This window comes from Ptychodera flava, chromosome 3 (assembly GCF_041260155.1).
Source record: "Ptychodera flava strain L36383 chromosome 3, AS_Pfla_20210202, whole genome shotgun sequence".
Lineage (NCBI taxonomy): Eukaryota > Metazoa > Hemichordata > Enteropneusta > Ptychoderidae > Ptychodera > Ptychodera flava.
Window position 1 is genome coordinate 27,571,210 of NC_091930.1, and position 72,089 is coordinate 27,643,298.

A 72,089-nucleotide genomic window follows, 5' to 3' on the forward strand; every position below is an offset into this window, starting at 1 on the left:
CTAACCAAGAGACGGTGGTCATGATCGAAATATTGATGATGCCCAAGCCGTGGGCCGATGGCCACATTTTTCGACGTTTCTCTTTCATCAAATCTAAAAAAATCGCCCCCAACTCTCACTCTGCTATCATTTATGTTCTTTGTTTACCTCCATGCCTTTAGAACTTTGACTCTGTCTTTATATCGACTGAACCTAGCAATAATTGGTTGCGGTTTGGCTTTGGACCATGTAATCAATAAATGTTACTTTTATCTTACTATATTGCAACTGTCAGCTATCGCCATGCTCCATCACTAGTTTCAACCAGCGAGGATGCTGGTTATTAAAAAGGTCGGGGATTGCAACGCCCTCCTGTATAGATTTTATCTCGAAGCGTCCCTCACGTGGCCAAAGCGTGTGAAGGTCATTGACTCAGATCGTACGAGAAGCAAATCGGAGACGATATGATACTTTTAAGTGATAAGTGGTTAAGATTTCAATGTTAGAATCGAAAACAGGATGTTCCGTGAAGATATCTTATATGATCTTAAGAGGCAATCAAAGACTGGCGGGAAAATTACCACGTAAAAACCACTGTAATTATGTAGGATTCAGAGACGCATTTAAGTTTGTAGAGAATTGACACTAGAGAAGATTACAGTTCAGAACTGAGACGGTAAACGACAAGGTCGCCATCTTGTTAATAAGTATACGGTTCAGTTATAATTTATACCTTGATGCGTCAGCTTCAGTTACTGAGAGCATCCAGCATCCAAACTGGTACCTCAACTCGTAATTCCCTTAACTACGAGTGCGACATAAGCACTGTGGAATATCTTGTTCATTATATGCCCATTATGATTCGAATGCCGTTACTTATGCATAGTTTTCCCTGTTTAATGAATTTTATTGTAATAGTTATGTACACTTGCAAGGGAATTTGTGAAACCAACAAATTTCTTTCAGTTTCTTCAGAATCGTAACTGTCTTACAAAGGGTAATCTTGATTCACCACCCGTAATTTAATCTATGTCATCACTTGTCAAAAATTGTTTTCAAATATATATCGTTGAAACCCAAAGAGAACTAAAACGACGTCTGTAGTAACACATGTATCAATCAAGAATAACAAATTAACACCCGTTGAAGAACATTTCAACCAAACAGGTCACAACCTCAGTCATTTCCTCGCCAGTGGCCCCTGTAAAATTTTCTTCTGCAAATACTCAGTAACGACGAAAAAAGGAGCTTTTCTATATTAATGCATTTGGCACTCTTTCACCTAATGCCATTAACCGCAAAGAGGGCTAATTTCTTCCCGTGTTGTATTGGTTGCTATGGGACAACAGTATTATAATTCGTCACTAACTTAGAGGGTCAATAGTCCTGCAGATCTTTTATAGTCTAAGGAGTCAAGTCCTGTTCAGTTTACTATACAACACCATGGTGTACGTAGTTGACACACAACAGCGTCAACAAGGTTAGTTTTCTTTTACAATTTCTGAAATACCCGTACTTTTAACTGGCACGTATCCTATTTTTTAAACTTGGAGAGTACTTTCTACTCAGTCATTTAACCTCGGATTTTAATATATAATTTTTCAAGTTCTGTTTTACATCGTCGATATTTTATCAATTTTTTTTCCGACACCTATTTTATCCAATATTCCCATTCCAACTTTTCCCCACAGAAACTGGGCAGTTTGGATTATTCATACCTATCTTAATCCTACTGTTCGTAATGTTTATGTCGTAAACACATCTATCGCACACTTTTAACACCTTTCCCGGTTTCTTGAACCCTGTTGGTCAAAATTGGCTGTTCTGGCCTTTTTGATCACCCCTCTTAAAATGCTCGGATAGTTGACTTGGAAAACAATTAAAATTAAAAGTTTCATTAGCAATTAAGCCAAACACCGGAAAACACAGAAAACATGGCTCATTACGCGTTCTCAGTAGGTGAAAAAGTTGTACCCTCGTACAGCAAAAAATACAAAAACCTGAAAGCTATCTGAAGCTGATAAACTCGCACTTCTAGAGATACCCTTTCAAACAAGGAAACAAAACATGTCGCGTGCCCAAATAATCGCAATAAACCAGCTTGCAAACATTAGACGAATTACCATAAAAACCCTTCGACAAGGGTCGGGTTTTCGTCTTTGTCAACACAAAAGATTACGTACACGAATGCGAAAGGCAATTACGCATTACAACTAGCCAGTGACGACACAGAACAATCAGTAAACAACGTACACGAACTATTAAAAAAATGTACGAGTACAAACACATCGATCATGATACTTGTAAGTATCTTGATCCAGAAAACATAAAATCCGTACCCGCAGTCACGTTATGCCTAACAATTCACAAACCTCGGCAAAATTCTAAAAGACTCACTAATCAAAACAAAATTTACTGAAGTAAAGAAACATAGAACTAACAAACTGAACCACCAAACGGACTCACAACGAGACCCAACATTAATATACTTGCCTCGCTACTCGAAGAGCAAGACCACTAAAATGCATTAAAATAATTTTTCACAAACACAAACTAAGGAAAGAATCTACACTGCGACTGATGAGAAACGACACTCGGGTTTCGAAACGCAAGCGTCAAAGGGCCACTCTATCAACTTTGTAACACAATAGATCCGGCTGCGTCTCGCCATAAGCTTTCCCCACACAAACAATACATTACCGTACACACTAATCCAAACTTCCCTACAAATATCTGAGGCGAAACAAACATTTTTATTAACACAAACAATCGGATTAGAATGTAGGAACACATTTTTGAAACGAATCAAACACAAACCCGACACAAATACATTTTGGATAGTTAGGTGGGGAGCCTCTTTCACACTTTTTACAAATTATAATTATGTGCAGCTAAACGATTAAAATGGCTACCTTTTCTCAGACTGACATGATTTTGCTGCACATTGCGTTATGTTGTGACAGATAATCCTTTTTACTATCACTTAGGGTCAATGTCAAAAGATCGGTGTCGGATACTTTATTTACTAACATGAGAAAAAGAAAATGACATCGAATAATATCAATCATAAGTGTGGTTTTCTCTCCTTATTTACTGTCAAAAAACACTAGAAACATTGAATCTCAAGCAGTTTTTTATGTTTTCGTTTCCGGCCTAACGGCCAGTACAGGGCAGATAGGCCTATTCTCTTCCGGACCACCCCGGCCGCTTCCGCGGACACACGGTGCCTTGGGGCAGCTTCTTCTACATTGCACGTTGCACACCCTCTCAAAACCTTGTCACTCACCTTTTTATTGAGTAAATGAGAATGTATTTTCAAAGAGGAGACTCGCAGTCCAGTTGCTGTGATGTACTTTAAGAAAAATTAAGACGTTACAGGAAAATTCAGTTTAGGCTACCCTCGGCTTTTCCAGTAACCGCCAGTTACTGGTAGTGGTAGCCTGCGGTAACTTATGCACTCAATACGATCACGGACGTACCATGCACGTACAAATACCGCGATAGTAAGCTTACGATGTTGTGTGGGCCGCTGTGTGCATGTTTTATTCACAGCGTTACCGACGAACATATCACTTCACACGGGCACGAGCTTTAATAGGCGGCTTCAAATTGTCCCTTTCCAATGAACGTTAGTGTTGTATTTGTAATGACATGTGTGGAACCAACTAATTTGTCATGCTTTGTAAAGAGTAAATGACATGTGTGGAACCAACAAATTTGTCTGCATGCTTTGTAAAGAGTAATTTTAATTCATTGCTCTTGTGTGGGGGGTTGTCAACCTGATGTAATCGCAAATCCTCAGATTTCCATCTGATATAAGTATGTACGTAAACAAGAAGAGTAAACTCATGACTTTTAATAGACAGGGTGGCTATGACCAATTGCAGCCAGATTGGTCACAGCCACCCCGTCTAAGTCTGTGTGGGGAAAAGTTGTCATGCTTAACTAGGTTTTATTTTCATATGTTTTTCCATTAGTGTCACCTGAAGAGGGGAGTCTGTGTAATGTCAAAGCGTTGATTTTAATTTAGAAATCTTCCTTGAAGACGGAAACACTGGTCAAGCACGCTTTTTTCTACTTCTACCATATTTACTATGTCAATATCTATTGGCATAGCGTCAGCTAAAACGACAAAATATGTTGTTGGTTTTTGTTTTTTGCAAACTGCCTCCACATAGAAAAAAACAATGATGAGGCGTCATCGCCAGTTCACAGGGACTACGATGCCTGAATAGAAAATCTTGGCATTATCATAAAGGTTGTGAGGTTGTATGTGTGTAAATGAGATAGACATGTCTATATTTTGAATGTCCCATTTTTCCTATTACTTGTCATGGAGACAAAAGTTTTGTAATAGGTTTCATGATGCAGATATACAGGACTAAGAAGGAATTACTTCGAATTCGTCGCCATGGCAGATTGTGCGTTAGAAATTGTCGTTTATTTTCTCACTCATAGTCACGATATTATTACTATGTTGCAGTCGCGTTATGAAACTGCCAGGATGCTACGCGCTCGATGTATAAGCCTAAAATAAGAAGATATGAAAATACTCATATTTTTGAATTGCGAGCATTTTATTTGTTACGTGTAAAGGACTTCTGAAAAATGAAAATTGTATCATTCCGGAGTCGGACGTTTTATCTTGAATACTATTTTCCGTATTGATGATTACTGTGTCTGAGTACTATTTGACATAAATTACTCAAAATATAGATAGTTTTGTGTACTAGTTACCTAACAGAGTGATTTCCAACATAAATGTAAGTAATAAAATGATCGATATTGTATAAAAATCCAGAAAGGAAGGTTGAGTTTGCTTGAGTTTCAGAATTACATGTTAAAATCACTCAAACACAAAATAAAACAAATCTTAAATGCAAGTTCAAAGTCAAAAGGATCGCTAATAATAAACAGATGATCAAGAAAGTTCCGACTCTCACCAACGCTTCAATTTCTTTCATACATTGTAAACTATAGAATCATGAGACATACTCCACCGACATAAATTAAAATGAAGTTTTTTGTGTTTTTTTATTAACATTTCATATCAGAAGACATATCTTTGTGTGTATATTACGATTGAAATAAAAAAATGAACCTATCTCTACTAAAGTATGTTTTCTTACAATATTGATACATTCACTTCTAATTATGATGTACAAGTGTTACACAGATAGAGGCATTTGGATGCTTCACATGTGCTTTAACTACATATACTTCTGTCTATCAGCGATTTTGTTATAAGATATGGTTACCAGAAATTCAAATCAATAATGTGTAGAAAGGTTATATAAAAAGTATATTATTGTAACCAGCAAAAAACAATTGCAAAATGTTTTGATAACTTGTTTTAAAAGAAGGAAATACAAAATCTAATCAAAAATATAGATCGAGTTATTTGATTTTCATCATCTGTGTACGTTTTACAGATGATGGTTATCTCCAGTTTACAAAAAGAAACGGATGATTCTTCATATTCAATGGTATTAAGCAGTCAGGTCAAAATACCAAGGTGAATATTTTTTAGTTACGGATCCCTTTAGCATCGATTTCGAGATAGCCTTCGTTTTCGGTGTCAGTGATTTTTACGTAGGCCTGCAAAAAACCAGCCGAGCAATTATGAACTAAAGTTTCAGAAGGTCGGTGACGTATAACATTTGCAGAATTGGTGATACTCATAACGAGACACTGGTTACAGTGAATAAACCAACCATCAACGTTCATGCCTCGCGGTCAAAACATTCCTTCCGTTTCCGATTATCGTACTATTAATTGTAGTACAGGTGCCTCGACTTCTGCGTCACAGTATATTGTCTTTATTTAATCTAAAATTCAATAATTTATCTGGGCATCATTTTGCAACATCCTCACATGTATTTTGGGTTGAGATCAATCAGTTTTCGGTGTGTCATCACCGTCAACAATTGATTATTAGAGGAAAAGTATAACAATATGTCACACAAACATACATTCAAAACGTTGCTTTATATGATGTGTTTCTTTTTAAACAAAACATTACCATACATGACTCAAGAAAACAAAATGAGCGGAACACAAAATACATGAGCGAGTGCTTTGTTTTTCCGCTTACCTTTTCATCCTTGATCAGTTTCTTCAGAGTATCAGTCAATTGGCGAAGCTTGGTCTCTTCTCTGGATTTTCGTCCCAACAACTCAGCATTACCAAATACCTTTGTATGGGGAGTATTTTTCTGATATTATTTTATCATAGAAAATATTCATTTATTTGTTAATTTTTTATTTGCGTTGTATTTTGCACATACACTAAGACACATCATTTCATGTTGATTTGGCATTCACCAAGGCTGTAATTATTCTGTTGGATTGAGAAACATCCTACTGTTGACGTAGATTTTGAAACCATTGCTGTAAACCTGGTCAATAGGTGACTAGAAATATAAGCAATTAGTCAACATCACCTATAAATCAGTGGATTTAAAACAACCTTTGGAATTATCAAGTAAAAAACCCGTTCCCTAAATATTGATAAGTGGCAGTTCCATAGATATATTTGACATAACGTGATTCTTACAACTGGTCATCACAGTGCGATGGTTTTGGCATTCGATAACCTTCTTGTATTGCTGACATCACTTCTTGTCCTGACATTCCAGGGTAAGGTTTGCGGCCTGTTAGAATAGAAACAGATATAGAAAACATCACAGCATTAACCTTGGTGTGAAGAATGTGTTGATAGTGTTAACGCTAAGAATTAGACTACGTTGAATTTGTATTTTTTCAGTGAGTTGTTAAAGAATCATTCGTTCTTTTATCATAGCACTTAACATAGACTTTCTTCTAATACCATCCTTCACTACACTTCGTTTTCTTGATATGCATCGCAACAATTGAACCGGTTAAGTACAAAAGTCTAATGAATGCTTACTCAGCCGCTTAGGGCGCACAATGTGTAATGTACCAACTCTAGAGACATTGCGATGTACTACTGCTGATACACTGTATTTTTTCACTGACCTATGGTGATAATTTCCCAAAGACAACTCCAAAAGACCAGACATCACTCTTTGTCGTAAATATACCATCCTTAATGGACTCCATAGCCATCCAGCGAATCGGTAATTTATCCTAGATGAAAGCAATCGATTTAGTTGCAGGTAAGTTGTTAAAGAAATACAAATACAGAGAATCAGTTTTTCACAAAACAAATAAATTATTATGACTTATCTACACTCGAGCTCGTTATTGTGCAAATATCTAATTGCAGTACAGTCCTACTGCATAAAGAAAGTCAATGGAGCAAGCAGCCATACATGACGACAAAATGTGAGGCTTATATTCCCGCCGACCTCTATGCGGTGTATTCTCACCTGTGTTTTCCGTTCATATTGATGTTTGTCAACAACGTCACGAGCTAAACCGAAGTCTGATATTTTGCAAACGTTGTGTTTGTCTAGGAGGACGTTTCTGGCCGCCAAGTCTCGGTGTACGAACTGTGAATGAAATCGTCATGATTTTAGTTCGTGACAAAAATTAATCTAATTTAAAATGTTTGATGTTCCGAAAATATTCTTATTACCTTAGATTGTTGAGGCTCTTAAAAACGACTGGAGATAATACAATATGCACCAAAGTTTGATGGTAAAGGGTTCTATCAAACTGTGTGCAAACACATGTTTAAAATACGATCTATCAGTGACTGGTCTTTTCCCTCGGTAGTGGAAAACAAAATGCCAGTTATTGCACAGAAAAAGCCAGTAAGCTGCATATGCTTGTAAAGTGCTAACATTGGGAATATTGTAATGTTTGTAACTGTTTTATAACAAAACAGGCTGACATTTGATAAACATTCATAGCGGAGTTTACATTTCTATGTAAATTTCCTACCATTTGATAATACATGCACCTCATATCAGAAACGTCGGAAACCCTTTAGTAGATAATGAGAAGAACAACATTCTTATTAGGGAGAGGAAATTTAGTTTTAAGATTGCAAAGTGCTCATGAACCATTTGCACAGTTTCGTAAGTTTGTTTGTGCTGCGTTTCTATTCCATATATTGCATATGAAGCCTGCGTATTTTCATATCTTGTTTTGAATCACTTTGAAACCAAAAAATGTGTTCAACACGTTCACAGACAACCAATTACTTCACTCATGTTATCAGGTTTAAAGGAACAATATCCTACCACATTGGATGATAAAAATTCCATTCCAGAAGACACCTGGTATGCAAACGTCATGAGGTCAGTGTTTGTCAGCGTTTCGTTGACATCGTGCGCGTTGGTATAGGCGTCTCCCCGAGAAGATCTGTTGTTTCGCAAAAAATCTACGAGATTGCCTCCTTCCATGAATTCCAATATGATGTAGAATGGTTCTGCAATTTAAAACATTCGCAGTAAACAAGTGTTTGGATCATTTTATGGATTGTCTTTACTTTACATCCGGCTCGTTAAACAACAAACCATGTTAAAAAAATAAAAAGAAAACTAAATTCAACTGGAGGTGACACATTACAATAACATATATCATATTTATAATATCAAAAAAGTAAATAGATAACGTAAGTATAACAGAGTCATGAAATGATAAACATAGAAGGAGGTTCGATTTGAGTGTAATCTGTTCATGTTCACAGATGATATTGCGGGTGCTCTGTGCTGACCCTTCTATTAGCTTGTCATTGACTTTGAATTTGTTTTCCTTATAGCAACGATTAGTTGTAGTCAGTTCTTTCATGCACTTAGCACTTTCTGTGCCCCCCATCGGACATTAAAAGTTGACATGTTCCCAGGACCTGTGCCCCCAGAGCCGAATCCTGTAAATACTACGATCCCTTGAGCCATAATGGGTGTCCCTGTTTTTGTCACGTCGTGTCTCCTCTGCTCTGAGAGCGAGCACAGTCGTTCGTCCCTCGGGAGGTCACTCCCTTCAACCTGTGCCAATATACGTATGATCCACTTTGCCATGAATTCCTCTGTCCTTTTCATTTCGTTGTCCATCCGATCTTGCTAACTAGGCCTATCCCCTAGAATCCTACACCTCAACAGCATCATATCACCTATGATTATAAGGCTGTGAGACGCCTGTCTGCATATCTCTTCCATTGTCATCCTGCGCTACCATAGTTCACATGAGACCAGTGACCTACTTTCTTTAAGCTCAGCATATCACTTTCGACCACCTTAGCCTGCAACGTCCCTGTCTTGTCGATTAAATTCGCCATCTAAACCTACTTTCACTGTGTTACATCTTTTTGGATAGTACTTCAGTCATTGTTCTCCCCTTTGAGTTCTTGGATTCAAACCTACCCACATTTCTCGGAAATTTTGCCCCTTTCCTTGTCTCCGTTTGGAAGGATCAAACTTAGGACAGAATTGTTGCTCAACATTGATTCCGATCACTAAGGACCCTTCGATGGGCTGCTTGACTAAAGGGGCCCATCCAAACGTTTGTAGTACCTAGCTCGAGTTCACTTTCTATTTTCCCAGATTTGAGAATTACTTTAATAGGACTTTTATCCTCGTGTACATCGCTGATTTCTCTCTTCTTGGATAAATGTCGCGTTGCTAGAATTGTTTTTATCTTATGGCAGCTGGAGCGTGCCCTTTTCAATCCCTGTACCTCAACAGACTTTGGGTATTGGACCTAAGTAGCTATGCAACATGATTAGCGTAGTGTTGTCCTCACTCTCTGTTTAATCGCAAACATAAGGAAATGAAAGCTTTCTGTTTGGTCTGAATCACAACAACATGTGTCCTAAAAACGTACGAGAAACATGTTCTCTGTCCAAAGATAAACTAAAGCAACAAATGTTACAAGTTGTGAAAAGGTAAAGCCCGAGTAATTAATCTAAAAATGCGAACAGATAACAGACTCTGTATGTCAATAAAATACAGGTAGTCACTTACCGTGTTCAGAACAGCATCCAAGTAAAGACACTACATTTGGATGGGATCCCATGGATTTCATAAGATCTAATTCTTTAAGAAAATCCCTCTTGTCAACATCGAGAGAATTTCTATATAAAGCAGAAGAATTATTCTATTAATGTTGATTTCACTCGTTTTATATATATATATATATATATATATATATATATATATATATATATTATATATAATATATATATATATATATATAATATAATATATATTATATATATAAACATTACTTCAAGTACAAAGTCATGAAATCTATTAAGTGAAAGATTACTAGCTCGACACTCTTACATATATGATTGGGATGAACCATTCTATTTGTAGGTGTTGTTAAAATTCGATAAATATTAAGCAATAACCCCCGCCGCAGGAGGGTATACACGAGATTTTGGTACAATGCGCGACATATAGCACGAGCCGATAGGCGAGTGCTATATGGAGCGAATTGTACCAAAATCGAGTGTATACCCGACTGCGAAGGGGGTTATTGCTATTATATTATATCAACTTGTGTGTCTTTGTCGTCTTGGTCCGGCATTTTCGTCAGTGTTAGCCCAAAATGCAGAAAACGACGTCTGAGAGATCGAACGTCGGAAAATCATCGCCCGAGACCGAGCATTTTTATAAGTTTGGATTACGTTGACAACACACGAACACAATATCCTGATAACATACGCATTACGTTCATCAAAATTTCATTAATATTTACATGCAACACGAACTGCTTCAGACACAGAAATGGTCAAGAGTTCAAAGCAAAAGAAAAAGTAACAATTTTTTCGTAAATTTACATAAAAACAATAGCGCTGACTTTTTTGGCGTAGTACACTAAAAATAGATTTGTCTCATTCACTGTCATGTCAGTCCGGTGTGCGCCAACCGTCTTAACATTCAGACAGAGGAGGTGGTGCAGTGTGGGTTACATGTTCTATTTTTGATGGATATTTTGGATGGATAATTTGTGCCAGAAAACGTGCAGTTTTGAAATAATCCAGACATGGATTACGGCGACTGTATGAACAGTTGTAATATGCGAGCAGAGTGTGTTGCCCGATTCAGCGAGAGCTGGACGCTGACACAGCGATTTTCGTCGCAGTTGCCAGGAATGATCGCATTGTTATTTTGAACCTTTTCAAGTTCTTAGGCTACAACTACATCGTACGAACACCCTGGTCTGTTACAGCCCAAACTTTAGGAAGGAATATCTGACGTACTGTTACTGTGAGGAAGTTTCAATTTTTTTTGTGTATGAACGAATAGTAGTTTCGTTTTAAAGAGCGGTACGCGCGTCTCGACTCCTGCTGAATCGATCAAGCAAACTACACAGTGCGCTGTAACCCTATACAATTTTGTACATCATCATACCAAAATATATGTGGTGCTTCAGAGATTTCTTTCATCATAGACCAAGAGGCGAGTTACAGACCCATACTTTATCTCTGTATCGAAATTCGAACTCGGTCTTTGAAACAAAGCGGACTGTTTCGGATTAAGTTCAGAGCCACATCGTTCAAATGCACCGACCGGGCAATTTTCAAAAATGCTGGTTCAGGGGCCCGTTTTACCACTGCTATCAGTGCTAAAACAATATTTTAGCATCGCTCTCGTCCAATCAGAATGGCGCATGGTAGCATGATATAATATAATATTTGTTTTGGTGGCGACATTTTGAAACCAACTCAGAGCGTTTGTTTAACAGTGTAGATTTGTCAGCATTGATAATGTGCAGCTTTTCTGACATACAAAGATTACATCGCTTGTTCATGTTAGAGTAGCTCAACGCTTTATCAATGATTGACCATGAAATGTCAAAGACTTATCCCTTATTACTCAAATTCCATACAAATTTTGACAACTCGGTGTCGTTTTATATCTCTCGTTACGGAAGATTTCATATGGTTAGTGTAGCGCGTCTTGTAGGTGTTATCAGTGAGGTCGATATAACCCTCTCTCCGTTGTCCTCCGTCGATACTTTGGCCTTATACGCCACGCCTTTGACTTGACAGTTACCCTTCAAGGGGCATGCCGACTTAACCCTGAAATTACAATCAGCTGGTTGGTCCTTACGTTGTTCTCCGGTGACTACTCTTATTATGCGATTTGATTATACTTGCATCTTCATACAGCTATAACACACTTGTGTTTCTGTTGAAGAGTTTGTGAAGTTTAGACCCCTTAGGAAAATGTTTGTCAACAAATTGAAAACCAATTCCTGCCGATGTTAGTTTCCACGTTCTTGCTGAAAGGAGGGGGGTTGAACCATGTGATATGACGCTTCCTGTTATTGCTTCTCCTCGCTGATTGGTTGGTTTTTTGCAAATTCCAATTCGTTTGGTGTAATCGCTTGTCTTTAGCGCCGTATTATATTGACCTTTTATATTTATCCAAGTTGCCCTTATCACTGGACATTGTTGAGATGCGTTTGCTTATTGCGTCAGGTACGTGTTTAATAATGGTTGGCCGGTGATTAGACTGGTTATGGAGATACACTGTTTGGTCCTTTGGTTTACGGTACGGATAGAACTTGGCGTCGTTCAGATTAAATGTCACATCCAAGAAGTTTGTTATCTTTTGGTTTGTCTCAATCGTGATTTCCAGGCCAATGTCATGAAATATCTTTGTGATTTCCTTTATGACCTTATCCGCTCCTGGCCGTGGTATTTTTGAGTACACAAGCCCGTCATCCCGGTATAAGCCGATATGATTCTTATCATACTTTTTGGCGAGTATGTTAAGTACATACAGACCCACCAATTCGCATATTTCAGCACCATCGAAGCTGCCCATCGCCACATCGAATAAATCCTTATTCTTTCTTTTAATCCTTCTTTAATTTAATTCTTTAATCTTTTAATCTAGGGTTTTATGTCGTCAAAGAGGAGGGTCTTCCTCGAGTGCATTAAATATCAACCAGGTCATCAGAAATTAAAGTATATCTTTCGCAAATCGAGCGATTTACGCAAGAGATCTTCTGAGATAGATAGATAGAAGTTGACACTGTAAAATGTAATGAATCTGCATTTTGATTTATCCCGTATCCCCTTAACCAGTCAATGACATATATATATATATATATATATATATATATATATATATATATATATATATATATATATATATATATATATATATATATATATATATATATATATATATATATATATATATATATAAATATATATATATATATAACAGTAAAGTGCCTTGCTTTTGGGCACATCACCTTGCTAGAGTCTCAAACTCACCCCCTCTGACAGTAAGTAAGAGATGTACATGTACATTCTTGCCGCAAATTCTTTACCATAGAAAATGACACAGAGACGACATCGGTATGACATTTTTATGGCTCTTTTTGTTAGTGAGCAACATTTACCTTTCAGCATTTTCACGGCGACATTTGTGACTCCTTCTCTGCCAGCGATGTTCCAAGCTTCGGCCTTGACAACTCGACCAAAGGCACCTTCGCCTAAAGTCTCCCTTAGACAGAGAAACTCACGCGAAACTTCGAGCGAGGTCTTCTTAGTGAGTTTCATATAAACAGATTCGCTTTGAAAGTGAGGTGTGATTGATGTGTAATGGTTATATTCTTCCTTTTGAAGAAACGGAAGGAAAGAACATATTAAAAACAAGTCTTAAGTGAAGACATTATAGAACGTATCAATGCACTATAAGATGTGTTCTAAAATCTTGGATTAAATTGCCTAACCACAAAGAAATAAATGACTAATTCTGATTATGTAAATAGTTTAAATTTCGTTAATTTCTCCCTCTAAGGAAACGTTTGCTCCCCGCGAATAAAGGGAAGGAATCTTTGAGACCGCCCCAACTCAACAAGAAACCAATTTCATATGAGGGTCAGTATAACTAAATCAAGCACTCAAATAAAACTTACCCCATTTAGGTCAATTGTTGAGTCGTTTGCTCTGTTATCCTTGTATTTATGAAAGAGTGAAAAATATTCGAGATGAATATTATTTATGGATGTATGTACTCTCCACTCTATACATTTAGACGTATAAAATGTTTTCAAGATAGTTCAAACAATTCTTTAAACGCATACTATGAAGTTACCACAATATTGATGACATATTCGACGTTAGACTTAAGTGATTTACGATTTGTCACGACAAAATGTGGCATTGGTTTAATTTTTAGTTTAATTTTATTGGGTACAGTTGTTTATACTAAGACTTTTCATAACACTATCGACTCAATAGTTTTGAGGTGATTCAAAATGAAACGAAGCGCGTAACCTATCTTAACTCCAAACTGGTTTTGGGTTTGGCTCAAAACAGTTATAAAAAATTATTACAGGTACAAGGGTAGGCTCTAAATAAGATATATTTCATTTTATGTAACTTCAAATGCATTGAGAAGACACACAGAAGTGCAGCGAGATATGACTTCCTCTATCGTATGGAAATGTAAATCAATGTAACATTTAAAACATACTTTATCCAGTAATTTTCGTTTCCAATAGACGCCAGACAACAGGATCCCTACCAACACGGCTACTGGAACAAACACAACTAGTAATACTACAAACAACATACCACCAGTGTTGGAGGACGACGTATCTTTAAAAAAGAACACGAAAAAGACAGTTATAAACGCCTGTGATCATATGAGTATTGCACGTTAAAAATTGCCATGTTCACTTCAATACTTATTTGTGATGCTTAGAAAACAGGGAGAATATCAGTGATGAAAAGAAAACAGGGTGAGACATGTAAAGCAAAATAGTGAAAATATACCTTTCACTTTGATTTCTTTTCCAACCTCGGTGTACCCTTCAGTATCGTCGAAAAATAGGGTGAATGCTTGACAGGTATAGTAACCAACGTCTTTCGTTTCAAAACCATTGATTTCAAAGATGAGTTCAACTCCATCAACTGTAATAAGGTCGTACTGGTCAAGGGTCATTTGAGCCTATATGGATCGGGATTTCCATCTAACACTGTGCAGGTGATACTGACACAAGTACCTTCGTTCACTTCATGTGATGGATGTACTGTCATATTAATTGTTGATGTATCTGGAGAGAAAAGGAAAAAATGAGAAAGACAAATAGACAGAAAGATAGACTGGCCGACGAAAAGACAGACGAAAGACAAAGACAGAGGCAGACAGACACACAGACAAACAAACGGTTATACAGAGACAGAGTCAAGAGATAGGGGCACATGTTTGGCTCGTTTCTGAACCAATCAGAGCGTTAGATTAGCAAGCGCGAGCTGGTACGGTATAATTCAGGGTAGGCTGTCGGCATGTTCGGTCCCTCATTTTGCGTGTTACATAGTGAACAGTCGATATGTATGATATTGTTTAAGATGTTTATTTTCGCAACTTCCATAAATGTAATTATTTCCATAAATGTATATTATAGTATATCCTGCTACCATGCGTCCATTCTGATGGACGAGAGCTCATTCCACCGATGCTAAAATACTGTTTTAGCAGTGGTAAAACGGGCCCAAGACCAGCATTTTCGAAAATTGCCCGGTCGGTGCATTTTAACGTACCTATCTAAACCATAGACCCTCGAGCAAAACCGAAATAGTCCACTTTGTTTCAAAGACCGAAGACCGAATTTCGATACACAATAAAATAATCCTCTCAGCAATAGCCTCGGGTGAATCATGCACACTGCAGAGATCGTTTGTACCGATGTCGAAAATACAAAATCTAGCGATACGTCTCTCACATACGATGTCCTCAGAGAAAGTTACCTCCGCTGAAACCAAACACGCTTCGGACAAACAGAAAAAAATGAGTGAGTTCCCCAAAAGTAGAACAAGGGTAGGGGCATGGTTTCTTGTGAAGAAATGAATACATAAATACCGTTACCGTTGTTAAAGTTCAGATGAGGCCCAGCTGCCGAAATGGCAGTCTTGCCTAGAGGACCGTCTCAGGGCAAAAGAGGATGGGACAAGCCTACACGATGACCTCTTGACCCCTGCCACAGGTGGCGCTGTATGAACGTTTGCAGGAGATAAAATTCCTTACTTTTGTAACTTCTAATTCACGCTCATCAAAAACGTACCTTTTTATCAAATATCAACCTAGATTGTTTGAAATCAGAGCGAAAGTGTGCCTAATTGTATTCTGGCCTTTAAACTTTGTGAACGCTCTTTCTTTCTTTTTCATATCATTCCACAGGGCAGAGAGGTCAGCGTTCCAGTAAGGCTTCCGATGACGAAATCGTTTACGAACCTTTTTAGAACAATCATAGTTGGGTATTTAAGCAATAACCCCCGCCGCAGGAGGGTATACACGAGATTTCGGTACAATGCGCGACATATAGCACGAGCCGATAGGCGAGTGCTATATGGAGCGAATTGTACCAAAATCGAGTGTATACCCGACTGCGAAGGGGTTATTGCTATTATATTATATCAACTTGCGTGTATGCGTGTATTTGTTGTCTTACTTGGGTATTTTCAAGCGCCAAATGCAGAAAACGGCGTCTGAGAGATCGAAAGTCGAAATTCTGCGCCCGAGACCGAGCATATTTATAAGTATCCTACGATAAATACGCACTACGTCCATATCAACATTGCATTTTATTCGCATGCAACACGAACGATACTTGTCAAAAAATACCTGCTGCACTCACACAGAAAATGGGTAAAGAGTTCAAATCAAAAGAAAAAAGTAACAATTTTTTCGTAAATTTACATAAGAACAATAGTCCTGGCTTTTTTGGCATACTAAAAATAGATTTGTCTCATTCTGTACCGCATACCGTCGCGACATTCAGTGGTGGCACAGTGAAGTTACAGGATCTATTTTTGATGGATAATTTGGACGTTAATTGTACCAGAAAACAAGCAGTTTTAAAATAATCCAGACTTGCGATGAATGCAACTGTGATGAACAGTTGTGCAGATTCTGAGTGTGTTGCCCGATGCAGGGAGAGCTGGACGATGACACTACTCGTTGCATTTGATGTCAAATATCGTCGAAGTCGCCAGGAGTCATCCTATTTTCAACTTCTTGGTCTACATCGTTAGGACATCCCGATCTGTTATAGCCCAAACTTTGGTAAATAATATCTGACATACCGTTACTGTGAGGAAGTGTCAATTTTTTTGTGTATGAACGGATACTATATTCATTTTAAAGAGCGATACCAGGATATATCGCGTCTCGACTCCCGCAAAGTGCACGGTGCGCTGTCGCCCCAATATTTGTGTGCATCATACCCCAAACGTGCTGCTTCAGAGATGTCTCTCATCATCGATCCCAACTTATTTACACCAAGAGGTGAGTTACAGACCCACACTTTATCTGTGTATCAAAATTCGGTCTTCGGTCTTTGAAACAAAGTGGACTGTTTCGGTCTTTCTCGAGGGTCTATGGTTTGGATAGGTAGTTCAAATGCACCGACCGGGCAATTATCGAAAATACTGGTTCAGGGGCCCGTTTAAGCACTGCTATCAGTGCTAAAACAGTATTTTAGCATCGGTGGAATGAGCTCTCGTCCAATCAGAATGGCGCATGGTAGCATGATATAATATAATACAGTTTTCATTTCACGAGTAATGGAGTCACACATATTTTGGTAAATGTTATCAATTTCTTTACACTGCTCGATCTCGTGACAATTTCTCAAATAGTATTCTCCGCTATCTCCGATGACGAAAACTTGGCGGCATTTGATCTAATCGATACTTTAACCTCCTGCGGGCATCACTAGAATCATGATCGGTGAAATTTGCATTGGTAAGTGTTCTGAGTAAGCAAGGGTGATCACAGAAATCAAATGAGAGCAAGGAATGATCTGGAAGTTTACACCTGTCACCCAACAAGTTAGGAAACCCAAGTCATCTACTAACACTTGCATTTGGAAACAGTAAAATTAGCACAGTATTTAAATTGGTCATGTGGTATGCAAATATAATCTACAACAGCTGCTTCCCTACTTGACACAGAAGTGGAATTATCACTTTCGACATTACATCTGCCATTCAGGGTACACAGCTTTGCTTCTAATAAAAACTCGTGGAAATCACGCCTATGTTGGTTAATGATTTGGTCAATACAGTGCCTATTTGGAATTTCATCAACATCGTATATATTGTCATTCAAATGTCAAAGACAAAGGTTTAAGTCACAACAAATAAAAATGCAATCCACCCCATTATCATAGACGTACATCGGGCTCAACAGGTGCCCGAAAAATTACTCGCGTTTCTACCCCATGGTGAATTTTATGGTGGAAGATAACACGCAGAAACAATAAATGAATACCCAGAAATCTTATTTGTGAAGCGAAACCTAAAATACCATCATAATCTTTATCAATAATTGCCACTAAATAATCATTATATAGTGTCCTTCTTATAAATATACCAACTCCGACAAACTGTCTACGAGCATTGGAGTGTACGAGTTGTCTGTTGAAACCGATCAAATGGCAATCATCATAGTTTCGTCACCAGATAGATGAGTTTCATTTACGGTAATTATACCAGCTTTGGCGCTCCGTAATATTTCTTTTCTAAGTTCCTTGTTCCAGATAGTCCATCCCCCTACATTGAGATGTGCCATACGAAGCCCATTAGGCTGTGTATCCTAGTCACGTCTTAAGCCGGTGGCGTTTTCCTTCTTGTCCATCGGAAATCTTTTTTACGATTCTCCCTCCGGCTGTAACACGATAATCCTTACCATTGGGAAGTTCGCCCAGGAGAAAACGTGCATTTAGTTCAATCAACCTGTCCGTATGTGATTTGCTTGAACGCAAATATACACGATGAAATCTCTGATTATTTTTCAAGCGCTGTTTTGCTTGGAGTACTTTCTTTTTCTGGTCACTGTTTTCTAAAGCAACTTCACAAACCAGGTAGCATCTTGACGGCGACTTTGAAGTCGTATAGCTTGTACGGGATTCACTTCTGTGGCTATTTTCACCCAACTCTCGTAGGATGGCATTTACTTTATCAGCCAAGTTTTCATGATCACTATACTGTACACCCGAGGCAATTACTGTGACGTCGGGGTTATCTGTTGGTTGACGGTTTGATGCAATTTTGACCACCTGGCAAACGTTGCAGTTTTGTTCGACGAACTCAATTTTACGTTTCAATCGAGCAATTTCCATTGTAAATTCATCCTTCAATTCGTTCATCTTGACTTGGAATAATGAAACCATATCATGTCTCAGCCTATCAACTTTAATGTCAAGGGAGCGTTGCAAGGAAGATTGACCCGCTCGAAGCTCTTTCAGCAAGCTCATTACGTCATTCCCTTGCCACGTTGCATCATGTCGTCTTAACTACCAGTGTCGGAAGCAGTCGAGTTTAGTCTTGGTCGTCTTGACTTGAAGACATATTTTTGAAACCAAACTATCATATGTGTAGTGGCATACACTTCACCAAAGCCAGATTAGCTATTCGGTTAATGTAAAATGGAAAGTTTTCAGAAAATTTTGTACCTTCTTGAGACAGCTTCTTTTCATGTTTGTTCACCTTGGCTGCAGCGCCCTCAGCAGCACTGAATAAGCTCTTATCCAATTGGATAGCTGAATCTTACCAATATAATGAAAACAATACAAATAGACTCCCTAAGTCGCTGTGAATAGTGACAATGGACCAATCAGAGAAAGAGCTCATTCAATGCTGCACATCAGCAGAGAGTGCTCGTGTTGCATGCGAATAAAATGCAATGTTGATATGAACGCAATGCGCATTTATCGTAGGATACTGTGTGCCTGTAAGTAATCCCAACCTATAAAAATGCTCGGTCTCGGGCGCAGAATTTGTGACGTTCGATCTCTCAGACGTCCGTTTTCTGCATTTGGGGCTTAGAGTGATGAAAATACCAAAGTAAGACAACAAAGACACGCAAGATGATATAATATAATAGCAATAACCCCTTCGCAGTCGGGTATACACTCGATTTTTGTACAATTCGCTCCATATAGCACTTGCATATCGGCTCGTGCTATATGTCGCGCATTGTACCTAAATTTCGTGTATACCCTCCTGCGGCGGGGTTAATGCTTAATTAACCACACTTGTAATAAACCAACCACAAAGGTAAAAAACAGCCAACCATAGGTGTAACAACCCGGAGCCACGAATTTCAATGTAATAAACAAATTAACCATTAATGTACTAAAACTCAAAGCATATACAATTATGTAATAAACTTGAACTTGTATAATTATAATCATTTGTTTATCAATGCCCTGAGTAAATAATAACTTTAATAAGACTAGTGTAATGTTATTGCATACTTTCCTGAAACTAGGTTTCCTTTCCGAACACACAGAATATCAGAAAACGGCGAGGTACTGATCAAACCGTTAGATAATGGAAGTGGAACAGCAGTTCTAGACACTGATAATTACATAATAAGGAAGCGTCAAAATAACTCTCAACCAGTGATACCACGAATTTTACATAAGACAACTCAGAACAAACAACAGAGAAATATACAACCTATATAAGAAATTTACGACACAAGACATGTCATAGTGAGAACATATATCTATATTTGAATCTAGTAAACACAGTACGAACTCTACCTTCGACATTAGTAGTAAAAATTAGCATCCCCAGTGAAGGAAAAAACTTCAAATGGGACAACATAGGACTACAGACAATATATCATTATTCCACTGAATTTATCATCTGAAGATGAATTTCAGGCGAATGATGAAGAAAGTGTGGCAAACTTCGAAAAACGGCGTTAAAGGATCGTAGTGTTATACAGTCTTCCCACTCTGGAGTAGAGACTGCACTGACACTCAGATTACAGCTGTGTCTAGCCATGGCCAATCAGTTCTGTACACAAAACAGGGAAACGTAAAATACACTTTCAATATGCAAAACACACTAAACGCAAACAATTAAGAAATGAATAATGTGTGGAGTTGCTTTCCTTATTACATAGATCAATATTTAAGGGCTAATTCCTCAATTGCGACGAAAAAATAGATTTATTACATTTATGGTTGACAAGTATTACATTTATGGGTGATTTTGGTATTAAATTTGAGGTAACCATTTGTTACAATTATGGTTGGCGTTTTTAATTACATTTATGGTTAATTTTTGTTATTTATAAGCGCTTTTTTTAATTTGTGAATTTTATTACATCTGTGGTTGGTGTTACATTTCTGGAGATTACACTTATAGAGGTTACAATGTTCAGAACAAATTTAGAACAGAAGAGACGTTAGTTCAGACCGAGACCGCCAAAATATCACTTGGAAGCTCTATTGTTACTTGCAAGTATTCGAAGCCAAAATAGACATGAGTGTTTCTGAATAAGTAAATGCGTCTCAGGTAAACTTGGCCTTTTGCCTTTGTCTTTGCACATTGTGATCGAACCCCGTGCGAGGTGCACATGCAAAGAGTTTAAATGACTGGTTAACACAACGGTACCTTGGTAGTACACGGAACACAATCACGAACCAGGCAGCCAACACTGCAGAACTAGGCTACCACAGGGCATAAGAAAACCAATCACATCGCCTTGAGATGAATATTATATGGTAATGAGACCTAAGAGAAATGGTCAAATATCAGTGAGCTGAAAGCGGACCTTATAGGAACCCGATCACTGTGGCCTGTACATTTGTGAAGGACATAAATCGTAGGTCACTTTGAAATAGGACTAGTCGGACTGAGTCTATCTGTTTCTTGGGATTCTTTAAATGTTATAATTTTGGACTTACACTGCACTTCTAGATATAATATTTCGTTTCCAGTTCCATGCGATCCATCGTGGAATGTATTTGTAGCTGCACAACTTTGGTTACCGTCTAATGCCCTTGTTACGCTAACGATGTTGATAACGGCCTCGCTATATTCGGAACCATCGGCGAGATTCCACGAAAATACCACGTCATTCGGGTTGGCGTCGATCACGTGACACGCCAGAGTCAATGACTCGCCCTCTTTAGCAACTGTTGCAGATGACAAAACTTCAACAGAGGGTGGAACTGAAACCAAATATGTTGCATTAATATATAGATAACACATTCGAGTTTGTTCTTCTTGTTTCCTCCTCTTTTCTAACACGTAATTATGAATCACACGGGCATTGATATGCAAATGTACCCATTCGCCAACAGTGGGATTCCCCAACTAGTCATGCTTCACCGACGTTAAAATGTCTTCATATTTGACATTTAGGGTTCTTATTTGCTCTCGTCTCGTTGTACCAACAGCTAGGTAACACTTACACTGCACATCAATGTTAATGTAGTCGCTTCCATATCCTTGTGTTCCATCCCAAAACGTATTTTCAGCTATACAGTTGTACACGCCACCCTGATCTCTTCTGACATTTTTTAGTTCCAGAAGCGCACCGTCATGAACTGTAGTATCTTCATACTCCCAGTGTACGGTTAGGTTATCAATTGGATTTGCATCAACGTTACACTGGCCAAAGTACGAGTCGCCTTCGATTGTTGTTTCCTTGAGGCATGATCCGTTTTCGCCCGTGATTTCAATATCTGGAGAATCTGAACCAAAAAATAACAGGCTTAGGAAGCCGTCATTATTTATGGCCTGGGGTCGGAGGAATCTGAGGAGGGGGTCACTCAAAAATCGAAAGCTATAATTGGGAATGCTCAAAAGTGGAGAACAAGAAGGGGATGGCTGCTCAATTTTGTTGATATGTACTGAAGCATTTATTTAGTGAAGTTATGAATTAATAAAACAATAATAGTAAAGAACAGCAATATGTATGCTTGAGATGTGTAGGTTCATATTTTGTATATGTACACACACACACACCAACACACACACATACTATATATATATATATATATAATATATATATATATATATATATATATATATATATATATATATATATATATATATATATATATATATATATATATATATATATATATATATAATAGTGGTGAGTGAAAAGTGGACCCATGCAGGACTCGAACCCACATCCCCGTACACATACGGATGCTCTACCAACTGAGCTAATGGATCAGTCGGTCCAATGTGGGCGGTCCTGACTATTAGATGGGGCTTTCATTCGTTGTGTGTTGATGGTGAGTAAGGCGGCTAAACTCATCACCTAACCTTTCAACCTAAGGATCCCGCGGGATTCGACTACAGGGCCTCGCACACAAGTCACCAACTTAGGAATCAGTTATTAGTAATGAGGATCAATCTTATGATTGATGAAAAGCCAGAGAAGGGTAAATTTGAAATGATTCACCATACGAATTTTTTATATGTAATACAGTGGTGAATGAAAAGTGACCCATGCGGGACACAAACCCACACCCCCCGTAGACATTACGGATGCTCTCTCTCTCTCTCTCTCTCTCTCTCTCTCTCTCTCTCTCTCTCTCTCTCTCTCTCTCTCTCTCTCTCTCTCTCTCTCTCTCTCTCTCTCTCTCTCTCTCTCTCTCTCTCTCTCTCTCTCTCTCTCTCTCTCTCTATATATATATAAAGATATATATATATATATATATATATATATAAGATATGTATATATATATATATATATATATATATATATATAATATATATATATATATATATATATATATATATATATATATATATATATATAAAGATATGTATATATGTATATATAATAAATGATATATATGAATAATGTATGTCTGTCGCTATTTTTTCGTTTTCAAAAATGTAATCTTTATTGAAATCAGTTTACTGGAATATAAGTTTTGGAATATTGTCTCAGATTTCTGTTCCTTTGAGTTTTTTATACAAAAAAAAATCTGAAAAAATACTTCCCAAGTGCCACCAAATAACACCATTTAATCTCTACGTTTTCAAACGCTCCTGACTTCTCCCCGTTGCACCGTCGCTTGTGGTTCTTTTGCACCACATTTCGCCCCCTTGTAAAACAATCGTACGGAGAATACTATCATGTCATCAGAGCACTGGATACAGACCTGTACATCAGCCCCTGTCACAGCAATGGAACCCCTTTCCGACAGAGACCTGTACCACATGGTTTAATCAGGTCTATACAGGGCCAGCCGCAGCAACAATGCATTTTACTGTATAGATATTTAACTTTCCTTTTTTTTTTATATTTTGAGGGGAATCACTCAAAGTTTCTGTAGCAGAGAGGGTGGGTAATCAAACACATCATGGTTGGCAGGGGGTTACTCGAAATTTTGAGTTTCTAAAGCCATTCCTCCGAAACCCCAACCCCCCGGCTGTAAATAATGACGCCTCCCTTAGACATAAATAAACTAGTTCGAGCGGGAGCAGTACAATACAGTGCAAGCCCTCGTCAAAATACCTCAAGCAGGTCTGTAGTCTAACTATTGAGTGATATTATGATATCAAATACATTTACAACGAAAAACAAACACGAAAAATAATGCCTGTAACGACCTTTACGTCCTGTACAGTATTGCAGAATAATATTCGTCAAGTTTCTGTAATAACGGTTGATTCATGATACAGTAATTGAGCTCTCTTTGGCAAATTACGCTACACCCTTATTCTGATTAGCTAGATGTCTACTTTGGAATTTCATTAGTCAAATGTCAGAACTTCTTTAACAGTTGTCGGTCTAACATTTCGCTGGGATCACAGTATGGAAGAACAGCCAAACAACAACGTCATGACAGTGTTTTCATTTCGTCATCATAGTAAGCTTTTAGGTAGCTATCCTATATTCCTATAGTCTATTGTCATATCGAAAGTTATTTCTCGTGCAAGAATAAGACTATTTGTGGTTTAAAAGCACACGCAGTCCAGATGATTTTTTTTTAAATTGTACTGCAGTACAAAGACATGTCGTAGTTGCGCTCTCCAATGCAAGTAAACTGTGATACATGTATAATAAACATGTCATTAGTTAGATGTTTTGCAGAATAAATTGTACAAGCAAGTGTCGTTTTATTTCTATTACAATATATTTGATATCTTTAAAGCAGTTCACTCACATTGGACGTCCATTACTATTGGCTCCTTACATGTCAGCTCAGACCATTTCCACGGAGGTAGAGTGAAATGTTCTAGTTGACAATTGAGAACTGCTCCGTTGTCATCTTTATAAAGTGTAGTCGTCCACGAATTAACGTTCCCGCCTGTTCTTGAACCTTCAACACCATTTTTGTACCATACCAGTCCCCAGGGGCGTTGTTGTTCAAATAAATGGCACATTCAACCGAGACATCATCACCGGCAATGACAACGAAATTACCATTTAATGAACATTCTGGTACATTCACTGCGAAAATCAATGAACGTTTACAATCCTGTTATATTAGTTCACACGTGAACAGTACACAAAATGATTTACAGTATATTTCTACATTACGAAAACATTAAAAGGTGATCAGTAAAACTGCTTATTTTCCATCATCACTAACACAAATTTCAGCCTCTGTATCTGTACCTAGCTAAAGATAAGAACTGTTATATTATTTCTGTATTTACTTACTCACGATATAAATATACGCTGATGCTGATCGTGCTCTTTCGTCAACATCTGTACAATCGTATTTGCCTTCATCGTCTGCAGTTGCATTGTGCAAGCGAAGATTATACATGTCTCCTCGGCTTTCCAGCTCATAATCTCTTGAAGTATCCCTTATTTCGTCTCCTATTGATATCGACGTCACTCCTGCGTACCATGCTTTTAATTCAGGGGCAACGTCATAGGTGCAGTTTAGTTGTGTAGAGTCTCCAAGTATAACTAGAGTATCCACTGGCGTTACTATGAATGATGTTGTAATTTTGACATCTGTAGTATATGAGCAAATAAGTCAGAGATGGAACGTATTATTTTTAAATAACATTTATTCAACCTGTTTGCGCTTTTCGTACGATAGCACGTGCTGTCTTTGTTTTAGTCAAACTTTGAGTCGATTATTGATATAACAAATGTATTGTGCTCATAAATGATAAATTAATGAATGGAATCGTGGCTCCATAGCACTGTGATTTAACGTTGAACAAGGACAAGCAAGACAACAATCTTGAGTCTATGGGTCTCATTATTAGAATATTTGCATTATGTAAAATATAAAGTGTTGTAGCTCAATGGAAAAAAATATATGTATCGGTAACTTTACTACAGATATGTCTTCGAAAGTTCTTATTCTGTATGTGACTTACATACACAAGTAAATTTATTGTGGTACCAGTGTCCAGGTTGTAAATATACAGCATGGTTTGTGTTTTTCGATTTAGTAAACATATTAAATTTGGGTTGAAACAGTAAGTGGTGCAGTGATTGCACACATAGGTTATATATATATATATATATATATATATATATATATTATATATATATATATATATATATATATATATATATATATATATATATATATTATATATATATATATATACATGTTCTGTGTCTGTGTGTCTGTCTCTCTGTGTGTCTCTCTATGTGTGTATGTCTGTCTTTGTCTGTCTGTGTTAAATGATACTCTGTAGGGCTAATGAGCAAATATATGAAAACATAAAGAACTCTACAATGCAAGACTGAAGTGATAAACAGTACCCTTACCACGAAGGGCGATTACAATAATATGTCTTCCATATTAAGATTTTTGTCAGTCTTATTATTTCTAAGTCAAGTTATTAAAAATTTTGAATGGCAATGAAGTTTAGAATTTAGTTTTGACATAGTTTTGACATATTTGGAAATCAGTTATCATTTTCAGGATGATGTGGTGCACACTCTTCAGTGCGTATCGCTTAGGAACAGTAGGAGCTACCCTCTTTCCCTCTTTGTAAAGCATTAGGATAAAGAAGGCAAGCAAATATTTAAAACCCACTATATGTTATTCATAAAGTCTTGAAACGAATTGGTAAAACTGAATAATTGTCACTCTTATACATGTATAAGTAACATTTTCTTACCGTTGATGATGACTGTACAAAATAAACACTGTTGAAGTGCAAACAATATATCCATAATTGCTCGATAATAAAACTTCTTTTCTCACCAATCTAGTTTTCAGGTCATCATAGTTCACTAACAACAGAAGAAAAATAAATCTGATCAACATGCCTACATACGACACATGTACCTCAGCGTCAGAAAACCAGTAAATTAAGTAATCACAATTTTGAAATAGGCTCGCGAAAGGTCTTTCTTCCAAATTAATGTTGTCTTATCTGACTTACTATGGCAAAATATTAAATACGTTTCTGGTCGGATGAACACTTTCTACGCTGCTAGGTTTGCTTCAGATAATGTTCAATTGAACCCTTTGATTTTGAAAAAAACATTTGATTTTAACAAGCCCAGGGCTTTCGGATAGGTATCCCTTTGCTCTGTTGTTCTCCTATTGTGCATTATGGCTAAATACGAACATCTCTTGAAATTTTGTGTTGATGGCTCATTTGAATGGTATTACTTTCTTCCAGTAAATAGGTATCTTAATAAAGTGTAAACAAAATAACAAATTAAAATAAGTTTAACAAGGCTGTTATTGACTAAAAATTAACTGATTGTCAACACCGAGTCTCTCGTTTCTGTCATTCTGAAACGTGTTCAATCATCGTAATGTCCGTCTCGCAGAAGACACTTTACATTTAATATTAAATGTTTACTTTAACCGTTATCACTACTTTATTCTTTTTCACCCCGAGTTTAAGTTGGTTTAATCGTTTTTATATTTTTTCAGACAAATCTGCAAAAAATGTAACTCATGCTATCTATTAAATTGCAAACATTTACCGGGCGACTACAATCCAGGACATTTTTCGGCCAACTATTTTTTCTCCCTGACATCAGAGAATGAAAATTGAAATATGGGCAAATTTCATGATTTCATCGGTTCACTCGACCATGTACATTAAATTTAGACCAAATTTCGATCTTGAATTTGCTCTGTTTGCCTCAGTTTGAATAACATGGTATAAAATTTATAATTTCTACTTTCGAAAACAAGTAGAGGTTTCGTCTTTCGAAAGTAGAAATTAGAAATTTTATACCATGTTATTCAAACTGAGGCAAGTTTTTATTTTTGACATGGGTCGGTAGACAGCAGGGATTTCGTTTTACAACACTGTTCTTGGGGGGGGGGACAGACATTAACAAGACAGTTTGCAGAGTTTTATTTTACAAAACCTGTTTGTGTCACTATGGTACCACCAACAAAACTGAATGATACGTAATACACAGCGATGAATTGTTGTAAATTCGATATGAGTATAACCTTAATAGTTTACAATCTAGCTCTGTATTGATACAACTGTCAGGGTATCCAATCGATAATAACTGCAGCGGGTATCGACAACAATACAACTGTAGCAGTTTACGAACATTCGATGAATAGAACATCAATTTTAAAACGAACGAAAACAGTAAACTGGTATATACATCACTAGTTGTGACACTTTTAGTCTACAATTCAATCGTTTGGTCCTGACGAGTTACGTTGAATGTCAGTTCACGAATGTCAAATTAGTCGGGTCGGAAGGTAGGGTTCCCATGCACTCCATGGATGTATTTTTAACCTACATTTTTGTAATCCTTAGGGTCTAAAGTTAATGAATTTTGATGGTCCGAAAATCAAATATTGTCCAATGGGGTTCATTAGGCGTCATCTTGGCAGCCATCTTGGATTTCAACAATGGGTAGGGGTCACATATTTACCGCTCAACTGATACACAAACAATAAAATACTACAAATATTATATTTTTTGAAAGCCAAGACTATGGCCTTTTTATTGATGTATAACTTAACGGGGATAAATTCATATTCGAACGTGGATTAGACTTTATATTGGCCATTGACCGTAAATAGTAAAATTTGCTAAATTTCAAAAACATAATAAAGTTCCCGTTCCTCCAAACAATTTTTATAAGGTAATTATATATTTTTTTGAAGAACTTAGTGCAATAAACAAGAAAATCAATATTAAAAGTATGTGTCTTGAGATTTAGTGGGCGCATGAGCTTCTTTTCTTAATACGTGTCCGATTTATAGCGCACTTTCGCCTGACAGCAAAGTCAGTGTTAAAATGTATTTTTAGTACTCTGCGGGTGTAGACATGTGTAGTGCATCCGAACGTTGGTGTTTCTTTGGCTAAAACAGTACGAAAATGTTAGAGGTCGTGTAATTTAGCTCCTATGGAGTAGTCATTTTGTATACCCTGATTGTCGTAAAGTTTTGCGTGACAGGTGATATAAAGGTCAGATTTTCGTTTCGCAGGACTGGGGAAGTGTAGACTTGTCTAACTTGTAAATGTTTGTTGTTATCGGAGATTTTTATGGTAGGGAATGTAAACTTCAAATGTCGATACCTAGCAAGAGTTTCTGTAGTGTCTATGGCTAAATATACACTGTTTTTATCGTCTGGTGTTTTCCTGTTGCTAGAATCCAAAATGTGATCTTCATCGTTACCAGAACATTCACCGTGTCTGGTATCAAGAAACCCTCAGAAATAACAAACAGCAGAAAGTCATACTAAATGTCTTGTCCAATTCAAAGTCAAATTTTCACTGAAACAAGTAGAGGTGGCCATCTGTAAGCCAAACGAGAATTAATATTAGCAAAGATGGAAATTAATTGAGCCTTTCACGTTTCACATGCCAGTTACTCATACAACGGGTATAAGCGAGATATGGTACCTCTATGACAGCAAAGAGTATCGAATGTGTTGAAACCCAAGTGGCCCCTATTCAGTACCACATAGCCTACAGGTACACCGAATGTTCAATTCCTTCAAAAGTGGCAACACCTGGTAAAACACCATGGCAATCAATTTTTCACTCTGATCTCTAACTATTTACCTCTACACCCAATAAAGCACCGGGACACAAGACAGTTGTACATCACAAAAATTAAGAGAGAGATCAAAGACACTCACTACACAGAACGCAGGATGGAAGACTTCAAAGACGATTCTTCCAATAGGCAAAAAGGAGGCTAAAACAACCCAAAACACGAACATTCACAGCAACGATCATAGGCTGGGTTTTCCCTTATACTACGGTACAAACCAAAATCAAGGGCCTTTCAAATGCCACTGTACTTCCCTTAAATAGCAATCTCCAGTTAGCATTTCCTTCCTCAACGCAAGGCAAACCATAAGTCTATTACCAGAGAGGTATGAGACAAACTAAAATATTACGAAAACATGCTCATGCAGCTTTTAAATCCCAAGATATACACTTTAAACATTGTTTTTCTTCTTTATTGCCTTAATTTCTTTAAAACAATATATATAGACCTTGTAAAATTGTTTGGAGGAACAGGAACTAAAAGGGACAAAGTTGCAGTTTGATATGAGATACTAGCTACTTATAATGTTTGGCATGTTCAAACTGAACGATTGGGTGACCATGCATATATTCGAACCCAGTTTTAAACACCTTACATGACACCATGGTGAGAAAGAATTAATGGTTATGACCATTTATAGCTGCGTTTGGTAGGAGAGGAAACATGACCCGTACCCCTATCCCTTAAATGTATATTATAGAGGGGTATACGGCATACCACATATTAGGAAAACAATTGACGCACCCTATAAATCTTAAGATACACACTTTTAATGGCTTTTTCTTATTGATCGCATTATGTTCTTTAAAATAATGTATAAAATACCTTCTAAAATTGTTCGGAGAAACAGGAACTTAATTATTGAGTTTGAAATTCAGCAAATGTTATAATTTACATTTAATGGCCGATATAAATCTAATCGATGTTTGAATATTGATTTATCCCCGTTAAGTTACATACCAATGGTAATGGCATTATCTGGGCTTTCTTAAATGTATTGTTTATGGTACTTTGTGGTTGTTGATTTCCAACTAGCGGTAAATACTTACCCCTAACCAATTCCTATTTTACTAGTGAGGGCGTGAAAGCCGTTACACTCTTACCCAGCATCAGTTAAATGGCAAATAAGCAGATTATGACAGCTGAGAACACTAGCTAACAGAAAATCATAGTGGGTAAAATGCCTTAGATGGGATAATTTCGATACCTGGACTAACTTTTTTGTGCATATTGTTTAAAAAACCACTTAAAATTGACACAAACGGAAAGGTTTAAGCTTTGTAACTTTAAGATATGCGACTTTGTCCAATAAAAATATACATGATTAGAAGGCCTTTTTCAGAGCTTTCAATCAGTATAACATTTATATGGTTTCATAATTTATGGTTCGAGGCAAAAAGGGAAACATCACCCCCTACTCCATATAGTATAATTTTGTTTATAAAAAATCACTTAAAATCGACACAAACCGAAAGGTTTAAGCTTCTAACTTTGATATATGCCACTTTTCCCCATAAAACTATATATGTTTAGAAAGCCTAATTCAGTACTTTCAAAAAATTAACAGCTATATGGTTTCATCATTCATGATTCGAAACAAAAAATCGGAAACATTACCCCTACCCCTGATTACACACGGATATATGGCATACCACGTATTAAGAAAACAAGCTCATGCACCCACTAAATCTTAAGACACATATTTTTAATGTTGTTTTTCTTGTTTATTGAACTAAGTTCTTTCAAAAATATATCATACTATTTTATTAAAATTCTTTGGAGGAACGGGAACTTATATGCGCATGCGCGTATTAAAGGGAGAACTATTTGATTTCTGGAGGGGGAGGGGTATGGAGAAAGTTGGTATAGGAGCATTTTTTTCCAGACAGATTGACGGCAATTTTTTTTATTTCTACTATCAGACCTGCATCTATTTTTTTTTTCAAATGGAGTAGCATTGCATTTTTTTTAAATTTAAGCCAGTGTTTCACATGTCACAGGATGGTTCTATGTATTCATTGTACAATGCAGCAAATGAAAACAAAATGGAAATTCTAGTATATATACAACTTTAAATTATAGAACACTTTTCTAGCAAAATCACTCTGATCAGTACTATTCCTGCTTTTCTTTAAAACAGTAAATTCCTTTAAGTTCTCAAGGGAGATGTTGTTTTTTAGGGTCAGAGAAACAAGGCTAACACATTGTATTACGTTATATTTGTTGTTACTCAATTTTTCATTGTCAATCTGTAATCTTTCGAACATATTTATATTGATAGAATAATATATTGGTTTTAAAACTAGTTTATTGACTCCTGTCTTGTGCTTTAAATTTTCACAATTTACAGAAGTCAAATAGTCCAGTTTAGATATTGCCTATGTCATAGGGATATTGCAACAGAAATCCTGAAATATGATTTCTTTGGTCATAAAAGGGAAGGAATACATTGAATTTAAAGTAGTGCATGCTTATATCATAAGTGCTGGAAAAAAACATAAGAATTGCTTGTGGTAAAAACATCTGCACCGCCTATGGCGGCATGCCAGCAAAGAATACATAAGAATGAAGTTTCGAAAATTTTGCTCATTTCAGGTGCATTTCGACAAGTTTTTTACTTCTGTCTGTGAGGACAATGTTTTTTCAGAACCATTTATAGGCTTATTTTTTTTCCTTATATTTCACCTGGTGAAATTTTTTGTCTTATAATCCTCAACCCCCCCCCCCGAAATCAAGTGGTTCTCCCTTAAGTGCGGCCCTGACCAATGCGGGCCAGTGGATTGCTTCCTCAGTAGAACTGATATGCCTGCCGCCAAAGAAAAGGATTTGCCAGTACCCGGTGATTATTGCCTACGGAGACCATCATTCTTCCGTCAATCGAAGGTGCGTTTCATACTAAAAATACGCGACAGCAGCAAAAGTACCATCACTGTCAACTTCATAACCATGAAGCATATTCAAATACACACTGCAACGTTTACAAAAGTAAAAAATGTGGCCAGACCGAGAACAAGATGGCGTCCGTTTCACTTAGATGTTGTCCTACAGCTGTGCGCATGCGCAGATGGTAGCTTTAGCAAAGTGAGTGAAAATCAAGTAAATATAAAGTTAAAATGGATAAAGTATTATTTAAGAATAATAATACAAGGCATGTATCACCAAACTTCGAACATTTCTGGCAGCATTTCAACTTTACGAACACCAATGCCAAACATCAAAATGATCAAATCTGTGGTTTTTGAGGAAAATTTAAAATACTGGTTTTCATAAAAAAGGTAATAAAGTAAAATATGATTCAATCAAACAAGAAAAAAGACCGTTTGAAATACGTGCCTTAGTGACCATCAGACCAAATTTCAGAAAAGTTACTGAAGAGTTCCTGAGATTCCTTCATCCACGGCATACTGCCCACTATATTTGGCATATATGCCGCGCCATCACAGTACTTTGGACCCACAGGTCCAAAGGAATAACCAGATATGAACTGTAAGTGCTCACGTGTTTCATTATATATTGCAGTTATGTGTAAATTTGAACCTTCGCCATATGTTTGCAGCTTCATTGAAAGTGTTATGATCAAATAATGAAAAATAATCACCAAAGATTGATTTTAACGCCACGTATATCCCCAATCAGGAAAGTTCACTAAAATATGCAATAAGGAATTGACTGAAATGCTCTCATTAAAATACAAATTTGAAATTGCCTGAATAAAAATGTTAATTACTCTCATTATCTTGTATCATAATATCTTTAATGTAAAAAGCAATTCGTCAACTTTGGTCTAGCCAAGACATATAAGTACCCTTGATTAGGAAAGTTGATTAAACTTGCAAATAAGGAATTGGCTAAAGTAAAAATGCTTAATGACTTTCAATGTTGTATCATGGTATCTGTAATGTACATAGCAAGTTTCATCACATTTGGTCTAATCAATACAGATAAATATCCCTAATTAGGAAAGTTCATTAAATATGCAAATGAGGAATTGACTGAAGTAAAAAAGTTTAATGACTTCAATAATGTTGTTTTATAGTATCTTCAACATATGTAGGAAGATTCATCAACCTCAGTCCATTCAATTCAGATATATATCCCTAATTAATGAAGTTCATTAAATATGTAAATAGGGAATTGGCTGAAGTAAAACTGCCTAATAATTTTCAATAATGTTATATCATAGAATCTTCAATGTACATAGCAAGTTTCATTAACTTTGGTCTAGTCAATTCAGATATATATGTCTCATTAGGAAAGTATATTAAATATGCAAATAAGTATTTGGCTGAAGTAAACATGCTTAATGACTTTCAAAAATGTTAGGTCATAGTATCTTTAATGTACATAGCAAGTTTCATCAATTTTGTTCACGTCAATTCAAATAAATATCCCTAATTTCAAAAGTTCATTAAATATGCAAATTAAGAGTTTAATGAAGTAAAAATGCTTAATGACTTTCAATAATGTTAAATCATAGTATCTTCAATATACATACCAAGTTTTGTCAATTTTGATCAAGTCAAATCAGATATACATCCCTAATGAGGAAAGTTCATTAAATATGCAAATTATCCATTATCTTTTATGTCACCCCTTCATACCTTTCACAGCTGATATACCTTGATGTTATCAACATTTGTAGCGAATCTCATCAAATTGTGTTCAGATGTTGTCAATATATATCAGTTTTTTCTAAAATCATTAATTCTGGAAGTGAGCAAAAAGTGAGCAAGCCACACCCACCAAAAACTAATCAGTTCTTGCCATTTGCAAACTGAATCTATATATTAGCTTTGATTGTGATCCGATGAGCCGTCTTTGACATATTGAGTACACAGACAGACAGACAGGCAGACAGACACACAGACACACAGACACACAGACATCGCTGCGACATATGCTCACGTGTGTCAACACGTGAGAAAAAAAATGGCTGGCCAAATAATGTCACGGATTAACTGCCATTGTACGCACTATAAATCGATGTGTGAATGTAGATTGTTGTTACATAACGCTGGCTTCGTATTAAAAGTGCATTTACGAAAACATCGAGCAATTTTTCTCTGCAAATATGACCTACATGACTACAGATTTCTTCGACGTGTGACACATCTTAGAGGTTACAATGGGCATAATTTACTTTCATATAAGTTTTGTCAATATTTTCATCCGCATTGCAAAATTTTATCTCTATTGTGGTTTTAACTTTTTTTTCATTTTATTGCATTTATTGACTTTTGATTACCGTTTCCGTAAAAAGAAGTACAAAAGTAAGGAATTTTATCTCCTGCAAACGTTCATACAGCGCCGCCTGTGGCGGGGGTCAAGAGGTCATCGTGTGGGCTTGTACCATCCTCTTTTGCCCTGAGACGTCCTCCAGGCAAGACTGCCATTTCGGCAGCTGGACCTCATCTGAACTTTAACAACGGTAACGGTATTTATAACATTCCTTTCTTCACAAGAAACCATGCCCCTATCCGTGTAGTACTTTTGGGGCATTCTTTCATACGCCGTCTAGGAAAATACACGCGCCGGAACTCACTCATTTTTTTCTGTTTGTTCGAAGCGTGTTTGTGAGGGGTACCAGCGGAGGTAACTTTCTCGGAGGACATCGTACGTGAGAGACGTTTCGCCAGATTTTGTATTTTCGGCATCGGTACAGACGATCTCTGCAGTGTGCATGATTCACAAGCGGCTATTGCTCATAGGATTTTTTTATTCATGCAGAATTTCCATCGGCATTTCATCGTTCGAGTATTTTCATTAGTTGTATGCTAAGTTTTGCATCGTGCCCGGGGCCCGTGTACAGAGAACATCCGGGACTTCAATGCATGTGTAGACGCCCTGTACAACAACTTGAGGGAGGCTTTGGCGGGAAATCCCTTTGTGTTTTCTGGTCACATGTCGGGTTATGGCGGTCATCGCTACGCGCTACAGTATTCTACTGTGACGGGGTACACTTTAACGCGCCGGGATTATCGGAGTTTACGAGTGTACGCGGTGCTTTACTTCGCGCTTGTCGGGCATTGGCATCTTTTTATTTTTTTTTAAAGTTTTAGCGGTGGTCGAAGTGTCGACAGAGTGGCATCAAACCAGAACATGGGAATCATGTGTGTGAATCTTGCTACATACTTCTCCCACGCGGCTTGTTCAAGTTGTTGCTGTGCTTACAGCCCATTACAGGTCCCCAATGTCGGTTGTTGCTGTTTTTACAGCTTGTTCATTTTCCACTTCGGTGGAATGTCAGCTGCTCTTGTAGCGCTGTTGTTTTTTTCCCACATTGTTGGGTTCAGCTGTGTTATTCAGCTTGTTTTTTCCCTCAGTTGTAGGGCCCCTTCATTGTCGGGACCGGCTGGGCAAGCAACTTTGACATTTTGGCTGCGGAAGGGGTGGATGTATTTTCAGGGCAGCGTCCCTGAATGGATTCTCCATGCCTTGGATCTTGCTACCACTCAACCAGAGCTTTTCTTTTCCTCATCACCTGTAGTCGTGCACATGTCCAGTTGAGGGAGCGTTGCAATTTCAGTTTTCTGTCTTATATTTGCAGTAGTTTAGCATGTGACCAGCTGTCGTAAGATTGGAACGGTTTGGTTTATTGTAAACTATTCAGTGGAACTCAGGTAATTTCCTTTTGCTGCCTAGTTTTCCTTTTCTTAGCTCATAGCCATGGCTCGAAGCAAAAAGGTAGCACAGAAGAAGGCAGCTAGCTCCAGTGCCTCAAGTAAAAGAGCAGTTACAGGTATGGTTCCTGCCAATGGTAGTTGTCTTCAGCAGCAGACAGTTAACAGCATCATTGTCATCAGCTTTTACAACAGTGGCAAGGGCTTCAACTCAGCTTGAGATCTTCACAGTCAAAACAGCCTACTTGAGATACCACAGCATCAACAACAGGCATATCTGCAGAACACTATCCATAACACGGTCCTTTTAATCAAAAGGCAGATGTAGAGTCACGCTGACATCACTCCATGTAGGTAACAATTACCTTATCCACAAATGGGGCTAAAGTAAGTATATGATACCTGTTTTCACCTACAGGTAAAAACAGTTTGTTAAGGCAAATGACGTATGCACTTCTTTTGGAGCATTCATATGCTGTCAGTCTGAGGGATTCTACGCGAAGTAATTTCTGTCAGTTCAAATTTATGAGAGCAGTAGTAGTAGAGATATAAATTCGCAGTGGACTTCATGTCCGCGAGAGACTTGTCGCCCAACATTGGGTTACAACTAGTGTGTTTTTTCATTACCATTACTAGTTATGTGTTCAAGATCAGCCAGTTCACATTTGTCAAGATTGTACTTCATAAAGTTTGCTTGCTGTACATTTCATTGCTGTGGTCGAACTTTTGCTGCAACAAAGTGGCGTCAGACTGAGTCATGCGAATTATGTTTGGCAGCCCTGCTTATTGCTTCCCATTAAGCTGGATTTTGCTGGGCTTACAGCCCATTACAGGTTCTCAATGTGGGGTGTTGCTGTGTTTACTGCATTTTCACTTTTTCCCTTTGTGGAATTTAGTGTGTTTTTCAGCTGGGTTTTCCCCTCATGATTGGATTTGGCTGTGCTGGTCCACTATGTTGGGTGTTGCTGTATGTTCAGCTTTTGCATTTTTCCCTTGTGGAATTTCCCTCATGGTTGGATTTGGCTGTGCTGGTCCAATATGTAGGGTGTTGCTGTGGGTACAGCGTCTTCCCTTTGTGGAATTGTTTCCCAGCTGTGTTTTTCCCCCACATTGTTGGATCGGCTGGGTCAGCAGCAGTGTCATTTTATCCGCTTGTCATATGTGGGAGGCAGTGTCAGCATGTTACTGCCCAGGCTCCTTTAATGGTTTTCCCATGTTTGATTCTGTCTGCCACTCAACCTATTAGCTATGTAATAGGTATAATGCAACCACATTATTGAGACTCTGTCGAATTCTTTTTCTGCCTAGTTCTCCCTTTGTTTTCACCAACAGGCATGGCTCATGGAAAAAAAAAACTGTACAAAAAGAAGAAGGCAGCTAACCTCATTGCCACTCAGCATATTCAAATCCTGCATCAGACACTAGGGCTACAAGGCAACAATCAACAACATCAACTTTACAAAATGGACATATATTTTGTTTTCAGTTATTCTTTAGGATATATAAGTTTATCCTCTCTAGATCAATATGAAGCTGTATTATTGTACATAAGACTTCAAAGTTATAGTAATGGCTCATCAATCTTGCTATGTCTTGCACATATATTTACAAAGGCAAGCCTTCCAATAACCAATCAGAGGTTTCAGATGTTTGGAATCTACTTGCCAGTTGAAGACCCAGTTTTAGTACAGCAACTGTGCGCCGTGCAACTGTGCGCCGTGCGTGGTACAGAGTCAAATGTTGTAAGCCAGCTTCCCCTTTCAAGTAGAGTCAATTGAACGGGAAATCAGCTGTGTTTTCTGGTTTGCCAGTGTGACAATTTTTTAACCTTTTTCAATATGAGTGCATTACTGCTACTTTAAAAACAGGCTCTCCAGCAATCATCCAGAGGTTCTGGACGTATGAAGTCTATTTGCCTAAATGGTCGTTGGGTACAATCAGTTAAGTTGTGAAACAAGTATATATATAGGTCATCAGTTTTGGGCCAAGTTTAGCATAGTAACTGTTCGCAGGGGCTGCAGTAAGTTGTGCCATTCTGGCTTATTATCTGATGTCCCGAAACATGTTCAAGTGACAACATATAAGGAGCAAGTATGCTTTGTAGGGTGGGGAGGAAGCTGGTTAGAAATATGTTTATAAAGTTCAGGAAGTTTTTAGGTTCACACTATGCGCTTCCTCCAGACTAGCAGATTCCATTTCACATTACTAACAATTATTTTTGCTATCTTTGCATTCCACGCATTGTAATTCCATATGATTGACTAGGCTTTTTCAGAGAGAATTTTTCCCTCCAAAAGGGTTTTTTAATCTCTGTTTTTTAGAGCAAGTCTCTCTTTGGTTTGTGTTTAGCCACAGTAGGAAATACAATTACTCAATTCGAGTTTTGTTCCTTGTTTCCCAAGGTAGTAATACAAAGAGGGGGGGTCAACAAGACTCGTTTGTAGATAAAGTACAAAACGTAGTTTACAGACTTTACAATTGTTACGGGTTTACCTCTATTGCTGCAATAAAACAGAGGGTAGTAGCGTAGCCAAGCACAGTATATAAGTAGGATGGCTAAGTTATTGCTAGTTAGACACTGGTGCTGTGCCAGTATAAATTTTGCATACATCTGTGAAACATGCATGAGTCACAGTTCATTTGCCAGTTTCTCAACACGGCACGGGTCAAGAAGCAATCAAGACAAGTCACTGTTCGCAGGGGCTGCAGTGACGTGGACTTTCTTCTTGTGGGCCGACACAAGGTGTGTCTTGTGGCGTGTTTGGGCCCCACAAGATTGGGGCAAGATTAAATGAGTTACCTATGTAGGTGAATTCTTTGTTAGACTGTTAATTGGTCACCCATTTTGTGGCCCACTTTATGTATTTCACAGTTAGCAGCATGTTAATCATTGTAAGGAAATTTGTTTGTGTGTCAGTTTATGGTCACCAATTTTGTGGCCTAATTGATGTATCTCATCTTTGCAACTTTAATTTTATCACAAGTGTAAGTAGGTTAGTTATTGTAAGGTCACACGTTTTGTATTATGTTTGCGTGTCATCAATTAGTGGCCTGTTTGATGTATTTTACAGTTACAGTTTCTCATTAAATGGTCACCCATTTGGTGGCCCATTTCTCCCACAAAGACATGAGTTGGGTATTCCTTAATTTTGCTGGGGGTCACAGCATCACTACTAGTGATGTGGGGCCTTCTCCAGCATTGACAGCGTTTGCAGGGGATAAAAGAAGTTACAAAAGTAAGGAATTTTATCTCCTGCAAACGTTCATACAGCGCCGCCTGTGGCGGGGGTCAAGAGGTCATCGTGTGGGCTTGTACCATCCTCTTTTGCCCTGAGACGTCCTCCAGGCAAGACTGCCATTTCGGCAGCTGGACCTCATCTGAACTTAATAACGCCCTCCTCCTCCCCCTTCCACCACATTTTACCATGTATGGATTTGTGTTTGGACCCCACAAGATTGGGGCAAGATTAAATGAGTTAGCTATGTAGTTGAATTCTTTGTTAGACTGTTAATTGGTCACCCATTTTGTGGCCCACTTTATGTATTTCACAGTTAGCAGCATGTTAATCATTGTAAGGAAATTTGTTTGTGTGTCAGTTTATTGGTCACCAATTTTGTGGCCTAATTGATGTATCTCATCTTTGCAACTTTAATTTTATCACAAGTGTAAGTAGGTTAGTTATTGTAAGGTCACACGTTTTGTATTATGTTTGCGTGTCATCAATTAGTGGCCTGTTTGATGTATTTTACAGTTACAGTTTCTCATTAAATGGTCACCCATTTGGTGGCCCATTTCTCCCACAAAGACATGAGTTGGGTATTCCTTAATTTTGCTGGTGTTGTAGCTGGGGGGGGTCAGAGCATCACTACTAGTGATGTTGGGCCTTCTCCAGCATTGACAGCGTTTGCAGGGGATAAATATATTGAACTAGGCGAGATGCAGACTCACCTGTTTTTCACACTTAATGTACCCCCTTACATACGGCCACATCTTTCGTCATTTGAAAGCTTATTATCTCTACTTCAAAGAAATTGAAGATGTGGAGCTGCAAAGAAGGGCCATATCCCCTAATTTGCACAATGCACAAGGGTATCTAATTTGCATAAAAACGATATGAAACCAGATATGAACTGAAGGTGCTCACGTGTTTTACAACATGTTCATTTATTGTAGTTCACTTCACAAAATGTTGGATATCCAGTAAACAGACTAGAAAACTGTAGCATTTACTCGACAACTTGACCTACTAATGTGACCCCTGAATAGAAGAAATGACTTTGAAAGTGACAAAATTACAAACTTAGTTATCAAGCATTGAAATTGACTGCTGATGACTCGACATGTATTGACATTTATCAGACACTACGGGACGCATGAACAAATACAGTATGACATGAATTACTGCATACATTTTGACTGTTATGAAGTTGTGTAAAACAACTGTACCTTTGACCTGTCTCGTTGACAAACAACGAGCAAGGAGATGATGCGCAACATTGCACACCTAAGGATAATGACAAACCAAAGACAAGAACAAAGACAAACATTCTGACAGCAGTTCATTTGAGCATTCGACGCGGAGTAGAAGACAGACTTCTGATAAGACTAGACGTGTATACGGTCTACTGCCAGAGTTACTATCTCTGACGAGGATTTAGTGTATTATGAATTATGATTTTCAAAATTCCTGTCAATAAACTAAATTCATACCAATATAGTCGACACCCACGTGATGCGTGTAATAAGAACAATGATATATCTGTCATATAATTATAACTTTTGAACAGTACTCTCAGAGTTATATCTCTAATTACAAAACTGTATTGAACATGTAAACGAGCCAATTATTAACTTGACACGCCCAATGTTTCGTAGTACAATTAAATATTTATGAGATCAATATCAATAGCAAGTCTCATAAAAAGTAAATGCTGTAATTTTTGAGTAATATTACTAATTACAAAGTTCATAAAATAAGCACATGAATCCTTTACTAAATCCACACAACTAAATGCTTTATACCACAATTTGATATCTTTCGGAGCAGCTGCAGCAGATTTCATATCGTTTGGTGCAGTTATATCGAAGTTATATGACTAATTACATAACTTTATAAAATATGCAAATGAGCTATTTTTAACTTGACACTACCAAATGCTTGTCAGTACAATTCCATGTTTATCAGATCAATATCTGTATCATATACACTAACTTTGGTGCGTAATTTCAGCGCTATATACCAAATTAAAACGTTCATTAAATATGCAAATGAACCCTTTAGTAACTTGACACTACATAAGTGCTTAACACCACAGTTAGATGTCAGTCAAGTCAGTATCTGCAGCAGAATTAATAAAATTTGATGGAGGTATATCGAAGTTATGTGATTAATTATAAAACATCATAATATATGCAAATGAGCTATTTATTAACTTGAAACTGCCCAATGCTTCTACGTATAATTAGATATATATAAGATGAATATTTGTTGCACATATCATCACGTTTGGTGCAGGAATACTTATGTCACAATAACAAAAGTTCACTGACTATGCAAATGAGCAGATAGTTGACATGACACTTACAGTATGATCATAATGTTCTGAGATCGTCAACTATGAAAGATTCATGAAATGTAGTGCAACGTTTCTTGATATATGTCTACACTGTCATTACCGTCTCCATAAGGAAACCATTGTACGGAAAAAATGATATTGCATAACTTCATTAATATGCAAGCTACACTTACCAAATTCTAATCAGCTCTTGCAAGTAGCATAGGGTACCTGTGTACCAATCTGTTCAGGCGTTTTAGAGTCACTGGACAAAGTGCTTGATATGCGCTTAGCATATTTACGTATATTGACGTATATGGAACACAATATTACTTGCATACGCAACGTATATCTTTGTATATGGAACATTACAATACGTTGATATGCGTAGCGTATTTCTATGGAAATCCTGAGTATACGTAATTCAGATCTTTGCACACTAAGTTTACATTGAAGTTTTGCATTTTATAAGTGTATGAGTACGTGTACTTAACGTATTTGACACATGTACAGAATCAGTATATGTGCATATATTGTTGTATATCAAGAATTTTTCCAAGTGAGTTATCTTGTAAACAGACAGACAGAGACACACAAACACACTCACCACACACACACACACACACACACCACACGGACAGACAGACATCGCTATGACATTAGCCCACGTGTGAATACGTCAGCCAACTAGTAATTTCATTGTCTACTACTCTAGCATACTTGTAAACTATCGAGTGATATATTAATGAAAGGTGTTTGCATGCAGAATACAACATGGATATCTAAGAGATATTTAAATTGATTTCACTGAAATATTTCCATATTTATTGTGAAAAAAATATTTTCCCCTTTTGAATAACAATATTTTAAAAATGTTAATGCATACAGCCACATCATACAGCCACATCATATGTCATTTAAAAGCTTATTATCTGTACTTCAAGAAAATTGACAATGTTGAGCTTTCAAGTACGGCCGTAGCTCCTAATTTGCATAATTATCATGGGTACGCAAATTACAGAAATGTGATACTAAATTAGTAGTTTATTAAATACTCTAAGCATACTTTAATCTATCGAGTGATATATCAAATGATAAGTGTTTGCATGTACAATATAAAATAGATACCCAAAGAGATATTAAAATGATTTTATTAATTTTTTATCATAATGATATCAAAACATATATTTCCCTTTTTGAAGAACGATATTTTAATAATTTTAACTCATACTACTACATCATACAGCACATTATACGTCACTTGAAAGCCTATTACCTCTGCTTCACGAAAATTTACGATATGCAGCTGCAAAATACAGCCGTAATTCTTTAATTTGCATAATGCACACGGGTACCTAATTTGCATGAGTCCGATATAAAATATAAAAATCCATTGTTATGTACCTTTCACTTGCTTTTAAACTATCGAGTAATATGAAAGATATTGGAATGTAAAATAGAACTACGAATTCCAAACACGTATCTAAATATTCGTATTGAATTTTTTTTAATCGCGAATATCTTGACTTATTTTTAATATCCATAAAGTTGTGCAGTAAATACGAATAAAGCCCACATTGTGCAAAATAAGAATAAAATACTTACAAAATAAGAATAATTCAGCAACACACACAGAACAAATATCGCTCTGACTAAGATTCAGAGACAATTATGATTTTCATTTGAACCCAACACGAGCTTAAAATTCATATCAAAAATAAAAAAATGCATCCTACTCTGAAATTTTCGAAGCACTTCTCAAACAAATCACATCTTTAGACCTCCTTCTCTTCCGAGGTCATCGATGCAACAAATTAACATTCTAGACTTCAGAACACACACAAAACCAACAGATACCCGATTCCAGTTCATGCAATTTAACGGCAACATTCAAGGATTTGTTAAAGGCGAAACATTGCGATACATTAGAACAATTATGCCACAACAATACCATACAAAATACAAGATTTTTTCGAGATTATAGTAATAAAGTAAAAATAAAAAGTAAAAGTAATTCTGGATCTTGCTAGATTATTAATAACTTAAGAGCAATCGGATGACATTTAATTACTGTTCGGTTTTCATTGAATTGCTTTCGAAACCTTGGAAACGCAAAAAGTAAATGGGAACCACAATATTTTCAGGTCCCCTATAGGCAGATCAAAACTTTCAAGCGCTCCTCTCATATGCCTCTAGATTTCGATTACACCCGAATTCCTCTGACCCTCACCACCATTATTTGTGACGTAGCCTAATCAAATACATATGAAACAGAAATATAAGCGTTACACCTATGCAAAACAAAACCTACAACAGCTCAATCTCCGATTCACATGAGCATCCACAAACACCACCAGACCGAAACGGTAGACATTCTAGCTTCCTTACTTGAACAAACTTAAATTCAGTGAAACAACGTGGTCAAGTAGCACACGTTTCACCAACCGGAAATGAATTTTAAGCGACTGATGAAGACAGCTCTATTCTTGAAAGGTAGCATCAAAGGATCGCAGTGTCACAGTACTCTTTCCACTCCAGTGCGTGTTCAAGGCAGGATATGCAGATTGGGGGTACGTCTCATCATGGCAAATCAACACTTTACACAAAACAGCCAAACATAACATACACAAAATGAGTTTGCTTGACTTATCTACGGCGCGCCAAATGTTTCAAAAATATTTATCGATTCAGTGCAAAGATAAACTGTCTTTCTCAATTGAAATAAAAATTCGGTCTCATTAGGAAGGAAATAAGTAAGAAAAGTATAATTAAAAAACAAAAGACAGAAATGTCATTTAATACTTCATTTTAACTTGAGAAAAAATCTTTTAAGCGTAATTAGGAAATAAACAGTTTTCAACGATTTGAAAAAGTCATACATCCATACTTATCGACATACATACAAGTATAATAGTTGGCGTAAAAGGTGCAATTAGTGCTGATTTTACAAAAAAAAAGAAAAATATGTTATACAGTGGTACGTCCACAAAATTCACAAGAAAATCACTAAAAATCACTACTACCACTCGGAAAAAATAGTACAAAAAATAAAAACGTGAACCACATACAGAAAATAATTATAAAAGAATCAGACAAAAAAGCCATGCATACATAAAATTATTTATGTACTTAAGAAAATTAAAAAGCACTACGTCTCATAATAAACGTATTATAGATAATCAAAAATATAATATGAATCACCAGCCGCTTTGACAGTAAAGAGAGAAAATCGGTGAAAAAATTCGGCAGTGATGGCTCTAAACAAAAGTGGATCTCATCTACAATAAAATAAAATAAAATAAAAAAAAAACGAAAAAAAAATGCCATGAACGGAGATACAAAAAAACGCGTGGGCCTGTGGAAAGAAAAAACAAAGGACTCGCCACAGCAAAAAAAAGAAAAAAAAGAAAAAAAACGAAAAAAAAAACAAAAACGAGCACTCGCCACAGAAAAAAAAACCCAACAAGCCCGAAATTACAATTATTTTATTCAAAAAACTCATGGTTCACGTTTCCTTCGATCAATGAATCCCCAACAGCGGGGAATCCGATCACCACATACTCCAATGTTTGACGAAATATTAATTGAGCATTTCAGTGATAACGTGACATCTTGAAACCTAGCTCTGTTTGGCTGGGCCCTGCTCTACTTGAAACCATACTTGATGAAATGAAGTGGGCAATATCACCTAAAGAACGTCCAAGTTAACAGTGAATAGTTCCAGAGAGCCAATTTCAGGCAGTCCACAGGTCAGATCACGAGCGAGACGTACATCCCATGACCCTTCATAGCAACATTGCGAACGCGGTATGGCAGGGAGCTCACTGCAGGCCTTCCACCGAGCCGCACTGTCATCGCCTTTTGGCCTACATGATTTCTACACAGTTTTAATACGTGTTGTTCGATACATCGGGTTCAAATACCATGATAATAAACCACCTCGTTGTTTGCTAATTCCTCGTCTATCCTCAAAGATCACCCAAATCATGATAAAATGAATAGTTTTGAAGATATCTGCCGCGTGTTCAGAGGACGTCCATCGTTTTCCGTGTTCGACAAGACGAGCGACGCAACTGTAAAAGCCTTACGACTACGAGTATGGCGAGAGTGTCCGGCCTTCGCAACGCCAGACACTCTCACTATACTCGCAGGGCTAGACCGGCACATACACGGACATGTCGATCCCCATTGCAGAAATCTTTATGTCCACACAGTCCAATATATGGAGCTACGAGCTGGGTGGCAGGGCAGGGCTGTGAGTTACCGTACGCCTGGCCGTATAACGCCAGAGTGTTATACGGCCTGGCCGTATCCGGTAACTCACAGCCCGGCCCTGCCACCCAGAGCTACAGTATACAGAGAAATAGGCGCTGCTTGATCAGTGTTTGTCAAGTCGGGCGAGTTCGCGTTCTACATGTAGGCCCTACTAGTGAAAACTAAACGTTGCCTCGAATTTAAACGGAGTGTTTCAGCCCGAGTATTTTTGCCTTTGCCACACTCCGTTCAGAGGCTAAACCCACGGGATACGTGTGTGGTTCGATACATAGCGGCCGCTGCTAGCTCTGCATGGCAGGGCTGTGTTACCGGCGTTATACGGGAGACCGCGTCACGCCGGTAACACACAGCCCTGCCATGCAGAACTAGAGCGCTGCGTGGTATCATGGTATGCATTTTAGTATGCATACCCCACGGCGGCCGCTGTGTATCGAACCACACGTAACCGTGGGCTAGCGGCAAGCCATCGTTTTGTTGGGGTTTGGGCACAGACTGTCTATGGTTTGGGAGAGGCGGCCCTACACTTTACAGCGAGGGGATCGCTGGTGGCGTGTAGGCCTACTGTTACAGTACTAGCGACGGGACCGCCGGCCGCTGGCTTACCACCTCAAGTGGACATTGGAGTGAGGGGACCGCTGGCAGCCGACGAACCATCACAAGTGTTTTGTCCACTTTTAACCAAAACTGGTAACTGTTTAATATAGAATGGGACGTGTCGGTAACTTGGACGTCCATGAGATGATATTGAAGACTAGAAGCTGAGAGTTATCGCTGAAATATCTTGTCCAACATCCGAGTGTGATGATCCATAACCCTCTGGCATTAAACTGTAACAATCATGACGTTGATAATTATTCAATTTTCATGTTGTGCTTTTTCTGCGGGGTATCCCACTCTGTTTTCTTTTCTCGAACGGGCCTCTTTTTTTTCTACTGAGTTTTTTTTTTTTGGTAACCTCGTTTTTTTTTGTAACCTCGCTTTGGTTTTTTTCCCAAGCTGACCTCGTTTTGGTTTCTTTACAGCCTCAACGCCGGCGCGATCTCGGTCGACTTTTCAATTGTGATTCTCTTTCTTTTTTTAGTCAGACCTGATGGTGGTTCGTTTTGTTTTTTGGTAGTAGTACTAGTGCAAGTACTACTTGTGGTTTTGTTTTTAATCATTTCAATATTTTTTGTGTGTGTGCTTGATTTTTTTTCTTTTTTTTCCCTTATAATCAGCATTCATTGCACCTTTATATCAAATACACGTGTATATGTACGTCAATAAGTATGGGAGTGTGGTATTTCCAAATTTTTGAAAAGTTTATCTTCTCATTACGGTTTAAAGAATATTTTACAATTAAGCATTACATAACATTCTGCCCTTTTTGCAATAATACTTTTCTCGTTTATTTTCTTCCGTAATTCCATCGAATTTTTATTTCAATCAAGAAAGACGGTTGCACGTCATCTTTATCTGTACAGGCACATTCAAATATTTAATGACACGTATTTTCAAATGAATGCTATTTTTATGGAAAGGTACATTAATAAAATGCGATGATATGGACGAAAGAACTTTTTTCTTTATTATTCATACACGTTTAAAACTTTTTTAGAAAGAAATTTGACAGATTATTTTTACTCTATGACGATAAATATTTTTGAAACATTTGGCGCGCCGTACTTATCACACTGTCTGCTGTCAAATTAATCTTCCATGTACAAGGCAGCGATAACTGTAGTAGAACCTTTTACTCATGACAAAACTGTTTAAGAAGAGGATGATGAATTTGTGGGTTACTAGATGTACTGGAAATGAATGACACTGTATCGCCATGAATGACTTGGATCATGAATCATGCCATAACTTTGACTACAGCTTACTCTCACACACTTTTTGTCGGCTACATAGTTCTTTTCAACAACTACAATAGTGTCGTTCACAATTATCTTTCTTTCGTTCTTTAATTCTTTATTCCTTATACTTCCTCACTGGCATTCAAAGATAATAAGACTGAACATAGACACCCAAAAATAATAAAACACTATACTTCAAGAGAAAACACATACAAAGTCGAGACTGGAAATAGAAGCCAGTAAATGTTGTAGACAAACAGGTGTCGAACAACTCTTGCACTGTCCCAACATACATCAAAAATGGAAAAAAATGAAAGGACAACGACAAACAGAAAAAAATGATCATCAAACATTCACATGATAAAAACAAAAACAAATGTTACTAGGTAAATCTCACACAAGAGCAAATTTTTTATCGCACTTATGCAAATCGGGTACCCGTGTGAATTAGGCAAATTAGGGGGGGTATGGCCCTAATTGGCAGCTCCACATCATCAATATTCTTAAAGTATTGATAATAAGCTTTCAATGACGGATGGTGTGGCCGTATGTAAGGTAAGTACATTAAACTCCTAAAATAAGGCCCTTTTTGGGGATTCGCGGCTCGCCATTACGGAGGAACACTTTCGCATACGTGTTGGTCACCTGTGAACCCTATTCGGATTTAAGGCTTTAATCAAATATTAAAGTTAAAACAAACAAAACTTGTTGCCTCGAACCTTATATCATTCCCTCAACTAAGTAGGAAAAATCCATACAGCAATGCAATTATTTTAAATTTCCAAAACACAGTATATTTTAAAGCACTAATCACATAAAAATAAACTCAAAACTATGAAAGAACATGGGTTGGCATTTCATTCTGCTTTCGTTTAACTCTTCTAAATCTCGAAAGAGTAAAATATTAATAACACAACCCAAACGAAAACGTTTCTGCATAACATAATTTCATCATTTTTACCGACAGCCCGTAGCTTTTTCAACATTTTCTTTCACAAAAGTAATTTAAGTCGGCTAAAACTGGATGCCAAATTATGACGATATTGTGTGTGTCGCCTCTGTTTGTGTAGACATATATGAAAGAAAAGTTTTGACTAAATGTTTAAGAAAAAAAAGTTTACTGATTGAGAAGGTTGCGTCAGCCCTGACATCATTTTTGTCCGTGAAGCATTGCCTTTGAATCAAGACGATGCTCTAATTTATGCGCAGGCTGACATCAACGGATACTACTAAACGTTCAAAGAAATATAAACACATACAGCATTTATGATAAAGATGTAATATTAGGTGAACACAGCGTAAAGTAACTGTTCTGTTAAGGGGGCGCTGCAGCCAACACAGCATATTTTACTCAAACATTATGTTTTTTGTAAATATCTATTCAATGTTAATTAATTTGTAAACCAAGATCAAAATATTGGATGGGTTCACCTTTAAGCTTGTCAAGCATTCGTAAGTTGCGTGATAAAGAAGTGTTAATTTTTGTAAATGTATGCAAATCACCTGATTCCTAGCTTCTTTTTCCTCCCAATTTCAAATTTTCCAAAGAATTTAACTCCACTCTGTCTAAGTCTCATTTTCTGAAATTTTCACAGTATGTTTATTAAATGCTGTATAAAAACGACTGTTTTGTTTGGCAATAACGTTCTTAGATTTGAAAAGGAGGCATTTTAATTTTGCTAATCATGTTTTTAATAACTTTTTTAATATCAGTCATTCAACCCATGCCATTAGAGAATGAGGATAGATAATGCAAAATAAAATAGTCGTTTTTTTCTACATATACTTTTCTTTTCAGTGATATATTAAATTTCAGAAAATAGAGACAATTTTTTTACCTAAATTAATTTTATCATGAATACCAATTTGAGGTTTTTACAACAAATATACATCCACTTCATCTTTCGAGTTAACTATTGCTACCATACTAAACTTCAGATTCTTTGCGTTTTGAAAATATATAGTATGAGGGGGTTTCCTTGTAATCTTTAATGATAAATATTGCTTTGAAAAAACACTGTGTTGGCAACATGCAGCTCAACCTTGAGAATGTTTGACACTATTGCCGATTGCAAATTTAATTACAAACCTAAATACTTCTTCAATACCATGGTGACAGCAATGACAATTTTTGATTGCAGTCAACTTTTCACAGAAGCAGGTCAACTGATCAGTATCTTTTACTGTACATTCATTAAATACCAGGTCTAATAAACAAACACAAAATGACATGTAGGCTAGTGAACTTGAACCGATGGTAAATGATGGAAGAGAGATATATCCTACATTGGCTTTGATCCATCAGATTGCTTACAAATATTCTTTCTTCTGAAAGTAAGTTTGTATCCTTTCCTTAATATTCGCGTCATAATGATGCACTGTGCAAAAACTCAATCTACAAAACCATTCGTTCAAAATTATATCAATAAAACTTGCTAATACAAGAACATTAACAACTTTTAACAGCGCCCTCTGTTTGTGGGATCAATACATTTAGTTATTTTACGTTCAGCTAGGGTAGCTTGAAAAAGTAATTAAAGAGAATAACAGATTACGGCTGACATCAAAATGGGTGCTGCTGAAAATCACACTATACATGTAACCCTTTTAATAATAATGCGTAAGTATACACTTCTATAAACAATGTCAGAGAACTAATCAGTAGATGTTTTTGTACAGCAGTTTTTCTAAAGTGTTTTTAACAAACCCCATGTAGTTATTTCAAGCCCGTCGTAACTGGGTTAAACATGGATGCCGTTCATTATTGGGACCATGTAGTACCTCCCTCCCTCTACATGACAACTAAACTTTAAATGTTTTCCAAGTAAGTCTAAATGATAGTCAATAATATAGTAGTCGGCATCGCATAAATGAAATGGTATTAATTTCGATAATACAGTTGTTTATTATTATGATCTGAATGCACTTACACTACAAGCGAGTGATTTCGACTAAGTAATGAAATTACGCTAGTAAGAGCTATAATTGACTTGAAATATATTTAATTTATTTTATAAGCCAATTCTGTGCCAGCTTTAACTTCTAAAATTACTTGTAGTCATTTAATTCATCATATTTCCATTATAGACAGCGACTTGCATTAACATGCAGTATGGAAAGTCAACGAAAACATATTTACCAGTTTTTAATGATCATGTCGTTGTTTTCTTTTTTTTATCATCGAGACATTGTGTCGCAATTGGCTGTTTAAGCATATTCTTGTCACTGTTGTAAAATGATTATTCGTGCATTGAATAAGACCAGTTTTAAGCTTTATCCTGAAGATAATAATGAAACTGATATACACAAGTTTATGATTTTTTTAAATATATTTACAGATATTTAACTATTGCATGTTGTTGTGGTGAATTAAGCTCAGAAAGGTGTCAACTCCTCAACGATCTTTCTTGAATCTTAGATCGCACAGATTTCTGAACTAACCTTGCTAACTAATATGTTCTTACGATAGATCGGGGGATTGATGAAGTGACGACTTCTTAAACTGTTTATGTGTAATATATTGATTTATTCGAAATAGTGACAAATTCAACGGTCAAATTGCTTTACACGGGGTCATTGTAGAATGTACTTTTAACCCAAAATTAACTGTCTGCGGTTTTTGCAATTCACATAAAATATACGCAATGGGGCAAAACGTATCTTTATCATACTTAAATTCACCTAGACATGAACATATACACAAATTATTGAACTTGTATTTCTACAATTCAAGCATTCCTGCGCTGAACACGTCATATTTTGGCCTAACATGTCAAAGAATTTAGCCCGGTTTCCCGCTTTTGCTCATTTACTGTAGATTTCAGCATCGTAACTTCATTCCTCGTAACTCCAGTGGATACTCTAGTTATACAGGGAGACTCTACACAACTAAACTGTACCTTTGACGTCGCCCCTGATTTAAAAGCATGGTATCGTGGAATTACGTCGATATCAATAGGGGACGAAATAAGGGATTCTTCCAGAGATTATGAACTGGACAGTCGAGGAGACATTTATAATCTTCGAGTGCATAATACAACTGCAGATGATGAAGGCGAATACGATTGTACTGATGTTGAAGATCTATCACGAGCGGTGACTGCATATATTTATATTATTGGTAAGGAGAGAGAGAGAGAGAGAGAGAGAGAGAGAGAGGAGAGAGAGAGAGAGAGAGAGAGAGAGAGAGAGAGGAGAGAGAGAGAGGGGAGAGAGAGAGACAGAGAGAGAGAGAGAGAGAGACAGAGAGAGACAGAGAGAGACAGAGAGAGACAGATAGAGAGAGGAGAGAGAGGGAGAGAGAGATATTACAGTTACAGTTGATTGTCAGCAGAAGATTAAAAAAGAGACAGAAAGGGAAATGCGGGGGGGGGGTAACGAAAGGGAAGTACCGATGAATAGATTTACATAAAATGAAAGAGGACGGGAAAAAAATTAGACAAGTGTCCATATCGACTGATAAACAAGCGAATAAACAAACAAATAAAAACAAATTCACAAAATGTTCAGCAGGGCTGTGCTGGAAGGCCATGTAACGCCGGAGAAACCCGTACGAGCATCCTTTATCGTCGGATCTCGGCAATAAGTGACTATCGAGTCACTGATGCATAGCGTACAACTAATGTCAGTTGTAAGTATGGCAGCCTGTCTTACACTTCGCAGGGAAATAAGACACGATCATCTGTATTCAAACGATTGAAAACCCTTAACTTTCTTATAACATAACTTAATGCTCGTGGAATTATGAGGAATTGAGCGGTTTCGAGTTTTGTTACCTTGTTGTCAACTTTCTTCGGCCATTTCTGGCTCTTCCCAATTTATTCGCCAAAACCTTTTTCCTGAATCACCATAAATGTCTGAAATCATTTCGAAACTGTATTCTCCCACCGTTCATTTTTTTCTTGATCCTTACAAGTATCTAACCAACCCATTTTTATTTACACCAGCGCTAACAACCCCCGTTTTTTAATGACACAAAGGATTTTGATTAATTTGGATCTACCACGTACAATACAATTGTACCCCTTGTTTTTCACCCAAGCGATTTTTCTTAGGATGTTACTCCCTCCCTCGTACCCCTACCTTTTTCATTACCCGGGAGATCTACAACAGTACCCTCCCCCTGTTTATTTCCACCCAGCGATTTTTTCCCCTTGGATGACCCCTTCGAATTTTTTAAACCACAGAGATTTTTTTTCTTGATCATCACAGATACTTAACATGATTTTGAAACAATCGACGCGCCGTACGTAGTTGGACATCTGAGTTATACGCTGACACACGTCAAAAAGTGTTTTGCATGCATAAAAGATTTCAATGACCTCGACGTACTACGACGTGTTTCAGCGTGATTCAGCGTGCTCTTAACTTATACAAAACTTACGTATCAAACGAACGCTCAGCGGATTCTCCAGAAATTTCGGACGTTGGCATACGCTGGCTAAACCATCAAAGTGTGACAGGGCCATAATGAAAGTGAATGCATCATATGTTCGACACTTTGATTGGAAGGTCGACGTCTCTTAATATATTTGTTTGTTAACAGTTACAATGTACGCAAGATTTTGGTATCTAAAATCGGCCTGCCTTTGCGACCACCAGCTATGATTTCTGTGCATAATTATATACCACTGAATATAAATATTTCCTGTTACGATTGCAATAATATATATTCTCCCAATTTTTTTCAGAAAATATTCCAAATTGTACAGTTCAGCCAAGTGAAAGAGTGATAGAGGGATAAGATATTATAATGTCTTGCACCATCGATATAAATGACAGCGCTCCGGGTTTCTTGGTCTGGTTGAAAGAGGGGAAGGAAGTATCATGTAAGAAAGGACAAAACAACACGTGGGAGACTCAGCTGAGCAGATCAGACAACAACGCTTCCTTCGACTGTCAGCTACAACACGAAACACTACCTCCATTGAAATGGTCAATGGTATCATGTAAAGACAAAATTCAAATGAACGTCCAGTGTAAGTTCCTATTTCCATTTTGAAATATTCTTGATTATAATGTTTGAATATGTAAGCTGATTTCAGTCGCGGCAGACACAGGTGTACTAATTGAAGGCAATCTAAAACCACTGATTGGTAAAGATGAGCGATTGAAGCTGCGGGTTCTTCGATGTATGTATTTGGGGTTTTCGATTCAGCAATAGACAAAAACATGCAATGCAAAACTTAATAATACCACCATTTAATCATCATGTTTTAATCACCTAGAAGTACTTCTCATGGTTAAAATGATATCGCAAAACAAATGTATCGTTTTGTTGTCCAATATGTTTATATGGTAATAGTAGAAAACGTATGCAGTGTTTGTAAGACGAAATTGTTTCAGTACAGTTCTCACTTATCATTTATTGTTGGCGGTATTTGAATACATTAAAGTGTTCTCTAAATTGCCTTCTACAAGAGCAATTCCAAATTCTAAAAGGCTAATTGTGCTTTACTTGGATTAAAAAAATTATGAATGGTTAATTCCTTCCTGTTATTCATCTCACAGCATATCAATCGTTTTCCTATGAATGTAAACATTGGGGCACTTGGTGTCTCCAGACAAAGTTATCATCGAGGCTATGTCCCACGACGCGAAAGACATTCTCTGTATATTAAAAAGAAATCATCGCAGATGTCAGGTTTCGTCTTGTTAAATGCAATTAGATGCATTTTACTATCGTTATTCAAATGATTACATTTTTCCTTTTGGTCTAGATGCGCCTAATGTGTCGATAGTCAGTGACAGCCAGAACCCAATGAGGGAGGGAGCAGACTTCAGCGCTCAATGTGATCCAATCGATGCTAATCCAGAGGAAATTGTCGACAATTACTGGATTGGTCCAAATGGAGAAACGGTTTCTGACAGCAGATCGCTTGAACTCATGAATGTCACAAAACGCATGGCGGCGAATACACCTGTTTGTTGTCCAATGTCTTTTACAACGGGGTCAAGGGTAACGGATCGGCTACCATAGAAATTGACGTACAATGTAAGATAATGTTTTTTTTTTTCATAGATATCGAACGTAATGTGGATACGTGCTCCGATCATCTAATAGTCTACAGAGAAAAAATGCTTATTGTTTTTATTATCTCTAATGCAAAACAGCATCAAATTATGGCTCCATCAAATGTCAACCTTTTACAAGGAACTTGGAAACAAGTCAATCATGTAATCAAGCTTTGCGGCAAGAACTGAAAGTAAACAAAAAAAGTTTTTGCATTTCTGCTCGCATTTATGTTCAAATGACACACACGCAAACACACATACTCACACATATACACACACACATACATACATACATGCATGCATGCATGCAGCATGCATGCATACATACATACATACATACATACATACATACATACATACATACATACATACATACATACATACCATACATACATACATACATACATACATACATACATATACATACATACATACATACATACATACATACAATACATACATACATACATACATACATACATACATACATACATACATACATACATACATACATACATACATACATACATACATACATACATACATACATACATACATACATACATAACATACATACTACATACATACATACATACATACATACATACATACATACATACATACATACATACATACATACATACATACATACATACATACATACATACATACATACATACATACATACATACATACATACATACATACATACATACATACATACATACATACATACATACCGCAAATTGAAATTAAAGTAAAACTTCACGTGATGTTACACCGACCTTTTTGTTCTCAGATTTATCATCTATCAACATGACGGTTACACCTTATTTCGACATTACCGAAGGGGATGAGGTAACTGTACACTGTGAAGCACTTGACGGCAACCCTGATCCACATCTGCTAGAATTGTTATTTGAAGACAATTTCATCTATGAGAATGATGGTCGAGTATTGTACTACACTATCGCCAGCATTGAAGCATCTCACAGTGGTATCTATATATGCAATGCTTACACTATTTTCTACGACGGTGAAGAAGAAAATTCGTCCATTACACTGGACATTGTCGTTTACTGTGAGTACAAATACAAAAAGCATCGATGTCTTGGCTTTCCAATGTGATGAAATTCCCTCCTATCTTAAAATGGTGACGTAAAAATAAATCGCGTGCTTCCGCTTTTATTTCCAGCTGTATTTATTCAGTGTCTTAATATTTATCTGCGGATTAATATCTTATTAAGTTACATATTGTTGTATACGTTTTTTGTGGAATTGCCTGCACCGTGATCTTTTGAAGTGCAAACGATAATCTGTGTACATCTGGATGTCACAAAAATATATAATTGCGCCATTATTCTCTCGAAGTTTAGACAATAATTTTATATTATGCCATGGTTATTATTGCAACAATCGCGATAAATCTAAGCGACTCGCTTGTCCAAAGGCAGAAATAACAAATTTACAACACTTGGCAATGTTGCTTCTAAGAACATATTTGAGCTTTTCGATTTTCAGATTCTCCTAAATTTGTCTCCGATGAACATAAATACGATGCAGATATAGGTGAAGAAGTACCTATGTCTTGTGAGGTACATGGACTCCCAACGCCTGTAATTACGTGGTTCGACCAAAATAACGACCTCATCCAAGGCGACGAAGAAAATATGAAGATAATAGAGCAGTCGACTGGCGAAACGTTGGTTAAGAGCACTCTGACTGTCACCGTTGCCGATGAATCGTATTATGGACATACACGTGTAAAGCATCGAACAACATACCTCCTGATGATGAACAAACAATGGAAATAATTAAGCCAGGTAAGTCGACTATATATATGTCAGTAAAATGTGCTATGGTTTGATTAAAGACTTTCATTGTTTGATGTATGCATATTGCTGGTTGCCACATATATTTTGAGAAGCAATCGTAATTTGCAAATATAGTCACTGATTGGTTGAAGAGCAATGTTCAACGTTACAAAATCGTATAAACTTTTGCATGGCGTTTGAAGCGACCTTGTTAATCTCAGTGATTTTTAGTCGCACTTTCATACTTGAAAAGAGCCACGAACAAACCAGAAGTTCCTTGCAGGATTGCGTTAAACGGATGTATAGCCATCTTTATCATATACCCATGCCCATATTAGTACATCCTAGTGACGTTTAACGTAAAATATCAGCCGTGATATTTCACGGTAAACGTCGAGATATGCACGATGAACGTCATCAGTTTTAGAGTTTTCCCGAACTACATTAGCAGTTTGTTGGTAAACAACGTAAACAACAAAATGGCTGCCGCTCCCCGCCTGCGAAGCGATGTCGCTGACGTAAAAACTTGAAGGGCTTCGAGGAACACGGGTATTTCTGGTTGCAAAATACGGAAATATCACGTTGAGTCTTGAAATGATTTCCCATGGTATTTTTTTGGTAAAGTTCTAGCAAACATTCTGCCGTTCGCACGGCGCCGGCACTGTGCACGGTCTCCACCGAACAGGTAGTGAGCGCGTGGCGTGACAGCGATGTCGCGCGCGCGACGACTGTTGACATGGCAACTCTAAAGGTAAACTAACAAAATGGCGTCCCCTCTCCGCGCGAGCTCCGTGCCGTACGACGATCGAAATCAGGATAGATTTAAAGCTGAGCAGTTTTTGATCGGTTACAGTTGTAATAGCATATTGCACCTTAAAATGTTCCTTATGTATGACGATTTTTGTATCCCGGTGTCTTTCTTCTTTGGTTTCATTGACGACTTGCAGCATGCAGCGATGTCCCGCGTGATGTTGACATCTTCGTCGTATACTTTATGAATGAAGCCTGTTCACATAAACATTCTGATATTTATGAGCAAGGCGTAATAAAGTAAAGCCTCAAAATTAAAGGTTTTTCTTTCTATTTGTAAAAATTCCCTAAAATTATGGGCATGGGTATATGATAAATCGGTTATTACCCAATATCGCCTGTTCCTTGTGTCGTATCAGCATTCGTGTCATTTGTGCTGCGTCAGACACTCGACTTCGTCTTGTGTCTGACGCAGCACAAATGACACTCATTCTGATACGACACAGGAACAGGCGATATTGGGTAATAACCTCTAAATATATTTACATTTTGCTGAATATGATGTAGGAGAATGAATAACGCGACATTCCGCAAATTGTTTGTGTCTAAGATATACATACTCAAGCAAACATATATCCCATGTTCTGATTATTTACAGAATTATTCATCTCCTTTTTTAAACAATCATTCATTGAGAATTAATCGTCTTAAATTATCTTCTTTGTTACTTTACGTTTGACAGGTTCAAGTGCTTCTGCTATCGCCATCATGGTTTCCATTATCGTTGTGGTTCTAATCGTTGGATCGTTCTTTGCGTTCTATACTACTGTAAACGTGTGGCCAAGAATCAAAGCAGCAAAGCAGGTAGGAAAGTGAAGGAAAATTATGACTAAGCTAAGTTATTCTGCATCACTACAAATATTTTTGTAACATGGTTGATATATTTTGAGGGAAAAAGTCGAAAATAATTTGTATCTTCAGTAAAATGTCCTATTGATCGTTGAATTATGTGACTTTAAATGGTTCTTTTCTTTAGTATTCAAAGCGTCAACATGGCTGTGTCGGCAAAACATGCTCTCTTGTAAAATTTAGTTTAGCGCCTAAAAAGAGAATCCAGATAATTGGTATTAGCTATAGTATATTGTATCTGTGTTTTTCTTATGTTATGTTGTTTTCAACATGAATATTCACGAGAGACTTACATTTAACATTATATGTGATGAAATGTGTCCTTATTTCTTCTGGTTTCATTTCTGTTGCAGATTGTGCCAATACAGGGTAAGTGTTGTTAGAACAATTTCGCATCATATCTCCCATCTGTGTATAATGTTGATTCAGATGAGTGAGGAATTGTTTTGTTTTTGTGTTTCTTCTTTAATGTTTTTTCCTATATTCTAAAGTCAAACCAACATTTCTTAACAGACAACGTGCCGACCACTATTCTGATATCGAACTGACAGCAAAATCTATGAATGAATGGCAGGAACCAGAAGGAGTATCATATGAAGTCGATCCAGATCCATATGCAGGTAAGGGTTTGTCACTTTTTAATTCCCTGCAAGAACCACAAGTTAAGTTAGACAAACCGATATACAGTGTTAAGTGCAAAGACAACAGCATTGATAATATGGACGTCATGATTTGACACTTCAGAATCAACGGCATTGTCCCAGAAGACTTCGATGCCCACCGAGTCATGGCAAGAAAACCCGTCTTATTTGAGTTCAACACTAAATAACCAAGGAGAAAAGGAGGAGGACCCTCTTAAAAATCCTAGTGCACTTTATGCAGCAGTAAACAAACAAACGAAAACAGATTATACTTGATCTGTCAACGATGGAAACGAGGACGATCAATATAGTGGAATCTGTGTTTTATCACAGATGTGTTTTGTGATTACACCTAGCTATCTGCCTTCCTTACATCTTCACTGTCGTCCCCTTAGCCAATCGGCTCTTCTACCCATGACTGTTATCAATCCTCCTTCCCAGCCAATCAGCCACGTTTGCACACGACACTACATCAAGCCTTTGTCTGATCGCTCCCATTCATTCATTCATTCATTCATTCAGCCGCTGAGTTCATGCCATACCAGCACAGTTTACCTGTCCCCCAGGACCCCCTCCCCCCAAGCCGTATCATCACCACGGTGATCCCTTGGGTGCGAGAACCTCGTCTCCATTCATCATGTTTCCACCCGGGCTCGCACAGTTTACCTGTCCCCCGGGACCCCCTCCCCCCAAGCCGTATCACCACCGCGGTGATCCCTTGGGCGCGAGAACCTTGTCTTCGTTCAATGTTTCCACCCGGGCTCGTACAGTTTACCTGTCCCCCAGGACCCCCTCCCCCCAAGCCGTATCACCACCGCGGTGATCCCTTGGGCGCGAGAACCTCGTCTTCGTTACATGTTTCCACCCGGGCTCGCACAGTTTACCTGTCCCCCGGGACCCCCTCCCCCCAAGCCGTATCACCACCGCGGTGATCCCTTGGGTGCGAGAACCTCGTCTCCATTCATCACGTTTCCACCTGGGCTCGTACAGTTTACCTGTCCCCCAGGACCCCCTCCCCCCAGGCCGTATCACCACCGCGGTGTTCCCCTGGGTGCGAGAACCCTTTACTAACATCATTCTCATTTCTTCCCTCCTTTTGGGGGTCACTTCAGTCATGCTTCCTTCGTTTGGGCTTTGGATTCATCCTGACCCCCATTTCTCGAAAATTTCACTCCTTTCCCACATTTCAACCTCTCAGGATGGATTCATCATCAAGGTCATTCAGACCTTGACCCCAAGGTCACCAATAACCGTTGCTCGGTTGCTTGACTGAAGGGGCCCTCTCCCATATATTTTGCTCATATTTTATTGTAGGTTAGTTTGCTACTTATATTTTGACTGTTTTGTATTGTAAGTTTCGACAGTACTTAGTTTGAGATCTGCAAAGGCACTAGTTCTATGCCCTTTACTGCTTTATTTTTGCCGTTTCATCTTTGCTTTATTATATACTTTGTTGGCGTTTACGTTCTCCTTTTGCAATAAACCCTCCTGTCTTTCCTCAACTTAGCGGTGGTGTGTTCACAAAGTGGAATCTGTGTTTTATCACAGATGTGTTTTGTGATTACACCTAGCTATCTGCCTTCCTTACATCTTCACTGTCGTCCCCTTAGCCAATCGGCTCTCCTACCCATGACTGTTATCAATCATCCTTCCCAGCCAATCAGCCACGTTTGCACACGACACTACATAATCAAGCCTTTGTCTGATCGCTCCCATTCATTCATTCATTCATTCATTCATTCAGCCGCTGAGTTCATGCCATACCAGCTCAGCCTATCCCACCACCATCCCCTGTCTCCTCCTCTCTTTTTCCCTTTCTTTCAGGTGTCCGGGCTTTGGATTCCATCCTGACCCCCATTTCTCGGGAATTCCACTCCTTTCCCACATTGCGACCTCTCAGGATGGATTCATCATCAAGGTCATTCAGACCTTGACCCCAAGGTCACCAATGACCGTTGCTCGGTTGCTTGACTGAAGGGGCCCTCTCCCATATATTTTGCTCATATTTTATTGTAGGTTAGTTTGCTACTTATATTTTGACTGTTTTGTATTGTAAGTTTCGACAGTACTTAGTTTGAGATCTGCGAGGGCACTAGTTCTATGCCCTTTACTGCTTTATATTTGCCGTTTCATGTTTTGCTCTATTATATACTTTGTTGGCGTTTACGTTCTCCTTTTTGCAATAAACCCTCCTGTCTTTCATCAACTTAGCGGTGGTGTGTTCACAAAAAACACCTAAAGATGTTACCGAAATGTATGCCATCTCAAAAAAGCAAAGCCGAACAACGAAAGTAAGTTATCGAATTTGCAAACCATAATTATATGGTTTATAGATTATATTCTCATGTCGTTGGTTAAATATTAGAAATATAATAAAAATATATTTCAAAGTAATTGGAAGAGTGGATATAATGGATACTGTAAACGAAATTGTAATTTGTTCATTTTAACATGAAAAAGCAATGGAAAACGTACTATCAAATTGATTTTTCTATCTTTAAGGTTGAAGCACGTTAAAGAATACTGTCACAGTGTATGAATGCGTCGGAATAATAAATAATAATTTGTTCCACTATGTGCGGCAAAATACTTGTTATTATACAATGTGTACAAGTTTTTATGCTTGCTCAAAGAGCAATCGAACCCTATTCTAATAAGTTATCCAAATTGCATTTGGTTCCTTCAGAAAGCCCCCAAAGCAGACATAACCTATGCTGAGTTGGATCTGACTGGGAGTGGTGGTCCAGAGCAGCAGAGCCAGAGCAAGCCTACAGAGACAGAGAAGACACAGTACGCATCCATACAGATCACTCCATCAAACCAGTAGAAAAGTATGACTAAAAGTCAATTTGCAGATCTATGCTTCATGGTACTAGCGTTACCATAGCATATCATATTGAATGCAGAATGCAAACGGAACAGACTTTTTTTCTCTTACACTGTTAAGCAGCGTGGTTTAATTAATGCCGTTGAAGTCAAGTGTTGTTCTCTAATTTTGACTGATTGACATACTTGTCATTTGAAGAGCTTTCGGAACGATTACTCGACTATTTAATAATATACTAAACAAGGCCGAAACAGAAAGAAAATGTTTTCAGTTGGTTCGTTTCCCTTGGGATTATCCTGACCATGGTGCACTAGGTGACTATGATCAGCTGGTAAACTTGTCGGTTTAACAGTCAACTTTTGTCAGTATTTGTTTTTCACCATGGCCGATTTGCTCGAATAATGTGTTGGACATTGTAATTCCAGGTATACCGTTATTAAACACATTATAACAAAATATTCGGAGTGAGGAGTCTTGTCCGTTGAACGTGTTATCACTATTGTTATTTGTAACAGATGGTCATATAGACTTTCAATAAGGAATGCCAAATTGTTTTTTCAACATTCGGGAACACTTAGCCTCTTTATTTCTGACAATTTATTATGATTACTTTCAATTGATATTGTATAGTGATTGTAATGTGACAGTACTAGTTTCTGTTTTTGCTTGGTTTTTGTTGTTTTGTGATTTTTAAATTTCATATATTATGCATTGTAATTTTATTTTTGAAAGCTGCTTGAGTGTTCTGTATTTTTCAAATTATTATTTATTACAATCCGGTAACTTTTCCCCTAAAAATCAGGGTCAGCCATTATTTAAATTGAGATTTATAAGTAGGCAAATATAACAAGGCGATATATTTTTTTTCATTTCTATTTCTTGTTTCGAAATTTATCTCATGAAAACCAAATAAGGGTGTGTTGATTGCCTTTTCCAACTTCCTCAATTAAATTCCAAAAGTTTGTACTGGTTACCTTGTAGAATATTTTCTATGTCAATAAAAAAACGATATTTGTTCAACGAAATATTCAATTTATTCGTGAGTTAAATGCATCAAACGTCCTTTCGGCGTGGTAATGAGTGACCAATGGCAGCAAACACTGGTGGGCACTGAGTAAGTTAATAATAAATTTCACCGCAAACAGATTCAATGAACGTACTAGGCTGAGTCACACATGGAACGGGCTGACATTCTGTGATGACTGATGACTTATGACCTACTACAGCCTGACAGACGAAGCAACGAAGCTGAAGTGTTGATCTCATCATCAATCGACCTTTGCTTGCAGCTCTCTGTATAAACAAGTACCAGTCGGAGTCTACCATCCATGTCACCGAAATACCAAATCTAAAGTCAGTCATTGTTAGTAGATATCGTCACTGTCCTCACAAAGTCTATCGACGCGATCGCGAGGTCGTTTCGGATAATTTCGGAAAGATTGATCAGTTATTATTATTTTGGAATTTATTAGTATCTTGTGATACATATGTACGTGTACCTTATAGGGTGATTTTTGTGTCCTGCAGCAAACAGTTAAAATGCCCAAATTATCCAGTAAGGATATCATGGCATCGACCAAACTGATAATTCCTGTGTGAACAGGTTAATGCCGCTATTGTGAATACCTCTTATCGAACTTTGACATCGTTTCTCGTGCTCGATCGGTTGAAACTGATATAACATTTGGTAAATGCATATGCGCATGTGCAGTGCCGGTCGTACAAGAAGTTTTGTAGTATATTCAATTACATAAAGTTAACTGTTCATGATATAATTACAGTCAGTGAAAATACTATACGACGCTGTAAAAAACGTTTGAGACACATCGCTCAAAATTAGGGATTTCTGTACCAAATAACTCTATTTTAGTACCGATGTTGGTCATTACATTCGCGTATACACACAATTGACATGACTCATTACTCGAGACACAGACACTTGAATGTAGCGATAGTTTATTTCTATGACTAAAACAACACTGCGACGAAATAGGTGACAGACCTTGAATATTTGTTCGCAAAAATACGAACACAGAATTAAGTTTAGTATTACCTCAAAATTATAGAAATAACTGGCGACGCGCTGACCATTAAGGTTTATTTGTGGACAAGGGCGAGAGGAAAGCCAAAAATTAAGCCTCGCCCGTTAATTTGGCTATCCTCGAGCACGTGCCCATATATAAACGTTAATGGTCAGAACGGAGTCTGTTATTTCCATTATATTATCAGCGAACGCAAGAAAATCGTCAAAATTTCCGAAAATTTGAGGAGCGAACAACAACTAGGCCCCAGAAACTGAGCAATACGCGACGCACTGTCACGCGCGCTGTAAAAAATTGCAAATCCGGAGATGTTTCAGAAAAAGTATCTCAGCTTGACCTACAAGCGCTCCCTTTTTATTGTGATTGATCACGATTTACGTTTGAGCTGTAAAGTTATGATACTAGGAGTTGTTAATCTTATTATTCATATTCACGGGCATGTACACAAACCATACAGTGTATTTGTGGTCCGTCACGTGGTTCAGCTCGACCAATCAAAATGCGACGGGCAGGGCATAGTAATATAATATGTGATATCTAGGCAATAACCAAAGGAAGACGAATGTACATGTACGTATCTCTACACGACGGATTTTTTATAGCTGTCCTAATGCCATCCCTACATCCCTTCGTGTAAGTACAAGATGTTAATGGCTGATTAGTATCATTTGTGTTCCGTGGAGCTACCATTCATGCACTGTCACTGTGACAGTAAATCCATTTCATCAAGGTTAAGTCTAATAATTGGCATATAATCAAAATTTGGTTGACTCTACGTAGGCTCATTACTTTACTTCAACTTTTACTTTTTAACCCGTCAGAACTGCCGTTAATTGGAATGATTTTGAAAGTGCGTAAACGATATCTAGGCTGTACGTTACTTGTACCTCTCCCAATTGTAACCAAAACACAGTGAAGGATCAATCTTTACGTTGGCGAGATCGTTGAAGTATTCGTAATGCTGCGAATCTGATAAAATTGGATTCCGAAAGGAAATGTATTCTCCTTTTGCTGCTGAGTGATCTTCAAGCGACCCAAGACGGCGGACTGGAGAATCACAGAACGAAAATGTCTGTTTCGTTATCTGCTGTGAGAACAAATTTACTCAGATCGATTAATCTGTTTGTGGCTCGGGTAACTTGAAAGAAAACATAATTAATGGTATTTTAAAAGTCTTTCACATCAAAATACTCCATTTTCATATTTCAGATGGCTTTTTAATGTTTTTAATGTAAACAACTTGCGAGCATGTGTTTGGCTATTATGAAAGCATTTCATTCCCTATCTAGGAATCAGTATCGGCTTTAAAAACTTATAAATTTGTGACAGTTGATTAATAATGCAGTTAAATGAGCATAGCTTTTTGGAATCATTATCAAAAGTGGGCAATATAGGAAAGGAAGATGGAAACTTGGATTACATTTTATCTCGGAAATTATGCGGTAAAGTATCAAAATTGTAAAGACAATGTTTCATAGTTTTACCATTGACCCTGGAACTTGCGTCGTTCATTACCCTAGGAGATTAGCACACCAAGGCGTTACATGATATTATGATCAGGTGGTTTATTTGGCGATTGAATGGTTTAAGTTTCTCACCCTGACCGATCGTCAATCTCTCGGGTCATGCTCTTGATATTGTAGCTCGAGGTAATTGCACTCTTCCCATCATAATCATCATCATATATATGGTCAGATCGTGGTCTATTCACCAAACGCGTGCTATCACTAGAGTTTGGATGTTAACGTTTCACATGGCAACGAAGAAGTTTCAATCAGCAAAACGTAGTTATTTTACAACTTCATGAACTTCTATTTTGATAATTTTCAATTTGTAATGACTATTGATTGCGGTATGACAGTACCAGTTTGTTTATATGGTTGTTTGCTTGTTTTTTTCGTTTTTCCATATATCTTACAATTATAATATGTTGCAAAGTTACTTGCGTGTTCTGAAGTATACAAACAATTTATAAATGTATTATAATCAGGTATTTTTTCCCTGAAACGAATCAGAAATGTACAGTTAACTTAGTCTTTCCTTGGTTTTAAACGGGTTACAAGTAGCAGTCGGTTTTCAGACTATACAGAAAATGTGTGTTGGCCCAGGGGACAGGGATTGGTCCGTGGGGTATGATGGTGGGAATCTTTGTGCAACGGTTAATGTTACTTTATTTTATGATAGTTTTTTTTAATTTCGAAAGTGAAATTTCAAATAACAATTTTGACGCCAAACCACTTAACGCTTTCTCTAGTCCTTATCTCCTCTCCAACCTATGTACACACCACTTCGATTGCTCCACTTGCTATCTACTAGTAGGTAATTGATTCTGCGTATCGTAGTATTAAATGATTAAGTTAACACCAAATTTGTCCCGCACGTAGAAAAATAAGACTTATTAAGACGTAGCATTATTTTATTCCATTTCTATTAATGTCGCAATTCATTTTGAGAACTACCAGGTGTGTCATGCAAGATGAATTACGGTGACAGTTTATATATCAGACGTCCATTTCAAAAATTTCTTATTTTCATTCGAATTTTTGTACTCTTTCCCTTCAAAAGTTATTCTTGTCAATAAAATACAATATTCCTTGGATGAACTATCAAACATCCCCTTCGGCATGATATGACCATTGACAGAAAACACTGGCAGACAGTAATGTTAAGAAAGATAAAACGAGACTGTATCAACGAGTGTACTGGACTGACTGCACAATGACTAGTCAACTGGACTGACATTATGTGATTACTAAATAACAGACAACTCACTACAGTATAGCGTACGAAACACCCAATCTGAAGTGTTTATCTTATCATCGACCTTTGCTTCTAGTATCTATGTAAACAAGCACCAGTCGGAGTCTACCGTACACGTCTCCAACTTGAACAGGCCCCATCCATAGTCACTAATTATTAGTAGATGTCGTCACTGCCCCTACAGAGTTTATCGACGCGAGATCGATCGGAATTTATTGATCAGTTACAATTTGGAACCTGACTGTATCTTCAGATACATGTCTACGTGTTTCTTATCTACATTTTTTTGTGTTTTATGGCAAATATTGAAAATTGCTCAAATTTTCCAGGGATGTTATGGCATCGACCAAACTTTTTTTAATTTCCTTTCTATATATAACGAGGTATTGCATGTTAATTAGCAAACGGTACGTAAAGCAATGCAAACCCAACACAAATTGGGGTCAGGGTACCAGTGTAACAAATGGGCCATATATTACTTAAAGTAATCATGGAACTCTATTTGTCTATTTGTAGCAAGTATACTATGATCTCTGCGAATAGGTCTGTGTAAACAGGAAATGCCTCTAGTGTGAACCATCCTTGTCCGAACTTTGACATCGTCTCTCGTGCTGGGTCAGTTGAAGCCGATATTACATTTGGTAAAAGCATATGCGCATGCGTAGTGCTGAGCGTTATCCTGACTAGTTTTGCAATATCCTGCAATTAACTTTTCATGAGATACAATGTAATTACAGTTCATGACAATACAATACAGTGCAAAACACGGAATCACGCCTAGCACTCAAAATCGGACAGTTCTGCACACAGCAGTTGGCACATGGCAGTTGAGCACCAATGTCATAACGAAGAACACTGTAACCGACATTCACCGGCTCATGAACTAACTTCCGATTTTTTCTCTTTAGATCCAAATGGAACGGCACAGAATTTTATAAAATGACTGCTATTATATATCCCAACATGAAATGTCCTCTGCTGGTATCCGAAAATGTGGTATGTAAGGTATTGAAAAACTACAAGTTAGGGGCGGAGGGGAGAAACATTTAATTGCTGGGGAGGGGCTGGAGGATGTTTGAAAAGGAAATTTGTCGGCGGGTGAAGGAAAAGAAGAAATATTAATTCAGTAATGTCTCTATCTCCAGTAATGACAGAAAATATAAAAGGAAACGCTTAAAAAAACAATTTGCTGCCATAACCATTTTCTCCTCCCACCAACACCCCCCCCCCCCCAGTCGAATGGTTCTCCGCTTAAGTGAGGACCTCACAATCAAAGTGAGAGCGATAGCCAGGGCTTGAATTGAGGTTCCACTTATGTGCTATGGATGACGTATCAATATAGCTGTCGGCGGAATTTTAGAAACACTTTGCTTGAAGCATGGAGTCACAAGTCTTGCCTGTGCTTTTATGCTTTTAAAAAGGTTCATAGTATGTATAGTTAAAACAGATCTAAAGCTCCATGGTACAGTGGTAGAAAGTGCCATATTATGGTGTCTGAGTTTGGCTGGATTGATATATTTGTATATGTTGCAGCAAATTTATTTACTTGTGTATGTGCAATTTGGTATACTGTTTGTATAGATATTGTTATGTAATATTTTCTGTATCGAGGGACAATTTATATCTTGTCAAGTGGTTTAATCTTTATTTGTTCATACCTGTTTTATTTCTGATAAGGTAGAACGCACCTTGGGGACAGACATTCGGACTCTCAAACGTTTACAATTCTTTTCTGAAATACCATATGTGGGGGTTGATTTAAAGCTCTTGGTGAAAGAAAACTTTTCACCGGCTTAGTTTTTCGAAAATCGAAAATTTTTATTTTCTCCATAGAGTTAACACAGGGATGGCGGCCATTTTGAATTTCCAATATCGGTAAATCTTGGATGATTTGTTTTTCTAGTACCAAAATTTGCACGGTGACCACCTATATTTATTCTTGATTTTGAAAGAGAATGATTGAAAGATTCATTAAGGAAAGTTAGAGCTATAGTTTAAGTCTTTCACTTTCGAGGTGCATAGTACCTAAATTAAATAAGATTAGTAGTTTCTAATTTTGTAGTCTTAGCACAGGAGAGTAATACAAGGAACTTTTCCAGAATTGTGTTGCATGCTATAGTTGCTGGTTTGTCAAAGGGTTATGTGTTTTTTCCCCAAATATATCACTTTATCAAAGTCTTGTCAAACTGTTACCTCCTTAAGGGCTACTTTTCTGACAGCAAAACGTCGTTTCAGAGGGCATACAGGCAGTCATGTGATACTTTTCAAGTCATTTTAGCTCACGGAAGTGTAAATGAGGAAGTACAGAATATTGGCAATAGATGATCCCTTTACACTTTATGATTTATTCATAAGTTAACGATAAACTATAATTGTATAAACGCTGAGAATACTTGTAAGGGGTAACTTTTAGACAAAAATATGCAAGCTTGAAGTTAAAAACTGTGACTTTTTCAGACAGAAAAATTACAGATCGATGAACGGACATAGAATCAAGAATTTACGTTTATGGTTCATTAAATGCATAGTATGGATAAAACATACAGTGAAATGTTAATTTTTGTGGATATCAGGAACAAACTAGACTTTAATCACTGTGAGGCATTTTGCTTGGTCTGATAAATAAGGTAACGTCTTGTTGTTCAAATATTAACTCCTTTCCGATAATTTCTCCTTGTACACTAGAATTGCGATCAACTCTGAAGTGTCCTATAAACAACAACACCACATTCCAGCAACAGTAAACATTGTGAACAACGTACAAAGCTGAATCAGCATGGGCCAAACAAGAATCACACTACCAAACGGCCTTTTAAAGGCCAACGATTATTCAAAAAGGAGAGTTACTGTATAAACACTGTGCCATGCCTCAACACTAAAAAGGCATACTAAAATTACACATAAAATTAAAAATAAATAGAAGGGGTCAACATCATAAGAGAGCACAGAAATGGAGAACAAAATAAATATATTACATCAAAAAAGTCGTATTACAAGAGCACAAACCAAAATGAACATCAATAGACATAGCAGCCTCGAATTTATCTGAATTTCACCTTCCAAAACATTTGATAACATACATCCTCTGTCTAAGGCATTTGATTAGGAAAACTATCAGAAAACGGTGATATACCAATCAAACCGGTAGATAAGGAAGATGTATGACATTCCAGACAGTAAATTTAAGTGTTCAAGGATAGAACACCAATTAAACGCTTTTTGTAACAAGTTTTGAACGAATCTATACGTTCAGAAATTTAACACTATGTGTTCACCAACGTTCAATTTTTGAACAGACTTGTGCAGATTTTGAACGCTACGTGTTCATTAGTCATTATATTGAACACCATGGTGTTCCATGTCTGAACACACGTTGCACATGAAATGTGTTCAAAAAATTTAACGCATTTCAGCGTTCAAAGGGCTGTAACACTTTTTAAACGCATGGACGCCGTTCAACGATATGTGTGTTAAAGGCTATATCCCATGATGCGTTCTTGTTGAACAACTTTAATTTGGGGCGTTCAGGGGGTGTTCAAGCCTTGAAATAACATAACAGACCACTGATATTCAGTAAAGTTATATTATTCTAAAAATACACAAAACATTTCTAGAGAACAATAAATAATTTACTGTAAAATGGGCAAATAAACATTCTCGCTTTGTATGTTAAGTTTGTCAGAGGAAAATACCAACGGTGTTAACACCCTCCTATCAAAAACATAAGCAATAAAAATCCCAATAAACACTACAGATCGTTTAAAAAAATATGACAAAGAAATGACAAAACAGGTTTTACTTAAATATTGTGGATTACGTTTTATGTTAATACTTGTTTAAAACTTGCAAAAAAATCATCTGAAAAAGCTCAAAATTTGGCTTATTTGTTGTTTTTGAAAACACGTATATGTATAAAATGCATACTCCATTTTTGTAAGATGGTTTCTTAAATACATTGCCTCTTGTATAGACAATTTCAATTTTGAAGAAAAAAGTTAGTCAAGGCTTCTCTAGTGCACATGGTATATAGATGTCCACATTAAAGTAAGCACAACATGTCAAGTTGTCAAAGTGTCACAGTAAGGCACAACATGCGCAGAAAGTGGGGAAAGTTGGTCCTTGGCAGAGTAAAACCTATTTCCTTGTCCAACAAATGTTTCATGAACAAAAAGCTTTGTTTGTTTGTAATATCTTTAAATAAACAATGAAATAAAACGGGACATTTCAAAAATCTACTTCTCAGAAATTAAAAACATATTCGTAAAGACCTTTCAAATTCTGGTGTACCTTGCTATTGATTTTTTATATAAATGTTTTTACCAAAAGTGGTAAAAATGACACTTAAAATTAAAAAAATGTAGATTAAATAATAACTTGAACATATCACATTGTGGTTATCCCTAATGTCTTACAAATTAGCAGTTTTGAAGAAAATTAAAAAAAAAATTGAATATTTTTATCCACAACTAGCACAAATTTGACTAAGGTCATTCTTAAGGACATGTTTACCAAATATTGACGACTTCAGTAAGAGAGAAGAAGATTTTTGCTAAAAATAGCAAAATTAGTCTCAAAAATATATAAATTTGCATAACTTTATTTAATCATAATTTGAACATATCTTATTAGGGTAATCCCTGGGGATCTGTAATCAAAATATTACAGGATTCGTGCAGGCTGTTGTGAAAAAAGCCTTTGGATGTACAAATATTGAGAACAATGCTACACATCCATCTATTTAGCTGGGAGCAAAGCTAAAAACCAGTTCCTAAGAACAAGAGACGTGGTTGAGCTACAATACAAAATAATCTTAGGTTTGGTAACAGGCTATGATCAACTAAATGTTACAGGGGCATAAGCGTTTAAAGACGTGAAGTCTCCATCATCAGATGCATGGGGTAATGATAAATTGGTGCAGAAAATGACAGAAAATTTACATTTACAAGTTGCCTTCGTAACTCTCCGAGACCCGCGATCAAATTGCTGTTTGACCAGATGTGAAATGTCGGCGAATACAAATTTACGAGAAAAAAAACAAAACAGACAGATAAATAAATAAATTTACTCGAGCCACACAACAAAATGGTTTTCACCATGCCACTCGAGAAAAGGCCACGGTCATTGATTGTTTTCAGGCCCAGAACACACTTACTATGCCGAAAAAATCGGCGAGTAATTACTAACTCGTTGTTTGTTAACGGCACCGATAAGTTTAGGCTGTTTGCTACAAAGTGCTTCGGAGATGTGACCTTCAAAAAGGTGGGTCACAAGATTTTCTTTTGATGCGAAGTTGCGTAGAGATTTATAGGCATAAATAAATGACACCTCTCGTGAGACACATTTTTGGCCAGTCTAAAGCCTGGAAATTACATAGCTAAAATGTTAGGTTGGCTGGGACAGTTATCGCTACATAATGT

The 72,089-nt window shown here is 37.3% G+C and overlaps 1 protein-coding gene and 1 long non-coding RNA gene across 2 annotated transcripts; both read right to left on the minus strand.

The window, feature by feature from the left end:
- Positions 1 to 7,330: 7,330 nt before the first annotated feature.
- On the minus strand, positions 7,331 to 9,981 carry LOC139125998 (uncharacterized). Its single transcript, XR_011550428.1, has 3 exons — positions 9,872 to 9,981; positions 8,150 to 8,337; positions 7,331 to 7,453 (listed from the first exon to the last, which is right to left on the minus strand). It is a non-coding gene; the product is annotated as an uncharacterized lncRNA (long non-coding RNA).
- A 4,839-nt stretch (positions 9,982 to 14,820) lies between these two features.
- Positions 14,821 to 24,831, minus strand: LOC139128856 (B-cell receptor CD22-like). Its single transcript, XM_070694566.1, has 4 exons — positions 24,819 to 24,831; positions 22,098 to 22,379; positions 21,588 to 21,818; positions 14,821 to 14,936 (listed from the first exon to the last, which is right to left on the minus strand). Exons 1-4 carry the CDS (start codon positions 24,829 to 24,831, stop codon positions 14,821 to 14,823), a joined length of 642 nt encoding a protein of 213 aa, XP_070550667.1.
- Between the last annotated feature and the right edge of the window lie 47,258 nt (positions 24,832 to 72,089).

Excerpts from the sequence above, each read along its gene's own strand:
- LOC139128856 (XM_070694566.1), bottom strand. Across the intron at positions 21,819-22,097 it reads CATTAACATTGATGTGCAGT|TTGCTAAAGAGGGCGAGTCA; the intron begins GTAAGTGTTACC and ends CATCTGCAACAG. Across the intron at positions 14,937-21,587 it reads ATTATATCTAGAAGTGCAGT|ATACATCAACAATTAATATG; the intron begins GTAAGTCCAAAA and ends TTTTCTCTCCAG.